This window comes from Malus sylvestris, chromosome 6 (genome assembly GCF_916048215.2).
Source record: "Malus sylvestris chromosome 6, drMalSylv7.2, whole genome shotgun sequence".
Lineage (NCBI taxonomy): Eukaryota > Viridiplantae > Streptophyta > Magnoliopsida > Rosales > Rosaceae > Malus > Malus sylvestris.
Genome location: NC_062265.1, coordinates 8,449,353 through 8,521,441, shown reverse-complemented (window position 1 = coordinate 8,521,441; position 72,089 = coordinate 8,449,353). Strand labels below are relative to the sequence as shown.

Here is a 72,089-nt window from a genome sequence, read left to right as displayed (position 1 = left end):
ACCATTTGGATAGGGACTCAAAAGTGAAGTCCTTGCCTAGTTTCCATCTCCTGAAGTGGTTTAACACTTTAACACTCAATGATTCAAAATCATCATAAGTCCATGTTGATGGACTATTTTTGTCAATCAACCATTATGTTCTAAACATAATTACAAACTTTCAAGAGTTGTTCAAGGCAACTCTCATTTCTTCATACAACAATTTGTAAGTGAAGAGTCATGGCACATTAAGTGACCATGCCCTTGTGCTTACTTCTCAAGTTCCTTGTTCATTTAAAAAAGAAACAAGCACTAGTGTTTGCTTTAACTAAGGATTGTTCAAAGTAACTCTTATTTCTTCATACAACGATTTGTAATGGAAGAATTATGACACTAAAAGTGTCCATGCCTTTGTGCTAATCTTCTCAAGTTCCTTTGTTCATACAACAAAGGAATAAACATTTGTTGTTTGTGTTGTCCTCTTTATGATAGACTTATCTAACTTGTTCTTCCAATGATACATTATCAATAGGAAGATTATGAGGATGAGACTACTTATGTACATATACAATCCATTCAAGATAATCTATGGGATTGTGGTACCAAGTTTGGAAACTAAAACCTTCGACTTTTCGTTGTCAAGTTTTGGATAGCATTTGCAAATATATCGGTAAATAAATACATAGCAAATATAAATTGATTAAGTTGAGTCATAAACGGTAGGAGCCTACCATGGTGGAAGGCCACGAAAGAGTGTTCAAAGCACTCTCACGCTTGTCAACTTAATAACGGCTTAGTTGAGGGTTTTTAGGTCTCATCACATATAAGCATGCATTTTAATCTCATTAAAACAATTTGGTCCTATTACAACTATTGGTCCATGTGATTGATTTAGTAGTATATGATAGTCTCACTATGCTTGTAAAACTATTTTTAAAGCAAGAGTATATGGTACTATTAACATAAGCTTTGCATTCATTGATGAACTATATAGTTGCCTTAGGGCCTTATGATGACTATGAACCTTTGATTTGATCTAACATAAGCCTAGTGTTGGATCTCGGTCTAGGGATGATGATTGATTTTACTTACGCGTTTAATCACATTAAGGCGTGTTTTCTTATTGGGCTTTGGACCCAACTACTCCAATTTCATGCATATCAAATAAAACAATAGAGGAGTACTTCAAAGTAAAGAGCTTATGCTCTTTTACAACATTTGATCAAATCAAAATACTTTAAAGTAAAGAAGAGCTTATGCTATTTTACAACATTTGATCATATCAAATTACAACCAAAAACTAATCTACACATTCCCATGGTTCAAACAAATTTGAGAGACGGCTTTTCACATAGCTCCATTATCGTAAGCTTAGGTTCATAATCACCCTTTCTTTAATTAATTAACGCTTTAACTAATTAAACTTGAATGCAACATTGTCATTTGTTTTTTGTATCCATAGAATAGATTTAAATGGAGCTAAATGAAGTGAAAATCCAATTCTCATTTAAAGAGACAAAACTATTTTGTTCTCAACTAATTTGGGCCAAAATGTAATAACATCAAATTTTGGGCTATATTGCAAAATACAAACTTTTGAGGTCACTTTCTAAAAACACAAAAGTCCACTACTTCATGTAATTACAACTAGAACCCAAAAATTTCAACAAATACAAAAACTTCATTAAGGGAGCAAAACAATTTGTCCTTTAGTGATTTTGGGCCTTTACGTGAAAACGTAAACTTTTGGGTCAAAGTGTAAATATACAAAAATATCAAAACTTTATGTAATTGCATAAAAGCCTCAATAGTACCCCCATTATAGGGGTGGCTGGTCATGGTGAGTAGTGTGAAGGAAAATTTTTGTCCTAACTAAGAACATGCGAGAACATTTGAACACATGCAAACTAATAACACTTTAAAGTAGGCATGCATTCAAAAACCAATTCTAAAACCCATGACTTTCAAAGCCTAGTGAATGGTGAACCATAAGACTCTTTAACAACATTAAAGAGAAGAAAGGATTTTGAGATTCATTACCCTTGAAGCTCATCCTTGTTTACACAAGGGATTCACCCAAGTGGAGGGCCTTCAAGTCACCTCCTAGCTCCTTAGATCTTCCTTGTGATTTTCTTTCCTTTTGATGCTCTTCTTGCTCCTTGAGGATGTGAGGAAAGGAACTCTAAAAGTACCAAAGGTTTGGTACCTCTAAGTCTCCACACCAAGGATGATGGTGTGAAGATGAAATGGATTACCTAGAGGAAGTTAGGTGCTAGTAAACTTCCCTAGGTAGGCCGGCCTATATAGAGAAAAAGGAGAGAAAAAGTTTCTTTTCTTTGCCTCAAGAAAACCCTAGTGAGTAAAAGGCTATAAAGTTGACTTTATATTACCTCACATGTGAGTGGCAAACTTGCAATTAATCAAAGTTTGCTTCCACTAACCCTTATGGCCGGCCTTGACTTTGTTATTGGGCTAATTGCCCATTTTGTTTTAGTTTTCATATAACTTAAACATAACGGGCCTTGTGGACCAAAACACTTTTGGGCCTCGGAGACCCGAAATTAAATTGAAAGCCCAATACGAACCTTTCGTATAATTAATCAACTAATTAATTAATCTTGATCATTCTCAATTAAACCATTTAATTGCTTATCCATCTCATTTATATTTCTTCACTTTCATCCTTACTCGGTGTACGATCCATTAGGTTCCAATTAGCGAGGCAATGGCGATTGTTACTCTTAACGATCGATTGTGAATTGAAACCACATTTCAATTCTCCCTTTGAAGAAGATTAGTGCTTGCTAATCCTCAGGGCTTCCACAGACCATGAGTGATACCTAGCAGTATGTCATGGCTACCCAAGCTAAGTAGAAGTGGTTGGAAAACCTATCCAGTTCAATTACAATGCAATAAGGTCATTCTTTAATACGATACTCTTAATCACATTGGTTGAGTGATAGTTTGTTTCATGTCTACTATCCAATGTGATACTTCTTTATATGATTCAATTGAATATGATTTGGAACAAACTTCCTAAGTCATATTCGTATGCTTTGGCCAAAGACTCCCGAATCATATCTCAAAGTATTCTCCCTCCACCATGGAAGGTTAAAGATCCCTTGTTGTGCATTCATATGCCTACATGACTAGATAGTTTGACCCCAACAATGTTGTGGACATTCTCAATGGAATGCCTTTAACATGATCAAAGATCAAGGATCCAACCATTAGACGTCTATAATGCCTTAGGTCAAATGACTACTTTGCATATTGCAACTTAAAAGTTCTTACATGACATTTATGTTCGAACTCCTTTTTTATCATTGTTCAATGTACTCAATTACCTTTTGAGCACCTATGTGTTTGTCCCAGTGTCCAACACTAAATGACTTAAGACTAGTCATACTCACACTTGAGTTAACATAACACATACTAACCTTAGCGGATTGTCAATGCCCAATTGTCAATCCTATGGCTAGGAACGTTTTAGGAATGAACATAAGAGAAAGGTCTCATTAATCTAACTTACTTAGATCACTTCTCTCTTAGATTAAATACATTCCTTGGATTCCCTTATTGCTTAAACACATAATACATTAAATAGTGATTAACAATAAGATTTGCCCTTTATTAAACATATAATAGTTTAACACAATAAGTATTCCAAAAGTTATTACATCAAATGAGTGGCTTTGTGGGCATACTTCCAACATAGTGATGGTGTGTGTGAGTTGATTTGTGTGTTTGAAAGGTGATTGAAAGTTGTAAGTGATTGGTATGGTGTGAATAGTAAAAAGGTATGTGTGTTGTTTAAAAAATCATACCATCCATCACTAACAAAAACAAATAAACAACCAAACACCTTTTTGAATCAAAACAACAAACTTTTTGTTCTTACTATGAACAGCAAGAACATTGAAGAACATCCATGAAAATCCATAAGAGCTCCATGAATGTTTTCACTCAATAAAACTCAAATTTTCACAACTTAAAAGAGGGTTAACATCCTATGGTACTTAGGGGTTCCTAATGTCACTTTAAAACACTTTTAACAAGACAAACAAAAACCCAAAAATCTACCCCTTGGATTTGGCAGAATTTCCCCACAAACATGGCACAAAATTTTAGCTCCAAAATTCATACTTAAATGAACTACATCTACAACTTTTGAGATGGCAAATTTTCTAACAAAATTTACATTCAAAAAAGTAAGAATAAAACTTGTAACAATTACAACATTCAAATAATAAACTATTAAAATACAAAACCCAAAAGGATTCACCAACTACTAAACCTAGGCTCTTATACCACTTGAAGGAATAATTTGTGAAAACAAGTTCATTTGACCAACATCTATGCATACAATTATCAATTAAAGGAGGAATCATGCTTGTATGCACTCAAAAACAAAAACTTTACCCATGAGATTCAAGGCCTAGTAGTGGTGAACCAAGACTCAACTCAAATCTTAAGGAAAAGAGTTGAGAAACTTTTATACCTTTGAAGCACCCATTTGCTTAGCAAAGGATATTCACCTATGTGAGGGCCTTCTTTCCTTAGTCTCCATAGATATGGATGGAGGAACTTTTCTTCTTGGCTCCATGACTTCTTGGATATGGATGAAGGAATGGATTCTCCAAGTTCCCAAGAAAGGGAACCTCTAAGTTTCCACACCAAGGAGAGCATTGAGGAAGAGATGAGTGACCTAGGAAGAAATGGATGCTAGTCCATTCTTCCTAAGGTGGCCGGCCTCTTAAGAGAAGAGAGACTTTTTTGTGTTTTTCTCTTTTCTATCTAGAAAACCACTTTTGAGGGAATGGGTTATAATTTCCTTTATATAGCCATTCACATTGAGTGGCATAATTGAAATTAAAACCTATTCTCCCTCACACTCTCTATGGTCAGCCATGTGGGTTCATTGTGATGCGAAAATTATCTTAACACACAAATTTAACCCTCTTTTGACAACTGTAGTATAAATATAAGTAGGGATCGTTCTGGACCGGGGATTAGGAGTACTTGCTAAGAACCTCTAAACTGACTCAAAAACATAAAACTAAACTTAAAAATACTTAACAAGACTCACAAGACTCAAAGCAAACTTAAAATACTCAAAACAGCTTAGAACAACTAAATAAACTTAAATTAGACACTAGGAATGACTTTGGACGAAAATTGACTTTTACTTGAATCAAAACATTTAAAAACACAAATTAAAACAAATTCTAACTAATTCGACACACTAAAGTAAAGGGGGATTGAGTTTTGGACGAAGTTGAAACAAACAAACAAGTATGAAAAACTAGACAGATTGTAAAACAAATTTGAGAAATAAGATGATGGATGGGATAGCTAGAGGCTTTTTCTCCACACATGACATATATGCAAATAACTCGATTTCCAGTTACTACTTCATTGAATTATGAACGACAATGCTCCAAATTAACCGTGACATCACTAGTTAACTCTCAGATTTTCCTTGTTTTATTGGATTGGATGACATCATTCGACAATCCAAAACATTATTCAAAAGTTCCCTACATGACATCATAATAGAGATGCAATCAAAGATCATTACATTTAATGAAAATCATAAGCATTGACAAAGCACTTGCAACTATGACATCATGTCACTTATGCTAGGAATTGAACTTAACACGATCGTTTATAAGCGACCTTCACTACATGTGAATATAAGTTTGTAACGATTATGTGAAACTTCCTTATATTCTAGCAACGGATTTATGCATGCCAATTAAGTGTCGACCCTTAATTAACAAATACAAATAAGTTATCAATCAAATAGTTAAGCCAATTGCATTTACGATTCAAGAGTTCATAACTGGAATTTATCAAATCATATTACACACATAAGCATGGCTTTGAAATCACCCCTAGCCAAGAGGGGTTTAGCCACTCATATTCACAACAAAACAAAAGAAAATGAATTTAAACATTGGAAACAAAAGAAAGAAAACACCTAAACGCTCCAACGATCCAAGTTGGACAGCAAGCACGTCCAAGCACTTTCCTTCCCTTCCTTTGCTACGGCACAAGGTGTTGGTAAGTGTTTGAAGGTTTGTTTGTATGGAGGAATGGATGTGAAGATGAATGGATGTGTTTGGATGAAGGTTGTATTGAATGCAGCAAAGAGTGGAGAATTGTGTAGATGATGTGTGTGTGTGTTTTGGATTGATCTCTTCTCCCTTGTTATGGTGAAGGGTGGATGAATTTATAGGCTAGGGAGAGGATCACCATCTAATTAAGGTGGTAGTGGTGTATGTTGTGGTAATGAGTGGATGTAATGGGTGTAGTGGGTGAATGTTTGGTAATGAGTGGATGTAATGGGTGTAGTGGGCGAGTGTTTGGTAATGAGTGGATGTAATGGGTGTAGTGGATGGATGTTTGGTAATGAGTGGATGTAATGGGTGTAGTGGATGGATGTTGGTAGTTGTAGGTCAACACACTTGCACACATACATGCTGATTTCTAGCTTTCAAATCTTCAAAAACGTCCATCCTCATGTCTCCATGCTTGCACTATCCAATCTTGGCCAAAAAATGCTCCAAAATGCTCCAAATAGCACTTTATTGCTAACTTTGTTATTTGAACCTACAAACACACGAAAATAGCGTAATGTACTAAAATAACTAGAATTAAACTAAATGCCAAGAAACAAGCTAACTAAGTTGCATAAATATGCTCCTATCATCACGCAACTTGAATTATTGGACTCGACATTCGAAGCCCATTAGGCCTTGAGGCGGTGGGCTTACTCATCTCCATTGTTTCTTCAATCTCTACCTTACACAGTGTATGGTCCTTTAGGTTCCTTTTAGCAAGGCAGTGGGCGATTAGAACTCTTGAAATCGATTGTGAATTGAAACTACTTTTCAATTCTCCCTTTAGTGATTATACACCTTTAGGGCTTCCACAAACCATGAGTGACACCTAGCAGTATGTCATGGCTACCCAAGCTAATCAGAAAAGGTGGAGAACCTTTTCAGTTTGTGATTACAATGTACATTTTTTCTCTAATACAATACTCTTGACCACATTGTTTGATTTGATAGTTTATTCATGTGTACTATCCAATGTGATTCTCTTACTTATATGATTACCTTGAATGTGATTTGGAACGAATTCCTAAATCTCATTCATACTCTAGCCTGAGATTCTTAATCATATCATAGAGTATTCTTCCTCAAACGGTTTGAAGGTTAGAGATCCCTTGTTGTGCATTCACTTGCCTCCATGGCTGAGTGGCTTAACCTTAACTATGTCATGGACACCCTTTGACGGAGTGACTTTGACATAGTCAAAGATCAAGAACCTAACCATAAGACAACTATGAAGCTTTAGGTCAAATGACTACTTTGCATTATCTCAACCATGAGTTTTCATGTGACATGAGTATGAGAATTCCTTGTTGATCGCATTCAGTAGACTCATTCTCTATTGAGCACCTGCATGCTTGTCTTGGTGTCAGTCACACCAATGACTCGAGACCAATCACTCTCTTTAATATAAGACATAGCACGTACTGATCTTAACGGACTGTCAATGCCCAATTGGCAATCCTATGATCAGGAACGTTTAGGATATGTATACGAAAGAGAATGGTCTCATGAATCTAACTTCTTTAGATCACATTCTCCCAATGACATATTCCTTGGACTTATCGTTTAAGCATATAACATTTATATGAAACGGCTTTAAACAATAATCTTTGCCCTTTATATTAAACTAGGTTAATTTAACATGTGAAATGTCCGTAAAGTATAATTATATGATTGGTTTTAGGGCATATTTCCAACAATTGACTGGGTGTAACAATGATAAACGCTCTAGTATTACAATCACGGGAAGACTGGCACTATGCACAGCACATACGAATCCTAATTGCCTATAGCAATCTAGGATAGGACTGGCACCTACAATGGATCCACAGTGAGCGTAAAGTGCGATGTGCACATACACGTGAAAGACTGGCCCTGGCCCTGGTGAGCACCAACACCGGTGTAACAACGATGAGCAGTTAACATAAATATAGTCATGCCACAGTGATTTGATAATTCTAGTCAACATAATATTATTCACGTCCACAAATATAATTAAGGCATCAATAATAATAATACACATACATGTGCATCCTGTAGGATGTAGCATAACGTCATAATTTCTATCAATGTGCTAAAACTTATAAATGTCACGCTAATCTAGGCGTATTGTAGAAAACTCTTTATGAAATGTACAAATGGAAGCTAACAATTATATATATATATATATACACACACACACACACACACACACACATACACTATATAAAAGAAAAGACGCACTCACAGATACTTGCGAAGTCGTAGTCGTTCGGACGTGAGAAGCTAGAGTCTACAATAGTAATCGCACCTAAGCATAATATTGGGACCCGTTAGTAAAACTCCACTAAGACAATTAAATTTAATAAAATGGAGTGTAAATTTTGAATCAGAGCGTTGAATACCCTAAAAAGTCAACCGAGACGCCTCGGTGGTTAACTACATCTAAACTTTGGGATTTCACTAAATGGATGTCAAAAATAGATTTGGGGTGTTGAAATAAGCCTAGGATGGTTTCCGAGAAAATTCCAAAAAAGTCAACCTAAGGAATATTCCTAGAATATTCTCTGAGCCCATTTTGGAACTAGGCTGGGTTGAAACATCAGCCCAAAGGTTTGGGCCAGTTGGGCTAAAGGTTTAGGCCAAGGACTTGGACTGGGCTTTGGGCCTAAAGCTTTTTTTTTTCCTTCTTTTTCTTTGGCCAATTGCCACTACAACAGCCGAAATTTGGGAATGAAATGGCCGGAGTAGATCCCGGTTCCGACTAACTAAAAACTTCACTAAACTTATCCAAGTAATATACGAAAATGAAGATCAAACAACAAGGGTTCAAATTATAACCTTGGTTTCCTTGGCTGTGGCCGGAGTTGGCCTAAAAAACGGCTCGAAAACCGTCGAGTCTCCGCCGGAAATCTGGAAAAGTTTCCCCGAGTTGGTTTATGCACCAGATCGTCACCAAAACATGTGTACAACTCAAAAGATCTACTCAAAATGTCAAAGAGGAAGAGATCGAAGGTATTTCGAGTCTTACCTCGGTCAAAAAATTCGAAAACTCACCGGAGTTCTCCATCCTCTGTTTCTCCAGTTTGCGTGCAGGCCCGGGGGCTTAGTTCGAATCTCTGGGCTCAGGGAAAGAGATGTAGAACGAGGTGATAATTGGGGTTGTGGTGGCAGTGCTCGCCGGAGTGGGAGTGCGCTAGTGATGGTCTTGGCACTAATGTTTGCAGAGGGAGAGAAAGCTGAGGAAGAAGATAGAGAGAAGAGAGTGTCTAAGAGAATTAGGAAAGGAAGCCACGTGGAAGAGAGGGAATGGTGACTTGGTGTGATTGTGGGTCCCACATGCTAAATATAAATTAATATAATATTTAAAATATTCAAACAGAAAATATTAAAACAATAATATAATCATTTCGAAAAATATGTAAAATATAAAATAGTACTTTTTCACAAAAGTATTCCTTGGATTCGTAGCTCTGTAAAATCTTCATTGTAACTCCGATTTTAATTCCGTTTATGCCTATGCGTTTGTACCATTGCATATTTTGAGATATGATAAAATAATAACCCATACACTTCACAAAATGACGGTCAACAAAAGCCAATAATCTCATCTCTACGGACGTTTTTGTCAATTCCCTCATTCAAAATTAATAAAATCGTAAAATTAAGGACGGGTTGTCACATACTTGCTTCTTTTTCTTTTTTTTAATCGATAACAAAATAATAAACCACACCACTGAACCCTTAACAATATTTTATTTGTTCTTTATTTTTATTTTTTTTCAATACAAAGCCCTAACTATTATATTTGCAAAAAGTTTGGAAGAAACTAAGTTTCACCGGTGTTGCCTAACACCGTGCCACTTGTTGAAATAATTGTGGTATTTTATTGGACAAAACTACTCTCCTAAAGTGTTTATTTTGAGGATATATGAGGTCCTTTTTCATATGAGCGTCAGATAAATCTTATGGTAGGTTAAGTTATAAGCTTAAATAATTCTTGTTACATGAAACACAATAATTCTACGAAGTGATTAAATGAAAAACGTAAAACCTTTCGTCTTGTTCGCCTACCATCTCTCTTCTCCACATCTCCTTCCTCTCTCCATCTCTCTTGCAATCGTTCCCTCCCCTTCTCTCCTCCTGAGATTTTTGGTTTTTGTTTTCCCTTATGAAAAGGGGAAAGGATCTGTTTCAAAATTTTCACCACTACCGGAAAATTTCATATAAAAAAGGGTTCATGCATACAAGAAAAATTATTTCCAATTTTCAAAACAGCACAATCTCAATTTTGGTGCTTTGTAACTAACTGGGTTTGAATATTATTGAGAAAAGATTTGAATAAAGTTGTATGTGTAAAGTTATTAGGGTTTTATTTGGATTTGTTGAATTTAGATATTCGATGAGGAGATGATGTGATAAAAACTAACACACAAATTAAACCCTTTTTAGACAGTTGTAGTATGAGCAAGTAGGGATCGTTCTAGGCCAGGGATTAGAAGGGATGCTAATCAACACAAATTAGACTTAAAAACTGAAAACTAGGATAAACTAACACAAATAAGAACTAAGGGGGGTTTTGGACGAATTTTGAACTAAAACAACTAAATTGCAAAAACAAAGTGAATTTGGAAGAAAATTGAGTGAAAGGCTAGTTAGAGGATTCTTCTCCACACATGAAACATATGCATACAAATCGATTTCCAGTTATTATTCCTATAAACCATGAATGACAATGCCCCGAATTAACTGTGAAATGCACAAACTAACTCTTAGATTTTCCTAAGTTAATTGAATTGGACTCAGCGACGCAACCAAATTATTCTTATCAAGTTCCCTATATGAACAACATGATAGAGATACATATCAAAGATCATTAACTTCTGTAAAAATCATAAGCATTGACAAGACATTCATAACTATGAACAGCGTGGTACTCCTGCCAGGAATTTACTTAACACAATCATGACTAGTGACTTTTACTACTTGTAAATATAAGTTCATAACGATTAGGTGAAATTCCCTTATATTCTAGCATCAAATCCCTACATGCAAACTAAGTGTGCACCCTTAATCAACACACAAGAACAAGTTCTTAATAAAACACATAAGTAGATGTAATTAATTTATATAATTAATTTATGAAACAATAACTAGATGTAATTAATTTATATAAAACATATGATCATGGCTCGAATTCACCTCTAGCTAAAAAGAAATTTAGTTACGCATGTTCATCATAACTAAATAAAAACAATCTAAATTAAACATTGAAATCAAATAAGGATAGAAAGAACTTTGAGACACTCCAGCAATGGCAGATTCGGCTCCTCCTCTAGATGGCAGAATCGGCTCCTCTTCTCCTTGCAAGCACGGCTCAAAATCTCCTTCTCTCCTCCAAAAACCTGTGGCACTCTCACCAATTTTCTCTCTCAACTCCCCCTGAAAGCTACGGCAATAACTTGTATTTATAGGGCTAGGGCACGACCTACTTTGTGGTGGAAAAGGATTGAGTTGTTTGCAGTGTTTTAGGACTCCTTAAATCATATTAGAAGTGGTTGAATGCGATAAGGAATCCCCCTTGCAGCTGGAGATAAGTTTACGTAGGATTAGGATATGATAAGATAAGATAAGGTTGAGGTAAAACAGGACTGGATAAGATAAGGTAAGTTTGGATAAGGATAGGATAGGATTAGATAAGGTTTGTTAAGGATAAGGTTTCCCTTTAATTTCTGATTTCTTGTCTCCCAAGCCTCACTCTTAATTCCTCCAAATTGTAGCACATTTATAGCATTATTTAAACACCAAAAATGTCCATCCAAAGTGCTCCCCACGCATGGTATCCAATCCAAATCCAAAACTGCTCCAAATTGCTCCATTTAGCCATTTATTGTCATCTTTGCCAATTGGACCTACAAACACACGAAAATAGCTTAAATCACTATAATAATCAGAAACTAACTCACTAAATGCAAAGAAACAAGCTAACAAAGTCGCATACATATGCTCCTATCAGGAGACTAGGTTTTTTAGATGAAAGAGGTTCAACATGACGTGAAACCTTCTTCTCTCTTCTTAACTTTTTATTTTTTTTCTGTTTTATCAATTAATATTTTGTTTCCATGTTTAACTTAATAACTTAATCTACCGAAAAATTAATATGAGGACTCATATAATAAAGAACTTTACATGTTCTCAAAATGAAGACTTTAGGAGACCTGCTGTCCTTTTGTTGGATTAGAAGACATGGATTTTGATTGAAAAGATGCTTCACCCTTCACCAATCAAAAGCACATTATCCTGAGTCCCGATCATGGCGAGCTTCAATCAAGTAGAGTCACACGTAAAGAAGATTAATTGGAGAAGTATTTCAAAATTTTCTGCAGACATATGGCAACTGTTTTCATGCATGTTATCGCAACTTTATTGGATGCAAAGTGTTGTACTTATATGAGATGATAATTAACACTATAACATATAAGATAAAAGGGTTAGTTAAAATAGTTTCTATAATTCATATAACTTCTTATTTTAATCTCTGAAATTTAAATCGATAGAAGTGATCATTAAATGTGTTCATTGTCAATCATTTTGATCATTTCATGAAAAATCTCCGTTAAATAAGATCAAAATAACAAAAATACTCTCAAATTTTGTCAAAGCATTTTGACTCATTGTTTATTAAATTAAGGATATTTTTATAATTTTGATCTTGTTGTGAATAATATGTGGATGGCCCACATGAATAGTTTGTTACTATTTATACACAGTATTTTCACTATTCATTTGTGGAAAATTTTTTAAAGTGAATAGTGTTGCTACAGTAACCTTTTCCTATAAAATGAAAATATACGGAGGAAGAAAGAGTGAGAAGTGAGAGACTCACAATAGAGAAGAAGGAAGGAAGAGGAAGAGAGAAAAGAGAGGAAGAAGAGAGAAAAGAATATAGAGAGTTATCTTTGTACTTCTATTATTCCAAATTATAATGAAAGCACCACTGCTGCCCCGATGACGTACTCCAGTCACACTGACTGTAGAGGAGCCTCATAAATTTTGTGTCTTGCTTATATATTCCACTGTACCCACCGTCGATTTTACAACAGATCTTTATTTAACATATTTGTCATAGACCAAAATAATTGATGGTAGACAAAATCATAGATCTATTGATTCCAAATATCGGGGACAAAAGTGAAGAGTTGTATCAATACCATTTTGGCTAAAATGTCTAACAAAAGATCTAGGTCATGTTGGATAAAGGATTTGATCCGAATGGACAACTCTATAAATTTAAGGTATTTAACAGTAAAGGAGAGCGATTTTATCTACTCCATCTCCTACTCCATACCACAAATTTTTCGTTTCTTCTTACCACAAAGCTTTAAAATAAAAACATTTATTTAATCCAATTCAATCATCTGTATCAAATGATGCTTAATATTCAATTATATACCTTCTTTTTCACTTCTTTCTTATGAAGTGGATATATCTTTATTTTTTGTGTTGAGTGTAAAGCTGGATTTATAGTTAGGTGAAGGTGAATGCATGGAGGTAGTGGAAGATGACACTCATACTCCTTTAATCTTTTATAGTGGTTTTGTCAACTCGTTATCACTTATCAGAATGAGATGCCTCGAAGAGCTTTGTTAAACACCGTAGGTTGATAAAATAAAAATAAAATAATATAAACAACGTTTGAACCGTTCAAATCAAAGTAATTAGCATGGTTTGGTTGTAAAAAAGTGTAATGTTGACCCAATCAGTTCTATGTTGTACTCGAGATGCTGTGAGTAAAAGAAAAAAAAAACTCTATCCAAGATAATTCACTATTTTCAATCAAACCACAATTAGTTTGCTTTAACTCGGTTTGCATTATTTATTGGGGTGTGTCTCACACACCCATTGATAATTTATGTCTGTTGATCTTCTTCAATTCATCCGATCCGACGGCCGAAAATAAAAAATGTGTGTGAGAAGTAAAATGGGGTGTGTGGATATCACATCCTTATTTATTAACCCGGTAAAACGCATAACGGAAGACCATATATAACAGTCAAATTATAATTGACGACTGACATGACAATTTGAAGTTTTATATCAACTTTTGTACTTAACTAACCGAATTGTTAAATGTTATTTCTTATTAATGTAGGGCTTTAAATGTATGTATTTATTAAAAAAACTAATCAAACAAAAAATTTATTAGTTGAAATATTAGTGAAATAAGGGACCCACAATTAAAGTTAATTAAAAATAAATTTGACATTGATGTCAAACTTGACTCCTAATCACAAAGGTTTTAAATTTAGTCATTAAATAAAACTTCGGTTAGAAGAATTTTTTATGTCAAATATGCACAGCAACATCTCTACCTAAAATTTGACACCTCATTTAAAGATGCTCTAAACATTCTTAACAATTCAATTCATCTTCGACAGTGAAAAATTTTCTCAACTATTGTTCAATTCACAAAAGAAAACATAAAATATTTGCTTAATAATAGTCGATTACCTAAGAAAACGTAAAATCAACATTGTAACCCTTTTTAATCAAATAAGTTTAATATTAATTTCCATAAATAAAGGTGAAATAGTAATTTTACACTTGCTTCCCTGCCTCCTATTTTCTTCTCTTTTTGTTTTGTTTTGTTTTGTTTTTCTCTTTTTGTTACTTGTACTATAATAACTTCCTGCGCATGTGTTGAAATTACTAGTGCTAATAAAGAAAAGTGGCCAAACCAAACCAGTCTCTAAATGGACTGGGACAGGTTTTGTTCAGTTATGCTGCTAATTAGAGTTCAAAATTACACCAATCAATACCATATTGGTTTGGTACTGCAAGTCGAACCCTAAATTACTTCAAACCATACTATGCTCAACCCTACGTATATGCGCAAACGTATCAATATTGATTGAAATATGCCTCACAAAGAAAATTTGAGTCACTTTTTTGTTTTTACTTTTCCACTCTATCATAACAACAAAGAGGGTTTTTTTTTGGGTTGGGGGGGGGGGGGGGGTTGTGGAGGCACTAAGATGATGCCTTTATGAGGAGGGGGGGACACTAAGATGATCCCTTTATGATAATTGAAATGTGCCATTCCACATAATTTTAAGTTTTGATGACTTGGAATATTTTGGTAGGTAAGAACTAAGAATTGATCAAATATTAATACGTGCCATTTCATTTGCTACCAAAAGCGTGAGCTGTAAGTGGGGCAATCACTGATAAATGTGGCACATGTCTTGGTATATACATATCCAACCGAACCCATGCCATATAAGTACAATTAGGTTTGTCTAGCTTGCATATTGTCCCAAGATTTGGAATGTGAGTACACCACCCTAACTCAACCCATCATCAAACTTTTTTTATTTCATTATCTTCCAAATTATTGGGTTATTATGATCATATACAGATCAAGTGACACATACGCACACATATAATCATCATCTTGACGGTCAGATATTAAACTATTATTAAGCGGAATCTAACTTAGTTAAATTTTCAAATTGATAATGATCATCTAATTAGTCATACCATATATACAATTGCATAAAAAATCTCTAAAGAAATGGAAAAAAAAGCCGGTCTTAGGTTTGAGTTGCGTAAAGCGTCTAATACTAGTTTGATTTCTTTACTGGTTTTACCTTAGATTGAACTAAATCATAGGGTTAACAATGAGTTTGAAAGTGAAAGTGATCCAAACTGATCCACCACTATCCAAAATGAATGAGTTTAGAAAATTTCTCTTGCACCAACTTATAAAAGCTTATTTAAAAATATGAATGCGCACCAAACACGTTTTTTTTACCGTAGGTAAAAACCATTCAATTTAAAACGTGAATATCAAATCTAAAATCAATTGGTTGTGAACATCAAATCTAAAACCAATTGGATGGTGTAATGTACCACAAATCTTTTTGGGAGTTTGAATTTTTTTTTGGTGAATGATAAAAATTTATATGGTACAAAAAAAAAATGATTTTGACTTTTAAAGTCATAATAATAAGAAGACTCCTTTGCATATTCCTACGGCGCGCGCCCCTTATCTCCATAAATCCTAGATCTAAAATCATAGTCGTCGTCCCTTACTCTTGCTTGGGGTCGACGGCAGCCATCTACCCTCCCTTTAATCCTCCTTCCCTCCCATATGTTCTACCTTTTTTTCCCTCCCACAGACTGCGAGCCAACCCATCTCCCTTCCTCGCATCCACTTTCCCCCCTCAATTTCCCCTTATTTCTCCCTAAAAAAACCCTGGTTTTTCTCTCGTGCTCCGCTCTCAATCGTCTCTACCGGTTTAAGAGTCGGTGGCATGTGGGCTCAGCGTTCTTCTCCGCTTTTCTGGCTTTTATTGTCGGCTTTTTGTTGCTTTAAGTTCATTTTGATTTAGTGGCTATCGTTCGGAACGGCGTTCCTGGTGACAAAATTTGGTTGTAGGTTTGTAACTTTTGTGATACGGTGTCTTGGTTGAATTGATCACTCGATCGTTTTCTCTAATGCGGCTGCTGGCAAGGAGTTCATGGCGGTGGCGGCAATCCTCTGCGCTTGGATGATAGGAACTAGAGTTTTGTTATTTTATGTCCTCTTGGTTACTGGGTTGGGCTTTATGTGTGTTTGGATTCTCCAAATGTACTTTGTTTTGGCCTTGTGTAACCCTATTTTTATGTTTAATGAATTTAAGTTTTCGACTGAAAAAAAAAAGTCATACTAAGTACGGTTTTATTTTAACAGGGTGATAATCTAAACTATTCTAATATACAGGAAAGAGGATCTAACTGGCCAAAAAGACTGTCTTGGGCGAAAAGCTTAACGCCCATTACCAATAAATAATGAAATTGCATCCGAAGTTTTAAATTTGAGTCTCTTACGCAGTATTGCTTACATAAAAGGGAAAAAGAAAAGATGATATCAAAATTTGAACGAAATAAGAACATTTTCACCCCTAAAAAGCCCATGGGCAATATGCAATTCAATCCCCCAAGTGAATGGTAACTACCTTTAGTGAACAGTAATTGTCCAAGTGCATCTCCACCCCTAAACTAAATAGCCTAGGCAATTCGTATTAAAATATTATTAAATTTTTTTATCAAATAATAAAAGATAATTTTATTTTTAATTTCAGATTATAATAAAAGATTGGTTGAAAGTATTTGAAAATATATGAAAATATTGAAATGTGGTGTAAGGTGGAGGAACATGGTTAAGTATTTATAGAAAAAAATTATTATTTTTTATATTTTTCATTAAGTTTTATGATTTTTTTATAATTTGTATTTTTTTAATTTTAATTGTAGCTGATCTCAACCTTGCGTAACATGGCCCAGGGACTAGGCTAGTTGATTTTAGCCTAGGTGAGCAACTAGGCTTCCCCATAGCCCATTGGATTGGGATGTGGTGGAGGAGTTTTGGGGAGAGGGAAGGGATTTTGAAATTGGTACCAAGCGGAATATCCTATATATATAAATTATAATCTACTAGATTAACTAGTCAAGCCCGCTAGTCAACTAAGATAGATTTGTTAGTCGATAAACAAAGATTCAATAACCAATTTCAAATACCAAAAGTTATCCTAGTCAGCAAGGCCTCAATTCGTTCAAAGTTAATAATGTGTCAAGTGAGAATGATTGTGAGCACATACTAATTAAATATTGAAGTGATACATGCGGCTGTATATGTATGTGAGATATGTGACACAATATAAATAACTTTGTTAACAAGATGTTTTTGGCCGGAAAAACCAACCTCTGGGCTAAAACTAGGGAACTCCACTGAGTCAAATCCACTAGTATAATCAAGGTTCTTACAAAGTACCACGCAAAACTCAATTCCTAGATCTAGTCTACAAGGCTTTTTTACCTTTGTGCAACCTTGCCTCTCACAAGATGGATTCCTTCAGTCTTCACAAAGTGGCAGCTCTTCCTGAGCTCTTCTCCTTATGGCACCGAAAATGTATTGTCTCCAGTCTTCACAAGATGACAGTTCCTCTTGAACTCTTCACCTTGGGGCACCGAGACCAACACACAAACTATGCATATGATGATATGTCAATGATATGTAAATCTGGATTCAAATGTCCAGTCAATTTCTCCAGTCAAACTGTTGAAGGAACTTGATGAGACTCCTAAAATGGATCAGTTTTAAAGATTTGAAACTAGAAACACTTGACCACAAAGTTAATGCAAAACCACAAAACAATGCAACTCTATCCTTTAATGATTGGGTGTTTAATGCATGAAAGAAGGTTTTGCAATTAGGGTTTCATAAATGAAGAACAGAGAGGAAGGTGAGGCCTTAATGCCTTTTTCTCTCTTTCTCTCTATGGGAATATAATATGAAAACCCCAAGGAAGAAGTTAAAATCTAGCTAAAGAATATATGCTAAAGGAATGTTTCAGTTCAGCTAGTAAGGACAAGGAACATGTGTCACATTACAAACCAATCTAGGCAGATCCATAGCAAAAAACTAGTAACCAGCAAAAAGGTGTTAGTTAGTCTATGTGGGCAGGTCTTAATTTGCGTGCCCAACTTGCTGGAAATCTATGCGCAAGCCTAACTAGACAACTAAGCTAGTCAGAATGAAGTAGGAATGTAGACATGAAATGCACATACATGAACAAACATTTTGAAAAGATATGCGCCACTTCCTTGAACATTTCTTTCCAGTAGACACAACCCATAAACAAAGAAAAGCCTAAAGCTATATTGAGCATGTGGTACAATTACAATGTTAACAAGGAAAGTCAAACCTAAAAGTTTAGACTTCACATATTTAATCCACTATCCCTTCAGGGATTTTTTAGGGGTGGAAGTGCTATATGGATCATTGATCTCTTTTGAATCAGAAAATGAAGAAAAGAAATAAAAAGGGGTAAAAATGATCTCAACTCCATATACTTAGTAGTTTTATTCTGCATACAAAAAACAATGATCACAATTGTTCAATTTTTGTAGGTGATTTTTGCTACCCACTCATTAGAGGAAAGACGTAAATGGAAGCGGGTTTATCGGCCTTGTGCATCTTGTTCCAATAATATAATGATATGTGTAAAACTTTTAACACATGACATTTTATATTATTGAATCAGGATGCCACATGGCATTAAACCCGTTTCAAGTAAGTTACGCTCACGATATAGTATACTAAGGACTTGTGTTAGATTGGCACTATATATAATATTTATATTTCTTGGACTTGTGGAGAAATCCTTACTCCTTAGAGCATCTCTAATGCAAAGATTCAAATTCTAGGCTGTACTCTTATATTTGAGTCTCTGAAAAGTGGTGAATTTATGTATTTTGGTTTTCTTCTCTAATGCAATTACTCAAATCTTAAGACTCATTTTGCATTTTATGATTTAAATCTCTACATTTGAGGGAAAAACATTGGACAAAACTCATATTTGAGTTTTAATAATTGGGTAATGTTAGGGAGACTAAATTTGCAAACTAAATTATGTGTCACCAATAGAAATGAGTATGTTTATTAATGCTTAAGTAATAAACCAATTATTAACTTCCATATCCTTTAGTTTCCAAAATTTAGTCTACAAATTGAGTCTCCGTAGCATTACTCTTTATAATTTGGTTATGTTCATTGAAGATAATTGGACTTACTTTTTTGTTATAACATTTTTCCTAGATGACATAGGTTAGACTCAAATCTCATATTGAAACCCAAATTTAGATCTCAACATCGTGGGAGACTTATATACGAGTTTTAAATCTCCGATGCAGTAGAGAACCTTATACTCATACTTAGACCAAATATAAGATTTAAGTCCAAATTTTCTGGTGCGCTAAACATGCTCTTACTAACTAGAGGGCTTAAGGTGTCCTTAATTTGTTCACAACGAAAAATGATAATATCTTACCCACTTATCTTAACTTTCCATGCAACCAATCATTTAATATTCTATATAGCTAAAAGACCACCATACAAAGTTCGCATTCTGCCGTTCAGTCAAACGAACACACAACGCGTGGCCCATAAAAGGCAGCACCGCCACAGGGACCATGGCCTCGGAAGAAGAGATCATAAGCCTAAACCCTAAACCGTCCCCACCGTCCAGTCAACGTTCGTGCATAGCCATTGCCCATTGGCAATAAGTCATAGAACCACTTAAGAGTATTTGTAAACGCATTTAACACATATAAAAATCTAATTAGCTTTGTTTTGTACGTGGGTTAAGAAACCATTCCCCACTTATCCAGGGTTGTGCTTTGTCCCTGTTCTTTAAATTGGAGTTCCCTAGCTTTCGAGTTGCGTGAAACCCTAATTTCATAATTTCATTTCTTTGTTTTTTCATGATTTGATCTGTTTTTTTGTGTAAGGGGAAACCTGAATTCATGGGAGCTCAAAGCACTAGGTTCCTATATGTGTTTTTGTAATATATTCTGTCTCACTCACTCACTCTTTCTGTCCTTGTTTTCTTAACTTTTCTACGCGAAACAACTCTTCACATCCTCACATTATATATAAGGACTCTGTTGGGAAAAAAAGAAAAAGAAATGGGTTTTGATTTGTTCCGTGTGTAGAACTTTCAAGATTGGAAGAAGGTCAGTAAAGCAAAGCAAATCTCTTTCTCACTAGGGTTTTTATGAAGCCTCCATTTCCAAGCCAATTTTACAAAATCTCCAGTTGGTTTTTTCCTTCTTGTTAAAAATATTTCCCAACAGTCCTTTCAACCATATGTAATTCTGGCATTTGGAAGTTTTTCTTTCTGCTTTATAAAAAAGCACAAGTTAAAAGCAGTTTCGCAGGTGTGTACACTTCCAAATTCCACCAAATACTAAACCCTTACTGTTTGGTCATCAGAAGTAGATTTTTTAGTGTTGGAGCGGTTCATTTACTGTGGTTTGGTTCAACAACCAAACCAATTTCTGGGATAATTATACCTATTTTCTTTTAATCATGTCTTAATCTACCGTAGTGTGCTAACTTTTACCTCTCAATTGATCTATATCACAGAAAAAGGACGGGCCAAAGCCATCAATTGTGGAGGTTTTGATAGGAGCCCACCACCAATGAGCACAAACAAGAAAAGCAATTTTTGAGTAATTAATCAGAACATTTGGAAAAATCTTTCTGCAGAAAGACATAGAATTAAGAAATGGAAAGTGGTTATTTTTCAGCTTGGAAGAGTAACACTGATTCTTTGCATGGGCTGTTGAATGCGGAAGAAGCCGAAGAGCTGAAAATCGCGGCACCATTGCCTGCGATCCCCCAGCCACAAACTCCACAGGAGCCTATGGAGTTCTTGTCCAGATCATGGAGTCTTTCAGCTTCTGAAATTTCAAAGGCTCTAGCTCAAAAGCAAAAACAATTTTCCGTCGAAAAAAGTCCCGAAACATTCCCAGAAGCAACTGTTGTGCCACAGCTAGTAAGCTCAATTCTCCTTAACTCGAAGAAATGTTCATGTGAAGTATTATCCTACTTTGTATTGAACTTTGTTGTGATCATCCTTGTTGTAATTGGCTACATAAATCGTGATTTAATTTGAATTTTGGATCTGTTTTTTATATTGTTTTGATTCTTTCTTGCAGACAAGCAAGATCATAAAATCTGTCAACAATCGGAGAACGGGGTCAATCGGAAAATGGTTCCACCATACGGATTTGAGTAGTAGTGCAGTGAAGAAGAAAGACAAGGAACGGGTAGAAAGGGCGCGAGTGCATTCTGCGGTCTCCATTGCAGGTGTTGCTGCAGCCTTGGCTGCTGTAACTGCAGCAGAGAACTCGAATGGTTCTGGCTCGAAAACCACCATGGCTTTGGCTTTGGCTACAGAGTTGCTGGCATCACATTGCATCGAAATGGCTGAGTTAGCCGGCGCTGATCATGATCGCGTGGCATCTGCTGTCAGATCAGCAGTGGACATCCGGAGTCCCGGTGATCTTATGACTCTTACAGCAGCAGCTGCTACAGGTACTTGCTCACTTCCAAAAAAAAGGTTGAGCTTTCGAATGGAAAGCCAATGTACCAAGTAATGAACTTCTTGTTTTATGCCATGGATTGTAAATTGATACGAACTTACGAAGTCTTTCTTTAGCTTTGCGAGGAGAATCCGCTTTGAAAACAAGACTACCAAAAGAAGCAAGAAAAAATGCTGCAATTAGTCCCTATGATAAAGGAATGGGTGAAAGTCCTTCGGTTGGTGCTTTTTATAGTAAAGTGGAAGAGCAGCAGGATCCTCCCTGTGTTGGAGAACTACTGCAACTTACAGGAAAAGGTAACTTATTAAACTCATCTATATTAACTAATCAGATTCCAGATGATATAAAAAGTACCAGAAACTCTAATTCTTATGTAAAAAACAGAAATGTATAAGAACTAAATCCTCTTATGGAAACTCTAATTCCCATGAAATCAGTCAAAACTTGAATGTGTCAAATGGACTTACATGTTGCAATGGGTGTATACAGGTGTTTTACAATGGAAGCGTGTCTCTGTGTACATCAACAATAAATCTCAGGTACAAAATCGAGTGAAAGGAACAATCAGGAGAAAAATTCAGATGGAAAAATGGCATTCCTAATTCGTATGTTATCTTTTCAGGTCGTTGTTAAACTCAAACGTAAGCATGTCGGAGGAGCATTCTCCAAGAAGAAGAAATGTAATGCTTCTGCACAAATTCTATGTTCTATTTACAGTACTACGGCCTCATTTGATAGGGAGGCAGAGGACTAGCTTGGATAGGACTATTCACTACCATTCTTGTGGAGACTCGTAGAGATATCTTTTCATCATGAGTAACCTTCAACTTGGACAAAAATATGGAAGTTCTCATCCATTTCTTCCGTCAAAACGCCTTCAATGTAGTGGATAGTCCTAAGTTTAGTCTTTTCTATCAAACGAGGCCTATATGTTATGTCTTCGTTCATATCTGATCTGTATGTTTGTTGTGTTGGTACTAGGTGTTGTTTATGGAGTCTGTGATGAGACTTCTGCCTGGCCATACAAAAAAGAAAGGGGAATTTCAGAGGAGGTCTATTTCGGGCTCAAAACCGGACAGGGTCTACTGGAATTCAAGTGCAAGAACCAGGTCCATAAGCAAAAATGGGTTGATGGGATCAAAAGCCTTGTTCGCCGAGTCAGCTACATTGATGAAGCTGAGCACTCTTTGGGATTTTTAAGTATAAGTAATAGTATATGATTCACTTCATCACTTGTACAAGTTACCACAAATAAAACTTTTACTATGCAGTATACTTCTTTTACGAGCAAGAAGGAATATTAGGTTTCGAACAATTCATTGTTCTTATAGGTTACAAGATAGCGAATTTTGTGGTCGGATATGGGTGTTTGTGCATGGTTCCATCAGAAATTGTTGGTGTTCTATATGAAATCCAGAAAGTTTATTTCAAAATTCAGAAACTTTATTTCATATCATTCAATAAAAGAAACATCGTCTATTATTCCACCTGTGACATCCACATGAACACTTGGCCTCGACGCAGGTTTTGATATTGCATTCAGTAGGACAAAACTCGGTGCAATCTGAATCACCGACACATTTCGAAGATGAGATTACTCTCTCAGCAGAGTGTTCAGGGCCAAACGGGCACACACAAACGCCAGCAGAACACTTGCTTGGCAACTCTAAACATTTCTCCTTCCAGTGATCAGCATTACATTTGTCTCTGGTGTTTGGGTTAATATTTGAACTTTGGGCTGAAGGAAGAAAAGCCCGAAAAAGAAGCCCAGGAAACATGACTCTACCCGAAGGCCCAGCATCAAACCCATTTGCCCAGCCAAGGGCAAAATGATGATTCCACATTAAATGCAAAGGCTAGTAGCTTGAAAGAAGTGACACTTGATGGAAATCAGCCTACTCTCAGCCCAAAAGCACTTTCTGGATGGCAGAGTACGTTAATTACTGATGAGTCATTACCCCTCAGCTGCTTTCGGGCAGGAACCAAGTTGCAAGCAGTTAGGCTAATTCGCCTATAAAAGGAGGAAGAGGGCTCAGAGACAAAGACACTCAACCAATCAAACAAACAAATACACAAGCTCTGCTCAAGCCAGATTTGCATACAAAGCTGTAGTGAGCCCTCAACCTCAATCCTTTTTAGGATTAGCCCTCACAAAAGCCATCTTTTGTCTAATTTAATAACTCTGTTGCTCACCAGTAACATCGATTCTCTTGTGTAAATTTATTTGTCATCCATTCTCCCTTGAAACCTTCAAATCCCTGTAGTGGCAAAGAAAAAAAATGGCGAAAGGTCCAGCCTTGCCCGACAAGGTTCAGTCTTGCCCGATTCCCTCTATTTTGTGTTTTAGTTAATAGATCTGGTGTTGTAATGAATTCCCTAGTATGTATTCGAATCATTTTAGGTCTTTTAATGATCTAAAGTTCAGCTTACTCTCAGATCTGGTTTTAATTAAATGGTTTTACTATCTTAAGAGTGAATCCACTTAATGCCTTGATTAGATTCGGACATTTGCCCTTTTACCATACAAGATACACAAAAGTCCTTGATCTCAAGGCATAGAAAAGAATCTAATGTGGACTTAACCAATCCATGACAATCCTTTGATAATGAGAAGTTAGAGTAACTTGGGGTGCAAGTAATCGGCTTAAATCTACACATTTTACATCTGCCATACTGAGATGACAGTGGCACGCCTCAACACTTAAGTTAGTTTTGACTGCGAGCCTCACGGCCTATACTTAAGGCTCGACAAAGGCACATTTCAGAATTAACTATGTCTTCTTCTTGCAACCCGACAAACAAAGCGAGAACCCGATAGTCAACCAAAGTGCCAACTCCGCGGGGAGCTGTGTGCTCGAGCCAGGAACTCCCACAGGCGACATTCCTACCCGAACATAGTTTTGGCACGCCCGGTAAGATCAAATCTTGTATGCCAAAAAGGCGAAGGAATGAACAAACCTTCAGGTGGGGAGCAAAATAGAAATTACCCCACTACACACCAAGATCCAACATGACAAATCTCCTCAAAGACTTGCAAGGACCCATCTTAGCGGAAAGCCTGACTTCTTCTAAGAAGTTAGAAGGAAAAGTTACAAGATAACATCTACAGGCTACCCTGATGGCTATCTTGAAAAGCCTGGAGAAAAGTTATCTAAATATGGAGAAAAACTTTGGGAGAGCTAAAGAAGAAATGGACAAAGGTTGTTCCATGAATCTGCAAAGAAGGTCAAATCTTAAGCACTCTACTCCAGAAAATGATAATGTTTGAAGGACAGCAAACCAGTCTAACCCTACGAAGGAACCAGCTGTTTCCTTGTTCCCTTTACTAAAAGAAGAAGGGGATAAGGAAAAGAACAAGGAAGAAACCAGAGCCAGCTAGTTAGCTTTGAATGAGATCAAGAAGCCTAAATTGTCTGACCCCTTGTCGTTCTCATTGAATAACAAGGGGTAATATGGGCTAGAAATAGTGCAAACATTGGGAGAATCTCAACCTAATGCAGTAACAGGTGCTGATCTTTTTCTACAAGCCCCCGTAAACATGATCAATTTAATGTGGGCAGAGAAAGGGAAAGAAAAAGCTACCGAGGAAGTAAGAGTTGAAAGGCGACAAATTGATAGGTCGACGGAATGAGCTATCAAGTTGCCTGAAAAGCCTAAGGCAGCAATAATTAAAGGGGTGGTTTTGTGCAATAAATGTCAATGTGAGTGCGAGCTTGAAGTACCAGCTGCAAGAGCCATCATCGATCAGGAATTGATCAAGATAAGAGGAAAAGAAGAGCAGGAATCCCACAGAGATATCACACAGGCAGCCAAAAAGGAAACATCTTGGAGTGTCTTCCAGAGATTGGGATGAGACTCTCAACCAAAGAATTTGTCAGAAGTATTCAAAAACTATGAAGCTTCAGAAGAAGTAGAGGACAAGAAGGCCGAGACACAAAGGTGGGTAGACGTAAGGCCACCTTAACCAAGTTATGCCAGTGATGTTAGAATAAAAGAAAAGACAGTGAACCCAGTCACTAAAAAGAATGTTGCCCGACTCGGGCGGAGATGGTATATAGTTGGAAGGGACGGAAAGCCCGTTAAAGAGATGGGAGCTTCCATGATCAGGAGAGTCCAAAGGCAACATAAAGCCTACATGAACTCATTGAAGGCCCCCACCACCTCAAAGACCTCTAAAAATGGAGAGGTAAACAAGGTACCTATTGAAGGAAAGAATCAAATCCGCTGGAGAACCAAGAAGGAGGTAGAGAAAGCCAGTAGCAAGACTGAAGGGGAAGGAGACCATGCACCACTGAGCCTTCACTCGGGAAAATATAGAATCCTAAGTGGAGCCAACACCTAAGTGGAGCCCAGAACCAAGCTGTTTTGGAACAATTTCGCCCGAGAGAGGGATACCTTCACCATTGTTGGTTGATAAGAGCCTAATGCAGGTGCAGAACTTCAACATAACTCGAGAGGAAGCGGTGCCTGAATTAATATTGCCAAAGGAAGCACAAGCCTGGTTAGATGGGTTTATGAACCACATAGGGGGCAAGGAAGGATATGTACCGGGGCTTGGTGACTTCCACGTAAACATGACATATGTTTTATTAGCCATGTTTCGCGCCGAGCATGATCAACTTATCATCATGGAAGGTGATTGCCTGGCGACAGAACCCATGATGGCGCATGTTAGTGTTGAGGATACAGGACAAGGAGAACCTAACCAACTAGATTGCCCGAACAATGGGCACATTTGTATTGCTCGTGGTCAGCTTCTGCTCCTACCATCCTTCTGAATGGGATACCTACGATCCCAAACTTTTGCTTAGATTACTTCACACACAGAGGCTGCTTAGCATTACGGTCTAGTGGTATTTTTCTTCATTTGTAAGTAAAAGGCTTGAGGTTTAAGTTAGAGAGAGAGAAAGAGAGATTAATTACGTTGGATTCCCTCAATAGTAACAAATAAAATCTCTTTTTTAATAGTGAAAACAAAATCTAACTTTCTAACTATGTTCTTATTTAAATAATTTTTTAGCGAAATGGTTTCTGCATGTATTTTCTCCTTTTGCACACTATTTATTTATGTCTCTTGATTCTTTTGTGAACGATAAGTCAAATAACTTGAGATGTTATGGTGTAAGAAATAAGTTGTAAGAAAACAACTTTAGATGTTCTGATGTGCCTTTGGCAACTTCTCTGACTCGTAACTGGAAGAAAATTTGTAGAACGACGATGAGTCAAATACGTTGCCACAGCCATAGTATTCCACAATTTTTCTTCCCTGTTACGTATGACGAGTTTTTTTCATGACAGGTAAAACTGAAAGTACACTCGCTAAAGTTCGAAAGCTGGTACACAACAAATTTGTAAAGACTAGCAGAAAAATGGCAAACATGTATTGCAACTTTTCATACAAATGATTTTAATGTACAAACAGAGTTCAACCACCTCTTTTTCCATCAAAATACAACAGTCTTGTTATCCTCGTAAGGTAATACTCGCAGCTCACAGTATGACTTGATAGCCATCGTTAGGCATTGTTTTTCGAGGTTCTCCGATTTCTGCACAAAAGTCTGCAAGTTATCTCTGTGTGAAACTCTCGCAACCTGCATATTGGATCAAATGTATTATAACTTTATGAATTGCAACAATTACTCTCATTGAATATCAATGCTTGGTTAATAGATCTAATTGCCAAAGCCCCGCCGAGGGGCATTGCGCACAGATATTATTTACAACATATAATCTAAATGCAAGTCTGTTTCTGAACAAATTGCAATAACTACCTAGATGATTTGGTGTATGACCAAACCGCTGGTTGAGTCACCATATAACAGAAGTCAGCAAGAGTTGTACAAATTCTTCAGAAGCATATACTTTTCGTACTACCTTCAATAACAAAATTTACGCACTAACAATTACAGAATGTAACCCACAACCCCTCCATATTAAATTTATAATCATGGTACCAGAACGGAATATTAATTGATGGATTGAGCCACGATGATTCAATAGAGTGCTAAAGCTAACCCAAGGCCCTCTGTGCCTGACCATTTGATCATACTCATAAATGAATGTTATACCTTAAAACCCAGAGAAACATCTGACATGTTTCAGGTTAATTATTCCAGAATCCAAACAGTATTATCTTCAAGGTGCTAACCAGGGACAAGGATTATCAGGTTATCCTCTAAAAACAATTTACCTAGTTAATAAAATGCATCTTGAACTAAGAAATATATTCAAGAAGCTAATAAGGGCATCTTGACTAATTTCAGTAACTGGGTTCACTGCTAATCCTTACACTAGATGGTATCCATCCATCACATGACCTAGAAAGTGACGGGCCTATGTATTGGCCATGCCTTCACTGGTTTTTAATTTCTTATTCTAAACATATGGTACAATATTTGATAACTTGGTACAAATTTTGAAATAAGTAAACGAACCGCCCAAGCTTTAATCAAATTTAGAGCGGCCCCCTTATTCTAGTTCTGCCCCTTGACCTAGCGTTTCCCACAGCACAGAAACACAGTTGTCACACCAAACCTGAAGTATACATGGTTTTATCCAAGATAATTTGGCTTCGCAGTCTTTCAATTCAAATTGTCTCCAGTACCTGAACACAGTGAGTTCAATTTGAGAAGTCCCTACTACCCTGGCGAATTCTATCTGGAATTATTGATCCAAAATGCAGTCGAACATTCGAAAACACTGATTATTGAGAGACGAACATTTACCATATCGTTCCCATATTGTAGTGAGATTCTGACAGTAGGCCACTTGAAAGCATTATGATTTGTAATAAGTTAGAACTTAGATATATTTATGTTTAACTAGGACTATCCCACCCAACCATGTTATGGGTGGGTAGCAAAGTCATTGTTTCCACTATGATCTACATTATAAGTAACTTGGTTCAGCTGTTTGATCTGGTCATATTTTCATCTCAACTTGCCTAGAAAAGACCAAAGCTTTCTATGGATCAAAGTAAATGCGTAATACTATCAAACAACAACAACCACGAGAATAATCAGCAATCAATGCCAAAAATCATCTTATACTGTCAGAGACACAAAACCAAAAATACAGCACAAGGATTTCAAAGCCTAAACAAGGGTAAATTTCATAGCAGCAGTAAAGAACTTCGTATTTACCATCTGTTCAATAATAGGCCCGGCATCAAGTTCTTGCGTCACAAAATGAGTTGTTGCACCAATAAGCTTCACCCCTGCATCAAAAGCCTGCGAACATAATCTAGCAAATTAAACATGTATAGACAGTTAGGATGAAAGTATAGATATACTTTAAAGGGCAACAAACACAGAGAATGACGAGAAGTGTGAACCTGTTTAGATGGTTTTCCACCTTTGAATGATGGCAAAAGGCCATGATGAATGTTAATTATATCCTTTCCATAGCTCTTTAAAAAATCACCGGATAATATCTGCGTAAATAAAAACAATTCTTAAGTTCTTAACTGCTCGTTTAACCCTTTTGCAACAAATAGTCCACCTTCTCTATTCTTTTGTTTCTTCCTTAATTTAAAGAGTTTTTTCTTTATAACATATAGTAATCGTCGAGTAAAAGCTACAAGAGCTGACGCTTTAGGTTTTGATGGATTTCAATCTAACTATTTTGACTGTTATAATGAAAGGACAGGAGAAAGCGTGTTCCTCCAGTCCTCACTACAAACTTCAATAGCCAACCATTTATAAAGTTTGAAATGATAATTGAATGGTGAAAATGTAACCTGATTTACCTGCATGTACCTGGCAAGAACTAAAAAATCAGTGTTTTGAACCAACTCCAGTATCTCCCCTTCTCCTTTGTCATCCTTGGTTGTATTTAGATAATGATAAGGTATACCGTGTCTTTCTAGAAAACGATGCACATGGGTGTTTGGACCTCTATGATGATTACTGAGGAAAAACAGTGCTACAACCACAGTCAAAGTTCTGAGAACCAAAATTATGAACTAAAACAGTGAAAAACCTCCAAAAAGCTCACCTTATTACACAAGTTATATCTACTGGAAGCCTGCCTTCCTGCCACTGATGTAATAAATCTACCAGGCAATGATCCTGCAGCAGCATAAGGACGGTTTTATAATGCACAACACCATAATCTAAAACAGCGTGGGTGTATGACCATCAGTGTGTACACCTATAAGAAACTTTACAAATGGCAACACCTGCTTTGAGACAAGGACACCAATCTTATATTTGGGGTCGAGATTTGGAACCCGGACAACAGATCTGATTGCAGAGTATGTTAACGACAGCTTATGGAAATCCTCATCCATTTCCTTTCTTGGCCATTTAAGAGGATCGAAAATAAATTCGCTGCCAAGTTGCAGAGAGTTAGATTTTTTATCTGTGCACCTGGTTCTATTAAACTAAAGAATACGTGCAATTTGAAATATTGCATCAAACAATAGCAACCTGTCAAACCGACATGCTCCATTGCTCTAAACTGATTCCTGTAAAAAACTGACCTTGGAGTACTTTAATCTTTATTTCCTTTTAACTAGCAAACCCCATTGATTGAATTACTAGATTTCGCATCATAAAAATATCACACAGTAGCAATAACAATCATATAAAATTCACTCCAAGCCTTGACATTTGTCATCAATCCATCCAAACAGAACCAACCAGAAAAATTCATACTTTTTATAAAAAATAAATAAATAAATTTGACTTTGCAAATGAAATCTGAGGAATTTGGCAAATGAATCAAGCAGAAATGGCAAAAGGGTACCTTCTGGAATAAAAAACGTGCTTGTTTTCGGGCACGAAGACGCTGGCGCCGAGAATGTTTCCGCCTTTAGAAGCAATGCAATCCGATAGCTTGGCCACAATCCCAACTGCATCCTATTCCAATAAAACCCATTTTCAATCCCTTATAACCGGTTTGGTTTCCCAGAAAATAGAAAGAGAGAAAATGAAAGCAAATGCAAATCTGCACGCAGAGAGAGAGAGACAGAGAGAGGACTTACGGGGCAATGGAAGACGTGGATTCCGTAGGAGAGAGGGGGGAGAGAAGACGAAGAGTCGAGGGGCTCCCCTGGGAATCTCAAGGACTTGAAGGGCCTCTTGGCAAGTCCGAAAAGCTTGGGGAGGCTTGGAGATGCCCTTTGGACGAGGTTCATTTTCTATCTCTCTCTGTCCGTCTGTGCTGCTAATGGTGGCGCGCCTATCCTTTTTCCTCCTCCACAACTGAAGCTTAAGTCCGTACTCTGATGTCGTTTTTGTTTACAAGTGACTCGCTACCAAGTAGACCTGATATTTTTAACCCGACCCCTTAAAATTAGTATTCAGGTGGGTGATAAACGGGTCAACCCGTTAAATAACGAGTCATTTTGAGTGAACCCGTGAAACCCGTTATTGAGGACTTTGTTTAATTTTAATAGTCCTAGTAGAAAACCCTCAGGGCTCAAGTTCCTCACGTTTCTCTCGCACCGTCGCATGACTTAGCTCTTTTTCTCTCTCTCTAACCTCTCTGTAATCTCTAAAAGTACAAAGAGATCACTCATCGGCCATTGCTGTGCTCCTTCCCTTCCGAATCCACCACACACTCTCTCTCTGGTAAACTCTGATTCTCTTCCACCTCTTCTTTCATGCGTAACAATATACAGATTGAAATTTGTTCATGGGTTGTGCTCATTCCCTTCCACCTTTGGTTTTTTTTTTTATAAATTTTTTGGTTGTGTTTTGGATAATAGATTTTGCTTTTTGTTCATGGGTTTTGTGTAAAATTTGTTCATTTCTATATTCTCCGATTAAAATTTCCATTTTTGGGTAATTTGGAGCTGCTAATTCACCTATTTCTTCACATCGATTAAAAGTAATGGATGACGAAAGAAGAAATGTTTTGCGATTCGTTAAGGCTCATGAAGTTAAAAGTACTGAGTCTGCGATTCGTTAATGCCGAGGTGTGTAATTCGTTAAGGCTCATGTTTTGCGATTCCAAGGTTCATGAAGTTAAAAGTATTGAATTTTCTTTGTTTTGGTTGGTTTTTGGATTGGAATTGGGTTGTTGTTGTTGTTTGGTTTTACTGAAATTGATACGAACAACATAAGTTACTACTCAGTAAGTTTCTATATCCTCCCTGTATAGGCATCTTGCTCATACTTACATATTTCCATCTATTTTTCTCCTAGCCTTCGAAATGTTTCCCTTTTAGGTGCTTCTTATATTCTATATTCATAGGTACTTACTGCTTAGTAATTAATTTGATTGAGACTTGAGACCCTGTAGTGAATTCCCCAGACTTGAGACTCTAGAGTTTGGGTTGGATGTTTATTGTTTTCCTCTATTACATTGAACTTTAGTAATTAATTTGAAGTCATACTTTATATTTACTGTCTTGACATTGCATAGTTTCCCTCTCACAAATAGGTAGCTTTTTCTCATTTCGGAATAGATCATTTGAATACTTTAGTGACACAAACTGATCCTTACAGCAAGTAAGAGATGAGCGATTGGCAGGAAGGACTTCGCCTAACAGGCTTGATACTTTGCCCCTTCTAGCTTTAAGTAGGGAAGAAGATGACTTTACAAGGGAGTCTTGACCAACTACTGTTGCCTACAGGTACAAATAACTAAGAAGCAGATCGCAGTAATACATTATGAAACTAATGACATATCATTTATCGGTGTCTATCTGTGGAGGTACTGATAGTGATAAAGGATTCACCTTCGGTAGAAACTAGTCCAGATCTAATTTTTTCCGGTGGTTCCTCAATTTTCAACTCATATATTTTGACTCATAATGATGTTTCCTTCTCTCTTTTGTTTTTAAATTATGTCTCTTGTTTTTGCATTGATTAGGTCTTAGGTTAAATCTTTAGTTTCGAGGCTGTTATCGATTGTCGACGAGAGAAAGAACAGGCATTGATTAGTTCTTAGTTAGTTTTCGTCCCTGTAACTACATCAATTGATAGCATGCCATTTCCTTAAAGACATTAATGTTTTGTTTTGTTTTTTGCTCTCTTTGAGTATAGTAGTTTTTTCTTTTCTGCTCTCAAATTGCATCTCAGCTTGTTAGTAGTATTAGTCTTGAGTAAGCATGGTATGTATTTTAACTTGTTCTTTTAAAGATATTTTTCTGTGATGTTTAATGATTAGGATGGATTGTGCAAGATTAATACTTACTTTTATTGTGACAAGCTTCTTACTAATGGAAATTTCACTTGTCAAGGAAATTTCACTTAAGGTGAATGTTGAAGGCAAAAAAGGAGCAGAGGATGTAATGCAAGAAGAAGGTTGGCAAAAAAGCAGCAGAGAACGCAATCATGCAATGCAAGAAGAAATAGAGCCACTGTAGACTTTGTAGTGAGACATTGATTGAGACTTGAGAAAGAGAATTACTGTGTTTTACTTAAACAATTTCCCAATCTACGTTAAGATTCGGAGACGCATGTAATTGATAGAAAGTCGAATTCTACTATATAAAAACACAATCATGCTAGTGTCAGGTTAATTTAATCAGTTGTTATCCATTTTATTGGCCTATTAATCAACTTGATGTTCAAAATGTGTTTCTACATGGTTCTTTGGGTGAGGAAGTTTATATGTGGCAACCTCCTGGTTTATTGATCATCAACGCTCGTTGCAACCATGGGTCGTGGTTGTAATTGTTTCATTTAGTTCTTGAGGCAAAGTAGACATGACAGACATAAACATGTTTTGTGACATTCCCAATCTTGTATTCTTGTGCATCGTAATGAAGCTCTAGGTGTTCATCAAATCACTCCAGGAATGAAGGAAGGAGGTGGCTAGCACAAGCACTAGAATGCTAAAAATGGGTGTAATTGATTTGGATGAAATGTGTAAAAAAAAAAAAAAAAAAAAAGGTTAATGGGTGAAACGGGTTGGGTTTGGGTGACCCGTTAGCTTAACGGGTTAGGTTTAACCCGATCTAAACCCAATAAACGGGTGGGGAGTGGGCTTAACCTCACAATGGGTTAGCAATAATATGGTTCAAATTTGCATTGGCGAAAATTGAATCTAGGACCTCTCACTTACAAGTGAAGAGGAATACCACTAGATCGTAGTACTGAGTGATAAGAAAGCAGGGAAACTTACGCTTTTCTGATTTCATATGCGTAAATAAATATGGGAAAAAGTTAAGGAGTGCAATGATTCTCATCCTCATATTTTAGTAAACACAAAACTCAAGGATAAAAATGATTCAAATTCCTATTCTTGTAAATAAGCATGCCGTTAGCGCAAAACTCTTTTAGGTATTTGAAGGATGTTGAGCGGCAAGGCCTTCATTAATTAAATTGTTGAATAGAAATTCAACGGTTGTTGTGGCTTATTTTATCTGAGAGGGGAGAGAGGATGTGTTATTCCTCCTACGTGCCTTTATTTATAGTAATAAGAGAGGGAAGAATCCTTCTCCTCCAAGGAATATAAGTCCTAATAAGGAAGAATAACTAGTATCAAATCTAATCTAGGATTTACACTATCATACTTAAATACAATGTTCATAACATTCCCCCTTGAGTGTTTAAATACTCAAGTAGATTCGGCATCATGTAGAGTTGATGAAGTCGACTCGTCAACACTAATTCTAGGAACACGCTAGTCTCAAAGTAAAGTAGGAACTCGCATATGGAACTAAGTCTCACAAAAAAACCCAATGGCTATGGTAAAATCCAAGTAAGGACAAAAACCATAGTCTAAGGAAAAATTGCTTGAGAAAATGCAAAGTTAAATGAAACGTCTAAGGGACATCATCAAGAATATGATAACCCCAAGGTGGGTGCTTTGTTAAAACCTCGTTAGGTAGCAAAAACCCAAAGAGAAAAATACTCTTAATCATAGGGAAAAAGAGTACATGAAGATCAAGCAAGTATACTTCAGGATACTCTCCCTGAGTTTGACATAATTCCAAAGAGAACTAACAGTGTTATAACTCAGAAAGTTTATGCATACCTATTCCTTGAACAAGCTTCTGAAACGTCGCATTCGGTAGTGATTTGGTGAATAGGTCGGCCAGATTATCTTTTGAATGGATTTGCATGACTTCAATCTTTTGATGCTCATGTTGTTGATGTGAGAAGAAGAACTTTGACGCAATGTGTTTGGGGTTGTCTCCTCTGATGTAAATCTATTTTAGATGCTCGATGCATGATGTGTTATCTTCATAGATCGTAGTCGGGACTTCAACGACAAAGTAAATATTCCAGGAGCTTTGAATATGGCCCACAACTGCTCTCAGACAAAAGCATTCCTGAGTTACTTCATGTAAGGCGAGAATTTCAGCATGGTTAGACGAAGTGGCAACTATGGTCTATTTAGTTGACCTCTAAGAGATTGCGGTGCCTCTAACTGTAAAGACATGACCCGTTTAAGAGCGCGATTTGTGCAGATTAGATAAGTATCATTTGTCGGCATAACCAACAAGGCTAGAATCGACTTGAGATAAGAGGTGTGGCATCTCTTGAGGATCCGTAGGGGTAGAACAAGCCCGGATCTGTAATCCCTTTATGGTACCAAAATATGTCTTTAACAATAGTTCAGTGTTTGTGTGTCGGTGCATTATTGTATCTTACCAAAAGATTAACATGAATGAGATATCAGGTCTAGTGCATTGAGCTAAGTACAATAAAGTGCCTATCATACTTAGATAAGGAACTTTGACCTCCAAATCTCTTCATCATCCTCCTTCGGACTAAAGGGATCTCGTTTTGCATTTAGCAATCAAATGACCATATGAGTACTTGAAGGCTTCACTTTATCCTCGTTAAAGCGGCGCAACACCTTCTGGGTGTAGTTCGATCGATGTATAAAGATTCCATCCTAACGATGCTCTATCTCGAGATTCAGATAGTATCGAGTCTTTCTTAGATTTTTCATCTCAAATTCTAACTTCAAGTGTGCAGCAGTTCTCTCGTTCTCTTTAGGAGTTTCGATAAGGTTCATGTCGTCGATATAAACTGCAACAATCGCAAGTGACTTCTTAATGAACACGCAAAGGCATAGTTCATTGTTCATATATCCTTGACTAGTCAAATACTCACTCAAATGGTTATACCATATTCTTCGAGATTGCTTCAAACCATAGAGTGAGCGCATCAGCCGAATTGAGAGCGTGTTCCGAAGTTATGGAAATATTTGATCTAGTCAATGTAAGTCATTTGGGAACTTTGATAAAAAAAAAATTCATATCAAAATCCCTATAGAGATACGTAGTTACTATGTCCATTAGTTGCATACTCTGTTTTTCGAAACCTACCAAACTGATAAGGTAGTGAAAAGTAATCACATCCATAATGGGTGAATAAGTTTCGTCATATCAATTCGTTTGTAACGCACAATTTTGTTCTTCTCATTATGCTTCTGAACGAAAACCCACTTGTAGCTGATGAGCTTCATATGTGAAGGAGTAGGAGTTACAGGTCCAAACACCTTATGATTCGCAAACGAATTGAGTTTGACATGGATTGCTTGTTTTCAGTTTGACCAATTAGTTATACGTCGACATTCATTAGTAATTACTGCATATGCTAATGCATCGTTGATGATCATCTCGTTTCTACACCAAACATCATCTAAGCTAGCATAATGGACCAAAATCTCTCGATTTTCAGGAGGTGGATTTGTTTTTTCAAGGATGCTTCCGTAATCTAGAATTTCCTCATGACTTGGATAGAATGAGTAAGCGATAATCGAATTCACGATAAGCTCAACAACATGTAACGTGGGTTTCCTCTTCCAGGGGTGTGAATCATTTGAACCAAGTGGTCTGCCACGCTTTTGTGTAGGGGCAGAGGATTGGTAAGCCGCTAATGTACGTGGATCGGCCAAGGTGGCATCCCGGGCCTCCAAGAGGGAAGTCCGTCGTACATTTGGTACATCTATCTTTGTAGGCACATTTGCAGCTGGAATGTGTGATCTTGTCACTCGTACTAGATCCGTGAAAGCATCTGGCATGCTCTGAGCTATGCTCTGAAGATCTAATAGGTGCTGATGCGAAATAGATAAGCACACAAATTAAACCCTCTTTTTGTCAAATTGTAGCAAAGATGTAAGTAGGGATCGTTCTAAACCGGGGATTAGGAGGGATTGCTAAACACTTGGAAACTGACTTAAAAACTCAAAAACAAAGTTTAAAACACTAAACTAGACTCAAAGAATGCAAAAGTAAAGGTTAAAACACTTAAACAAACCTAAAACTCAAAACAGCAACTAGAAGGCTCAAAACTGCCTAAAAACCACTTTCTGGGCAGTTTTGAGCACCTACACTAATTTGGACGAAATTTGATGAAAACTTGAATCAAAATACTTAGAAACACAAATCAAAACACTTTCTAACTAATCTAAGACTTCAAATTAAAGGGGGATTTGTTTTGGACGAAAATTTAACACAAAAACAGAACTTTAACTAACACAGATTGTAAAAACGATTTTGGTGAAAAAGGATGGATAAAAGGCTAGTTAGGAGGTTCTTCTCCACACATGTCACACTTGCAAATAAAATGATTTTCAGTTGTTCTTCAAATAAATTATGAATACTCAACGCCCCAAATTAACCGTGAATTGCACTAATTAACCCTCAGTTTTTCCACAAGTTATTAGGTTGGATGATTGCATACGACAACCCAAAACATTCCCTACAAGTTCCCTACATGAATTGCATAATAGAGATACAAGCACGAATCATTACGTTCTATGAAAAACATAAGCATTGACGAAGCATTTGTTACTATGAATTGCATGAAACTTATGCTAAGAATTCATTCAACGCAATCGTTTTCAAGCGACCTTCACTACTTGTGATTATAAGATTGTAACTATTAGGTGAAACTCCCTCATAATCTAGCATCATATTCATGCATGAAAACTAAGCGTGCACTCTCAATCAACATACACAAATAAATTATCAATCAAATAGATGAACGAATTAAATCCACAACTTATGAAATAACAACTGAATGTAATCAAATCATATTGCAAGCATGTACATGGTTTCGAATTACCCCCCAACTAAGGGGGTTTAGTTCTTCATACTCACAACACAAAGTTTATTGAATTGAAACATCGAAGACATAAGAAAGATTACACCTAAAACGCCCAAGAATTCCACTTTGAATTTCTGACTTCAAGCTCCTCTTTCTTCTTCTCCTTGCTGCGGCAGAGAGGGTTTAGGGTGATTTTGGATGTGATTTTGGTTTTAGAAGGGAGTTAGGATGGTATGGTGGTGCGGCAAGGGGTATGGATGGTGTATGGAGGTGTAGGATGGTGGCTAGAGGTGTGGACTGGTTGCGGCAAGGAGTGGGGAGTGGCTGGTTTGTATGGAGGAGTGGCGGCTAGGGGTTCTAAGGGTGATGATGGCTGCGGCAAGGTGGGGAAATAAGGTTGGATGAATTTCTGAATTGTGTAGAGGGTGGATCTTCGGCCAAAGGAGTAAAACACATATATATAGGCACCTAAAACCCTAATGAAATCAGATTGAAACAATGGGCTAGGGTTAAGGTTTGTAAAATAAGGCTTCTAGGATGGAAAGGTGCGGCATGGGCTTAGGGTAAACAATCAGATTTTTGCATGTGAACAAGGCCTAGGTGCGGCTGATTAAGTGGCTAGGGTTAGGGTTTAGGTGCGACATAGGTCCAAGAAGTAAGGATGGGTCATCCAAAAGCCCAAAGCCGAGAATAGAAACTCACGAAAATGGAAACCTCCAAGAATAGAAACTTCCAACTTTAGAAACTTTGGTTGCCAATTCCGATTTAGGAAAGATCAAACCCAAAATGGAAACTTTTAGGCTTAGCTTTCCTACTTGAAGTAGGAAACCTCAAATCTTCAATTCTTCAATTCCATCCCAACCTTGTGTTCCAAGCATGTCCTTTTCAATCCAAGCTCATATTTTGCTCCAAAAGCTCCAACTTGCATCATTTCATGTAATATGTCCTTTAAACCTGAAAACACATGAAAGTAGCTTAAAAGACTACTTTAACGAAGAAAACATAACAAAGATGCATAAGAACTAGCTAACTAAGGCGCATAAATATGCTCCTATCAGGTGCTACATTTTAGTTTCAGATTGAGCGGTGTAGGGATCTAAATGAGACAAAGTTGGAGTTGTCAAAGATAATTTGCATCATTTTTCAGGAACGGTGACATTCTTATCTCCCCTTAACAATGGGAAGACTATCTTATAAGTGACAATCAGCGAAACGAATGGTAAAAAGATCGTTTGTCAAAGGTTTTAAGTAACAAATAATTGAAGGAGAATCATATCCGAAATAGATTCTCATCCTTTGCTAAGGCCCCATTTTGTACGTAAGAGCGACAAAATCGGCATATAAACTGCACAACCAAAAACACGCAGATGTGATATGTCAAGTTCGTATTTGGTAACCAACTGAAGGGCGCTATATTGTTGTGTCGCAACAGGCCTCAAGCGGACCAACATGGTTGCATACAATATTGCATGGCCCCAAGCAGTGATCAAGAGCTTGGTACGTATGACCAACGATCGAGCAATCATTTGTAAGCGCTTAATGAATGCCTTTACCAGGCCTTTATGGGTGTGAACATAAGGTACAAGATGTTCAACTTCAACCCTAACTGACATACAATAGCAATCAAAAGTTTTAGATGTGAATTCTCCAGCATTATCCAATTAAATAGATTTGATCGGATAATTAGGGTGGTGAGTCCTGAGCTTAATAACTTGTGCCAACGGTTTGGAGAATGCAGTGTTCCTTGTGGACAACAAGCACACGTGTGACAATGTGCAGAAGCGTCAACCAATACCATAAAATATCTAAGTGGTTCGCAAGGAGGGTGAATCGGTCCACAAATGTCCCTCTGAATCCTTTGTAGAAAAATAGGAGGATTCGAACGAATTTTGTTATAAGAAGGCTTAATAATAAGTTTTCCCATAAAGTAGGTTTGACATGCAATTCCTTGCATCGAACATAAATTTTGGGTTGTGGATGCCTTTGTGAAGATTTGAGGATATAGTGCATCATTGTTTATCGAGGGTGTCCCAAACAATCATGCCAAAGTGTAATTTCGTGCGCGGTCCCTGAGGTAGGGCCAGCCACATAATGGCTTTCTATAGGGCATATGGTTGTAGTATACAAACCACTCGGGATACGCTCCATCTTCTCTAGAATACGCTTCTGGCCATATTCGTAGGAAATTATGCACAAAAATTCAACTCCACTTTCTACATAGGTTTCAGTATGGTAATTATTATCTCTAATGTTCTTGAACTCAACAATGTTCTTCCAGAACGTGGAGAATAAAATGCATCTTCAGTGGTCAAGATTGTACCATTGGACAACATTATACGTGTCTTACTGTATTCTTCAATCAGGTTGGATGAGCTTGAAAGAGTTGTCAGAGGTGCATTCTTAGGTACGAAGTTAGTGAAATATATGCGTTCACACAAAACGGTATGTAGTTGCATTATCTTCCAAACAACTAACTTTCCTAATAGTCATACCTAGAACAAAAAATTAATTTGAATCGGTCACATGCATAAAAGTTCTAAAAATAAATATCCATTCAAAATAATTTAAGTATCAAAGGGTGGTAATTAAAAAAAAAACTTAATATCCAAAAACAAATCACCAACAAATAATAAGCTAAAAACAGATCATGTATAAAATTCTAATCTTCCATAGGGGTGGGTAATAGCCTCTTGAAAGTTGAAAACCTACATTTTGGTACTCTTCAATTCATCCACTAGCATAAAGTTCGATTCAAACTTCTTACGATGAGAATGATATTCAGCTACAACCTTCTAGGTAGCACAGCAAACACGGGACCAATGTTTCTTTGAACCACAGTGGTACCACAGGTACGCATCCATGGTGTTAGGTGTTTTGCCCTTATTCTTAAAGTTTGAGGACTTATGAGGGAGGTTAGGGCACTTCTGGGCTTGGTTTCCTCCCTTAGATGGGCTTTGGCTTTATTGACCTTGATGGGGTGGCTTCTAGCCGCCCCTACTACTCTTATGTTGGCGTTTTGGGCATTGGTTTGTGCTATAATGTGCTTCAGGCACAACAGTCACCCCAGTAGGTCGAGCTTGATGATTTTTCATCAACAACTGATTATGCTTTTCAGCGAAAAGTAAAACAGAGATCAAATATGAAAACTTAGTGAATTTCTTAGCCCTATATTATTGTTGCAGGACAATATTGGTAGCAGAGAAGGTCGAATAGACATTCTCTAAGAGATCCTCTTCAGTTAAGTTTTCGTTACAGAACTTGAGAAGTGATCGGATTCGACAAACTTTAGAATTATATTTATTCATAGACTTAAAGTCTTGGAACTGTAGATGCTGCCAGTCGTGTCTTGCTTCAGGTAAGAAGATGTCATTTTGGCTATTGAATCGATCAACCAAATCGATCCAAAATGCTTGTGGATCTTCTTGAGTAAGGTACTTGGTTTGTGCATCATAAATGTGCCTTCGAAGGAAGATCATGTTAGTGGCTTTCTCAGCTTCACCAATTGGGTTGTCCATCTCATCTTCAATGGCAGGACGTAAATTCTTTGTGATGAAGTGGAGCTTCACATCTTGGACCCAGTTGAAGTAGTTTCTTCTAGACACCTCTAAAGTGGTGAAGTCGAGTTTGTTCAAATTCGACATGTCCCTATCACAAAATTAATGGACAGGAATGTGGTTAGTGTAATGGAGAAAGAATTGAACCATTCACATATGAGTAGAACATTCAGGTTCTAATAGACATTTATTGGTTTAAATTTACATGAAAAAACTTCGGGTTTTTATGGGTGATATTTTAAAGGAAAACTTCAGGTTTTCAAACAAGGCATTTTCTAGGAACTTCAGGTTTCGAAAGAATTATGAACTTCAGGTTCATATGTTCCAGAAGACAAACACAAATATATATATACAGAAATATGCAACAAGGAAATATGCAAATAGATATTCAGGTCTAGAATTATAATTGAATTAATTATTTGGACTTCGGGCCAATAATAAAGTGTGGGTGAAAAATTATAAAACCCAAAAATGCCTGAAAAAATGGGCAATTAAACTCAGGGCCCAAAAAATAATGGCTAAAGCCCATGGGTGGGCTGAGCAAATTGAGACCATACAGTTAAGGCCCAATAAAATGGGCTGGGTTGATATGGGTAACATGCCTAAGAACAGAGGCCCAAAAGGAGCTCTCATCTGGTGCGGCAAGGAGCAAGCTAGGGCTGCATGCCCTATCTGAATGTATGCTTCGGTGCTTCACAGTGTACGGGTACTCGGGGACGCAATCCTATGTGTCGGGAACATCACAACCTTATAGGGGGCCGTGATAAGGTGTGTCATGGTGTAGGTGCACCGACTCACCAACTATGGGCATGGATCTTGTGTGGTTATGTGAACTGGGACACCATAACCCTATCTGTTGTGTCACATGGGTCAAGTGTGGGCTGCAATATGCAAGCCCAAAGACAATAATTGGTTTTAGCTTTGGGCTCTAAGGAACCAAGCCCTAACTCGTAGTTGGGTGTGCTCGTTGGGAAAGAAGACCAGCACCACCGTTTCAGGCAACCGTGTTTTGGGACAAACAAAATCTCGGGGCAAGTTCATGAATCAACGGGGATCACGAATATGAACAGAGGTAAGGAAATCTCAACGTTTCAACCAAAAACCCTAGAAAGCCCATGGCTCTGGCTTGTGGTCTTGCGGCTCAGCATAGCTACATAGGTTACAGGTTGGTGCTGGCGGCTTGATGCGGCGTGGCATGGTGGTGACGGGATGTGTTTCTTGAAAAACCCTAATTTTAATTTTTTTTTTCAAATTTCCAAATTATAATTCAATGCACATTCAACATATAATTCAATGCATGAACATATATTTGATGCAATTCATGGCAATATCAATTCACATAATTCAACAATTATGGATATAATGCATACACAATTTATGTAGAATCTACAATTCAAAAAACTTGAAGTTGGGTCATGCATTATGGTGAATGTTCATGCTATTAGGGCTGCAAAAATATTGAGATAAAAACTGTTGTTTTGGAAGAACCTGATTGCGTGATGATATTGATGAACTGGTTTGATGCAAAAAACTTTCATGTCTGATTTCTAAGTGCAGCGGTATGAGCGTGTTGATAACGTGTTGTGGCTTATTTTATCTGACAGGGGAGAGAGGGGGCGCACGACAGAGAGAGAGTAGCGAGATATGTGTTTGTAGGGTTGTGTAGAGGATGTGTTATTCCTCCTACGCAATGCCTTTATTTATAGTAATAAGGGAGGGAAGAATCCTTCTCCTCCAAGGAATACAAGTCTTAATATGGAAGAAGAATTAGTATCAAATCTAATGTAGGATTTACACAATCACACTTAAATACAATGTTTATAACAACGACACAAAATTCAGATATACATAAGATCCAAAACATACTTGAAAATCTAAAATTATAGGGTGGTGCTATGCAACACAATCTTTTTTTCCTTGCACACTCCATGTTAATTATTGTCTTTTGATTCGACGAACGAAAATAGAAAAATGTGCATGAAAGGTAAAAAGAAGTGTGTGGGCTGTGGATGAAATTAACTAACTTGGGGAGTATTTATCAAATATAGCCAAAAATTAAACTTTAATTTCAAAAATGTCACTTTTTATAAAATCTGTCAAATATATACAAAATTCCATCTAAATAGACGCAAATACCCTCAAATTTAACAATCAAATAAATTAAAGAATTTTAGCCAAAATGATTCATGACATTGACATAATTCCTTAATCTGATCCTTAATAATTAATGATAATCAATAGTAATGTTCATGAATTTGTCTATCATGAATCATTTTAGTCTTTCTTTGAATTTGTTCATTGTGATCATTTTAGTTTTTTTGTGAAAAATTTGTCAATTGCTCTATTAGTGTGATGATGTGGCGCCACGTGGGTCTGACAAATACAATCATATAATGACATGTGGATTAACTTTAAAAACTATTTTTATATTTAAAACTAAATATGATATTAGTAAGAAAAAAGGCATTGAAGGCATGATTGAAATTCTGCTGCTCCCACTTGCGGTAACTACGATGGCGCTTAATGTCGGTGATGAGGGGGTCGAAGGGGATATGGTTGTGGTTGTGGAGTGTAGAAGCGAAGGTGAAGTTGGCCCGGAGCTTAAGACGACAGTAGCTAAAAATCCTTTAATTGATCTAATTGTTAAATTTGAGGGTGTTTGTATCTATTTAAGTGAAATTTTGGATATATTTGAAAGTTTTTATAAAAATGATATTTTTAAAATTAAGAGTTAATTTTAGGCTATATTTGATAAATCCTCTAACTTGGGCTGTTATTGGGCTGTGCCTTGGCGCCACTTAACGTAGGCTTAAGCCCATCCAACGCTCCCAGAAGTGAAGAAAACGACATTACGAAGTAGCGGCTCGAGTTAACAACTTTGTGAGGAGCCATTGATTCCCCGACTCAAGGGCTCAACGCCGATCCTCTTCCTCCCTCCGTCGTCAAACTGAACGATCCTCCGCCGCCTCCTCTGTCACCTCCGGACGGCCTCTCGTTCTCTCAACCTTCAGAGCCACAACAATGCCTGTAATTCTCTCTCTCTCTCTCTGATCATGGATCCAGATCTGTATCTATTTGTTTATGAAAATTGTGAATCATGGAGGCTTAATCTTGTGCGGTGCAGTTCAGGAGATTGATAGAGGTGGAACCGCCGAGCCCGCTGAGATACATAATCGGAGCGGCGATCATGATGATCGGAGTAGTCTTACCCGTCGGTTACATGATGTTCCGTAACAAGCGCGTCCCTACTTCTTCTTCGTACTCCAAACAGACGTAGGTGTGCCTTTTTAAAAAATTTCGTTTTCATCATTTCCCACCCCCTTAATTTCCCATATTGGTCAAATTGCCCCAGTAAGTTTTAAGTTTAGGAATTGTTCTGAATCTGATATGGGAATTTTTCTCTTGGTATTTCAGAAACAAAGTTTTGATATAGAGACAGAGAGAGAGAAAGAGAGAGATTAGTGAGATTACAAGGATTTCAGATTTGATTTTTCGTGTTGAGAAGTTGAAAAGCTGCGAGGCACTGATGGATCCGTCACCGTCATTTACAAATGTAAATTCATTCAAACTTCATATCTGTTATATGGATTACTTAAGCGAAATTCTGTACAATGATATATGCATGTGATTTGATATAGTCTTGTACCTCTTGGTTTCGCTATTCAACTGGAATTGATGCTTGTTAATTATAACATAGTTTGCCTCTCTTTTTTCTTTTTTCTTTTTTTTTGTTTGGGGTGGAATAATTTTGCCCATTTTCTTGATTCCTTTGAGCATTTAGCTATTTCCGTAAGGTTGTATCGAAAACTTCTCGGTTATGTAGCGTGATTTGTGAGGAAAGATAGGAAGATTGATGATTTAATAAAGAAAATACATTTGGCTTTAGGTAGAGGCTGGATAGAGCGATAAACAGTCGCTTGTAGCTGACCCCAATATGTTGGGATGAATCTAGTTGCGCTGAGTGTAAAGATAGTGAATGTGCTTACCCACTATTAGTTTCACCCATACACTTGCTTGTGGTAATGTCCTCCGGTTTCGGTTTGATTGACTGGTGGACTGATTGAGTATCCTGTATGTTCTAGTACCTAGTTATGTTGACTTATCCAGAAGAAATTTTCAGTGGTGGTGGCATTCAGCAATTCTAGTCTAGTTTTTGGTTCACTTTCATGTTCTTCGTTTTGGTCTGACTGGTCGAAGTGTTTCGAACAAGTTGAATTGATGTGTAGCGTGATTTGTGAGGAAAGATAGGAAGATTGATGATCTAATGAAGAAAATACAGTTTGCTTTAGGTAAAGGCTGGATAGAGCGATAAAAGTCGCTTGTAGATGACCCTGATATATTGGGATGAATCAAGTTGAGCTGAGTGTAAAGATGGTGAACGTGCTTACGGTAATCTCCACCTATTAGTTTCACCAATACACTTGCTTGTGGTAATGTCCTCCTATTAGTTTCACCAATACACTTGCTTGTGGTAATGTCCTCTTGTTTCGGTTTGATTTACTGGTGGACTAGGGATGGGCAATGGTTATGGCGGGCGGGTAACCACGGTTAATTTACCCATAACCGTTTATGCTCATACCCGTATAACCGTTTACCCGTTAGGTAATTGCCTAAACAATTATACTCATACCCATAACCGTTTATAAACGGTTAATCATACCCATAACCGCATACCCATTTAACCGTAATCGTTTAATACCTATTTACCCATTTATCCTTTTTAACCCGTTTATCTTTTTTTTTTTTTTTTTTACCATTACCCTTTTTTCATCCGTCTACATATTTTTTAACAACTTGAAAATTAAAAAAAAATTGTCATAATTTTTTTTTGACAATTAAATACTGTTATAGTATAGGTATATTCATTATACATTTCCATATTTTAATTTTTTAAGTCCTTATACTATTTCAATAATTGAAATAATAGTTTACGGACGATATTTTTAATTGTTACCAATAAAGGTATATATAATATTTGCTAAGTATTATTAGGTTACAAAAATTGTTTAGAAGACATTTCTGTCAAAGCATTTCTTTCAGTTTCACGGTTACCCGCAAGGAATTTAAATTAATTTGACCAATTCCTTGATGATGAGAATCATCATTCCTGTAGTAGTGTTATTGAGAGAAGGACCGATGAATTCCTTGCTAATTTATTGGGTGCTAAGTATTATTGGATCGAGAACATGGTTTGCGTTAGTTTTAAATATATAAAATAAATGAGTAAACGGTTACCCGTTTATAATCGCGGTTAATATCCATAACCGTCCATTTAAATTTCGCGGGTAAAATAACCGTTTATTTATCTAAACAGTTACCCATAACTGTAACCGTTTAATTTAAATGGGCGGGTAACTGCGATTACCCATAACCAATGGGTATTTGCCCACCTATATGGTGGACTGATTGAGTATCCTATATGTTCTAGTACCTAGTTATGTTGACTTATCCAGATGGAATTTTCGGTGTTAGGGGCATTCGGCAATTCTAGTCTAATTTTTGGTTTGCTTCATGTTCTTGGTTTTGGTCTCACTAGGCGCAGCGTTCATTTGAACAAGTTGAATTGTCCTTGTGCAAAGATGCATATTATGGTGTTTATCGTTTTGAAGTTGTCTATTTCTGTGATGATGTTATTCTTTTTTGCAGTAAGTCGTGTGCTAATATGAATTGATAGTCTACTTAGTCGTAGTAAATCCAAATTATGATGTGTTACTATTTATTAACTTGAAGGTTTAAATCCGTTAACATGCATGAGCTATGCAATTAAAGTTTTCTCTTCAATGGCAAAGATACTAAAGTGAAACCCTATACGCATGTGCTGTTCTTTGAATCCTATTTAGAGTCTATATTACAGAGTTGTCTGCATGCATACACAGCAAGCATCTACTCTGAAAACTAGCTACTAATTGAATTCCAATGTGAGAAAATATAATCTTAATCAACCAATCTGGTTCATTGACACATTCTGACCCGGATATTCAGTGAGTATTGAACTTGATGAGTGCTGACCATCATCCGAATAGGTGACGAAACCATGATGTGCATGGAGTCATAACTAAAATTTTCAATTGAGAAAAGTGAGATAAGCCCAAAATAAACACCTGCAAGTTACCAAATTTTTCAACACAACCCCGAAGGGCCATACTTGATAGGTCTTCGACCCTCTATTACATGCACGATAATATGTTAAGAGCACGGTTGACTAATACCAATTCAACATGTAAAACTGAGTGGATATCCTACTCGGTAAGAATATGCCAGAGCCTATGAGGGTGTGTCGACGTCGAATATGCTTATAACAATTGCTACTTATTCCAGTTGTTTAAGCGTTATTAGCATACAATCTCATATACTAGCCGTAACTAGTGTAAGTTGAAATATAATTATGTAGTTACTGATTTATCTAGAAGTAATGACAAGCTAAGAGCATATAATCATACACTGGAAGCTGACAAGCAAAATATATAGCATACACATACAAGTTGGATCCACAGTATGGACAAACTGAATATATATCATACACGTGTAAGTTGGATGTCATGACCTTACTATGGACAAGCTGGATATATAATACACATGTAAGCTGATGCTGTGTTTAAAAGATCCAAGAAATTGTCAATATTTTCATCAAAATCCAAAACAATTAAGGATTGATATAGAAAGGGAGGGTGAAATGCAAACTTCACTCCATATTGGCTAGGTACAGGAAAATCAATGAATATCGGCGATATTTTCAGACTCACTACATAAATTTTGCTCGAACCCATTGCAGATTTCGAACTTTTAAATTTTTATGGAGATATTTCTATCTTATTTCGATTAAATCTGAATGAGTTGATATACTCACTCCATTGAAAAGTTTCGTAATTTTCGTTGAAGGCACTAATATGTTAGCAATATCGATATTTCCATAAATTTGTATATCGATACTTCCACTTAAGTCAATATTACATTGACTGGATATAGATCATACACGTGTAAGCTGGATGTCTTGTTCGTAGTATGGACAAACTAAATATATATCATACACGCGTAAGCTTAATGTCATATCAATAATATGAACAAGCTGAATATAAATTGGACAAGGATTATCTGCCCTCCCACTTCCGGTGCCCTCCCGTGCCCTCCTATTTTGTGTGGTCACGGTTAAGCCACGTCAACATTTTATATTGTTTTTTTATAGAGATAATAAGACAAAAATGAACAGTAATATTAAATATTGACGTGGCTTAACCATAACCACACAAACAGGAGGGCATGGGAGGACACTAGAAGTGGAAGGGCAAACAATCCTTGTCCATATAAATCATACATGTGTAAGCTGAATGTCATGTCCGTAACATGGACATGAATGAATGCCATGTTCACTAGCCTTAAATAATGTAAGCTGAAACATACGATTATGCACTCACACCTCCATACGTAACTGAAATCTTAATTAGCTAAGCATGTTTGATACACAAGACATTTCTGAAATCAAATCCATTCACACCTTCAACTTGCTCCCCCCCTAAGAAGCTTATCCTTGTCAATCTAGTCTGTACCTAGACCAAAATGATGTGGTAGAAACTAACACACAAATTAAATCCTATAAATTATGCAATCGTAGTACGAGTAAGTAGGGATCGTTCTATTCCGAGGATTAGAAGGGATGCTAATCAACAAAAATTAAACTTAATAAGTTGAAATCTAAGTTAAACTAACAACAAAACAATGACTGGGGGGATTTTGGACGAATTTAATTAAAACAACAGTAAATGGCAGCAAGTAAATTAAGTTGTTAATGAAATATGGATGAAATGATAACTAGAGGATTCTTCTCCACACATTAATCATATGTATACAAATTGATTTCCAATTATTCTTTCCATAAACCATGAATGGCAATGCCCCAAATTAACTGTGTACAAAACTAATTAACCTTCAAATTTTCTTAAGTTAATTGAATTGGACTCAACGACGCAACCAAATTATTCTTCTCAAGTTCCCTAACTATGAAAAGCATGATGGAGATACATCTTGAAGATCATTACGTTCTGTGAAAATCATAAGCATTGACAAAACATTCGTAACTATGAAAAGCATGATACTCCTACCAAGGATTTACTTAACTCAATCATAACGAGTGACTTTTACTACTTGCAAATATAAGTCCATAACAATTAGGTGGAATTCCTTTATATTCTAGCATCAAATCCCTGCATGCAAACTAAGTATGTATCCTTAAACATACAAGAATAAGTTTTCTATAAAGCAGATAAGTAAATCACATTCATGTTTTATGAAACAATAATTGGATGTAATCAATTTATATAGAACATATGATCATGGCTTCAAATTTACCTCTAGCTAAAAAGAAACTTAGTTGCACATGTTCATCAGATTTGAAAAACAATATAAAATAAACATTGAAACTTAAAACAAAGAGAGAAAGAACTTTGAAAATTCTAGCAACTTCAATGGATGAATGGTAGGCACCCCTCAAACGTTGCAGGACACGACAAGGGTTTTCTTTAGAGTGAATGAAAAGAGAGGAAAAATAGATCCTCCAAATTGTGTAATTCGTCCAGAATAAAAAGTGCATGTAAAAGTGGCTAAAAGGTAAGTTTTTATGGGGTAAAGGACGCTGCAAGATATTCCAAAGTGATCTAAGCAACTTAGCCTTTATTTTGCATATTTTTGCCTTATTTGGCACCTCCAAATCAAGCTAGATATCCCAATTCCTTTCCCATTATGTTCCTGGTCTTTTAACAAGCCATATTCATCTTGGATTCTTTATTTGGACTTCAAAACAAGTAACAACTTTATTTGAGCTCCAGAACAAACCACTAAACTTCTCTCCAACTAGGATTCCTCATTCTTGTGTAATTCCTTGCCTTCCAAAAATGTCCAGCCCATATGCTATCCACGCATGCTATCCAATCCATGTCCAAAACTGCTCCAAATTGCTCCATTTGACTATTTATTGTCATCTTTACCAACTAGACCTACAATAATACAAAAAGAACTTAAATTACTATAATAAATGGAAATTAACTAAAGTAAATGCAAAGAAAGAAGATAACAAAGTCGCATAAATATGCTCCTATCAAATTCCCCCACACTTAACTTTTGCTAGTCCTCGAGGAAAACAAAGAAAATGTAACATCCCACATCACCCAGGGGTGAGGATCCTGTAAGCTTTATATGTATACACTTAACTTTTGTTAGTCATCGAGCAAAACAAAGAAAATGTAACATCCCACATCACCCAGGGGTGAGGATCCTGTAAGCCTTATATGTATATTCCCATCTCTACCTAGCACGAGGCCTTTTGGAAGCTCACTGGCTTTGAGTTCCATCGGAACTCCGAAGTTAAGCGAGTTCGCGCGAGAGCAATCCCATGATGGGTGACCCACTGGGAAGTTCTCTTGTGAGTTCCCAGAAACAAAACCGTGAGGGCGTGGTCGAGGCCCAAAGCGGACAATATTGTGCTACAGCGGAGTCGAGTCCGGGATGTGGTGGGGGCCAGGGCCAGGATGTGATAGAAAACGAAACAAAACCTAAATCTTCCAACAATTGCCTCAAGGATTTTCAATGAAACATGACATGTTAAAAATCACTTCTCACATAGATTTTAGCCTTCCTTACTATTAAGCTTATATTTAACCATAGTAACCACTCACTAGCTCGCATTTAATCAATTAAAACAATATTTGAAGGTAGTAACATGCCTTAGAGAATTCACTCAATTCCTCACCGGATATACTCTCTATTTTCACACAAATTTTTTGACTACTCTACCTATACTAAGTATACGTGAGAAGATTGATGTAAACATGTAGACTAGCACTCACATATGTTATAACAAAGAAGGCACTTTCTGGAATTATTAATACAAACATGTATATTGTCTCATGAATGGAGTGCCAATACTTAGAAGCGAGAACCAGGAATTCCATATGCTCGTACCAATTTCAAACTCCACATATTGAAACACATAACAATCAAGATAAAAGTCTAAGGGTTGTAACAGGGCTAAGGTATTGGCTAATAAAGAAAGGTTAAGGATAAACAAAGGTTTTTAAAGTGATAGTAGGCAAAGTAATGAAATCAACACTTAGAAGTCAACTTTTGATTGCAGAACCCAACTATAAAAAAAAAAAAAAACAAAAAAAGAAAAAAAACAAAAAAAAGAAGGGAGATTCATACAAACTTTAGGGTCAGATTCACATTTTGGGAGCCTTCTTCAACAACCAACACTTATGAACTCATTCTCACTTCTTTTCAACTTTTTTTTTTCCTTTTCAACGTTTTTCTTCTTCTTCTTCTTCTTTTCTTTTTTTTTGTAACATAAAACATAAACACTACTTCATCGGATTCAAAAGAACAAATCCTTCCCCCAACACTTGTTTTTAGCAAATCGTAGATCAAAAGGAATTCCCAATAAGTCATGCTTCACTATTATTTAAGAACAAGGGTATGGATATTCCTATACTAGGCTAGGTAGGGATATTGCATGCTAATAAGGAAAATAGGCTAAATAAAGCTCAAAAAGGGTTAAACCTACAATACATATGTAAGGGATAAGGCTTTTTGGCTCTGGTGGTAACTAAGCACCTTCATCTTGTTATTTGTTATGCAATCAATTTTATGCTTTGAACGAAACCGGCATGAGTTCTAGTATTTGGAACTAAAATGATGAAAAAACATTCTAAGTAGAAACCAAGCAAAGAAATAATGAGATCATGCAACAACTTTAGAAAACAAGAATATCACAGATTAATAACTCTCCAAACAAAGAATAGGCTCAAGTCTCACAGGGTTGTAGCGTTAGTTTGGGTTTCTTCCTTCAAGCATGTTACAAAAACTGATTTTTTTTCTTTGTAATTACATGTGAATTCATAAATGACAACTACAATTAAGTATTAACCAAAGACCATATCAAACTTCCATCCATGTTTGTAACTTTCTTTAACAGTCATGCAATTAAAAACCAAATCCTCATTATTGTGTTGGAAGGTACCCTAAGACACAAACAAGCAACAAAAACGACTCTTTTTTGTTTTTTCTCAAACTTTTTTTATTTTTTTTTCAAATTTTGTTTTTATGACACACAATAAAACACTTTAAAATAGTGCATAACAACATTAGTAGTGATAGGTGGTAAAATTTGAAGATAAGTCATGAAAAGCATTATGTTTACCCTCCCTCCCACTTAAACCAAACATTGTCCTCAATGTTTCAAAAATAAACTTAAACAAGAAAGAAATAAAAAATAACTAGCAAACAAGACAATCATGGCAAAGTAAAAACAATAAAGAGAAGGGTAAAAGAGAGCAAATCTGGTTGTAGGAGCCATAAATTCCATTATCTTTTTATTTGAACACATGGGTTGCCTCCTAAGAAGCGCTTACTTTAATGTCTTTCAGGCTGACGATACCTCCATTTAAGCTTCACTATGGCTGCAGCATGGAGGGATACATCCTCCATGAAATGCTCTTTAAAACTTCCATGCATTGGATCTATGAATGGAAGGGGATAATGATCCTTCCTGATTGTGGCGTTGAGCTTCTGTTAACCCTAAAAACTACCAAGCCTACATGGCGCGCATGCCGAGTAACTAATGAGCTAACTACGTCCTTCAGTTGTATGCGGGGCGTGCCAACTCGTTGGCCAAGTTCCGCTGGGGAGTAAAACATGTTGATGTTGTGTTACTGACTTCTTGATCTTGCGACTGTGGTCGAGGAAGGAACACGTCTCGGTCTTCAGGTTCTAGAGCTTGAAGACAAGGCTACTAATTTTACAAAGTTCACGAATTGTTGGTGTGGGGTTTGGTCACGGTGATTATATTCGTAAGAGTATAAGCACGCCGAACTGGCACTAAATTATACGGACACAAATACTCAAAAGAGATGTATGTCTTAATGGTGAATGTGGTTTGGCTGTCAGAATGCCAAACTCTAAAACTTACTTGTGAATATCTAATCATAAACAACTAGGTGTTCAATATGCCGAGCCCAGTAACTTGTAACACCTCACTCCGCTGAGAAGGCCAATGAGATGACCTCTACCAACAAAGACTCGAAAAATCCTTGTTGGCCAAGACTTGGATAGGTAATCAGTTGGTCGAGAAGTAGTGCTGTTTATCCAAACTGAAGGTGCTCCTTGATTGGCTGATTCTTCGACTTCAGTGCTGTTTATCCAAACTGAAGATGTCGTCGGTTGCCTTCATAGTGTTGTTTGTCCAAACTGAAGATGTGTTGGCGAAAGAGGATAATAAAAATCTCAAGGTTGTTGGGAGGTTTCGTGTGGAGCGACAGTTTGCACAGGGCAATTTATGTGTTGAGTTAGAAGAAGTCTTCTCGTTGCCACTGCCTCTGTATTTATAGGGCTAATGTACTTGTTTGGCACGGCCAGATAATTTTGTAGAGTCCAACTGCAACTCTATTTCACGAAATTGAAATTAATCCGCGTCAGAGAACAAGGAATATCCTTCAGATAAATGTTTGTGATTTTCCAAACCTCATAAAAGCCTACCCAACTAAAAGTCTTCTTATCATTATAGCTAGCCTACCTAGGCTTGTCATCATTATCTAAGACCGTTATTTTCTCTTTAATTAGCCCCCTTATTTGTCTGAGTGCAGCCATGCATGCCACTTGCTTTCTTCCAACTTACACACAATCCATGCAAATCCTATCACCCATTTACTGGAACATGCTGTTGCTTGTGGCCTCCTTCATTTTCGCTCAGATGCATCCATGTAGCTAAAAACAAAACATCATCAAAAGAAGAGCATCATTTGCACTTTTATGAAGATCATCCCACTTTGGATGCTTCATTATCTGAATTCAATTGGGATTTAGATAATTTAATATATTACTAAGAGATAATATCATGATTTTCACAATATTATTTCTCAATAATAATTAAAAATTATTTCAACTACTTCATCATCCAACGGTCTAAAATTCTACTCACTTAACGGCCTTGATTACTCGGGCTGATAGTGTAAAATCGGGTCCAAACAGCTTCTTAATGTCAATGTAAATTCTCCCACCATCTTGGATTCGATTGGGCACCTTAACCAAAGAAGGTAACAACCTATTAGTTGAAATGGGCATTGGAATTGGAATAGGTGGCTCATCGATGTACTGCGACGAAGACTCAAAAGTAGCAGCATTGTTAACAATTTCAAAGATGATGCTCTCAGCCTTGGGTGCTTTGAGGTGCCATTGCTCAAACCAAGATTGATGTGTCCAAGGGAGTGTTAACTATAGAGTTTGATGGCGATGTGATTAATTTTAATGTTTCTGAATCTATTAAGCATCCTAATGATGTTTGTTCTTGTTTTGCCATTAATGTGATTAAAAATATAAGGTAGGAATGTTCAGCACACATCAATCTTGGTTTGGGCTTTTTTGATGAAAAGTCTTCCAAGTAAGATTGGCAATGGTGTAGAGTGGGCTGAATCCTCCATCTCAAGCACAAAAAAATCTGCTGGAAAAATCAAATGGTCTGCCTGCACCAAAGCATCTTCCAAAACTCATTTCAGGTATGCATTAGATCGATCAGCTAATTGAATAATAACACCATCATTTTTAGGCTCTCTTAGATTCATAGATGCATAAATGGAATATGGCATGACATTAATGGAAGCACCTAAATCTAGCATAGCATGTTCAAATCTTGTATTTCCAATAACACAAGGGATAGTGAAACTACCTGGATCTTTGCATTTAGGTGGCAGCTTTCTCTGCAAAATTGCAGAGACATTTCACTTACATGTACCACCTCATTTTCTGGAATTCGTTTATTTGTTGTACAAAGCTTCTTAAAAAATTTAGCATACTTTGGAACTTGCTTTATTGCATTAAGAAGCGGGATATTAACTTGTACCTTTTTGGAAGGTTTCTAAGATGTCTTTTTCACTCTCTTCTTTCTTAGATTGCATAAACCTGTGAAGAAAAGGTACATTTGGTGGAATGGGGTTAGAAAGAATTGAATTTGGAACAACCTTACCTGAATTTGGTGACATAGGGGCTTTAGGAGGTTGCGGCAAGGCTTGTTCCTTCCTTGTCATGGCCTTGTCTTCCTCATTTTCTTTGGGCAACAGCTGTTCGTCCTCTTTTTGGCTTTGTTTGGACATTTTTTGTTTAGTTCCAACCTCCTTACCACTTCTGAAAGTGATAGTTTTAGCGGTTTCAAAGCCTCCATTTGGATTAACAAAGGTTGAACTATAAAGTTTGCCTTGTTCTCTAAATTGTCCCATCAATTCTGTTGTTTGTCCAATTTGATTCTTCATGTCGCCCATCTCTTTAGGTTGGTTTTGTAAACCCTGAGTCAAAGAAGTTAGTGTTTGAAGAATTTTATCATAATCCATTGATGAACCTGAATTTGGTTGGGAAGGTTGGGAGGGTCACTTCTTGGTTGAATTTGGCCTTGGTAACTCACAGCATTGGCACTTTCCCATCCCCTAGTCTCTATTAATTAAGGACATTGATAAGTAGGATGTCCTTGCATAGAGTACACGCTGCATGCAGCTATACTTTGCACTTTGGACCCTTCGACAACATGTGATTAGCCATTTGAGATAAAAGTTCTAAAATAGCACTTACCTCATTAACTTGAATTGAGCATGCATGCTCTCTTTCTCCAACTCCTTCATATTATTGTGCATTAAGGCACAATTCGTTATTAAAATCTTCGCAACAACTGGGGTTTTGTCAACTAAAGCACCTCCAGTTGAAGCATCAAGCATTTGTCTCTCAAGTGGAAGTAGTCCTTCATAGAAATATTGAATTAAAAGCTCCTCCTTCATTTGATGTTGTGGACAAGATGCAATTAAAGTATTGAAACGCTCATAATATATTGGAAATGATTCCTCTAGACCTTGTTGAATTCCACTAATTTTCTTTCTCAAAAGAATGACTCTTGAAGTTAGGAAGGATTTCTTTAAGAATGCTTTCTTCATGCATTCCCAGGAAGTAACGGTTCCAGGTGCTAATTCAAAGAGCCAATCTTTAGCCCTTCTAAAAGAGAGAATGGAAAGGCTTTCATCTTTAAAATATTCCTATCCACATTAATTGGTGTCATGCTCGATCACACTACTTCAAATTCCTTAATATGCCTGTTCGGATCTTCCATGGACAACCCATGGTATTTGGGAATGTGATGCAGCAAACTAGACTTCAATTCAAACTCATCGGCTTTGCCTTGAACTGCCGTAAGGTATTGAATGCAAAGGGGAACAACTTTGTCCAATCTCAATGCTAAAAGTTCCTTGATTGTTCAACTGTCAACAACCATGTCTTGTTCCTCTTTCGGTTCCGTTTCAGTTTCAACTTTAAATTCGGATTCGGAACTAGAACTAGGTTGATTGGATTATGGCTGCTTCCTCTTCTTTCTCAAAGTTCATTCAAAATCGTCGTCAAATTCTAATATATTCTCACGAACAGGTTGAGAACTTCGAGTCATAAACTAGTTACTAAAACAAAAGAAAACAAAAGAAAATTAGAAACCAAAGAAAAGAGACAAACAACAACAAAGGGGAAGATTAGCAATTTTGCTAATCCCTGGCAACGGTGCCAAAATTTGATGTGGTAGAAACTAACACACAAATTAAACCCTATAAATTATGCAATCGTAGTATGAGTAAGTATGGATTGTTCTATTCTGGGGATTAGAAGGGATGCTAATCAACACAAATTAAACTTAATAAACTGAAAACTAAGTTAAACTAACAACAAAGCAATGACTGGGGGGATTTTGGACGAATTTAATTAAAACAAAAGTAAATGGTAGCAAGTAAACTAAGGTGTGAATGAAATATGGTTGAAAGGATAACTAGAGGATTCTTTTCCACACATGAATCATATGCATACAAATCGATTTCCAGTTATTCTTCCTATAAACCGTGAATGACAATGCCCTAAATTAACTATGAACAACACTAATTAATTCTCAGATTTTCTTAAGTTCAATGAATTGGACTCAGGATGCAACCAAATTATTCTTCTCAATTTCTGTAACTATGAAAATCATGGTAGAGATACATCTTGAAGATCATTAAGTTCTGTGAAAATCATAAGCATTGACAAAGCCTTCGTAACTATGAAAAGCATGATACTCCTACCAAGGATTTACTTAACTCAATCATGACTAGTGAGTTTTACTACTTGCAAATATAAGTTCATAATGATTAGGTGGAATTCCCTTATATTCTAGCCAGTGGTGGAGCCAGAAATTTACAAGGATGGGGTCATAAATTTACCCTTAGCCGGTGACATCATCACCGGAGTACTAAACACCGGCATCTGGCTTGAGAGCAAAAGCTTCGATGACACCGGATTCAGATCCATGCCCATGTATTTGCTTCCCCCAGTAAATAGATCCCCACCTACCCAAATTAGCACAGGAAGAAAGCACACTAACATAAGTAGCTTCATTTGGCTTCACAAAACAACCCATCACATTCTCATGATTCATCATCATCAGAAAAAACCGAATTCCCTCACTAAAACACCCATTTCTCCCAAACCCATTTATAATGCTTGTCCATGAAACCACGTCCATTTCCACCATGCTTTCAAATAGGAAAACAGCATAACCCATATCCCCATTATTCCCAAACCCATAAATCATCGCATTCCACGCAACCACACATAGTTCAGATATTTCCTCAAACACCTTACGCACATTTTACAACTTACCAAGCTCGGCATAGAAGCTCACAAACGATGTCTATATAAAGGGGTCGAGCAAAGTGTATGGGACCCATTGAAGAGTCCAAATAATCCAAATCCCTATGTGACGACGATAGAGTGCCGACCGATTCGATGCCTTAGACAGGGCATGACGAAAACGCGAACTTGATGATCTGGAGGCTGCCAAGCGATAGATTCATAGTGGTGGGAAAATTTAGCAGGGGAAGAAGAGGCACTGATGGAGTGATGGCTAACAAATGGAGCAGCATCTTCTTCTTCTTCTTCTTCTTGTTTGGGGCTGTCGGTGCAAGGTTATTGAGGTCAAGGAATCCCATTGCCCCCACCTTGGCTCCGCTGCTGATTCTAGCATCAAATCCCTGCATGCAAACTAGGTATGCATCCTTAATAAACATACAAGAATAAGTTTTCTATAAAGCAGATAAGTAAATCGCATTAATGTTTTATGAAACAATAATTGGATGTAATCAATTTATATAGAACATATGATCATGCCTTCAAATCCACCTCTAGCCAAAAAGAAACTTACTTACACATGTTCATCATAACTGAAAAACAATATAAAATAAACATTGAAACTTAAAACAAAGAAAGAAAGAACTCTAAAAATTCCAACAACTTCAATGGATGAATGGTAGGCGTGGCACCCTTCAAATGTTGCAGGACACTTCATATATATATAGGGGATGGCTAGGGTTTTCTTTAGAGTGAATGAAAAGAAAGGAAAATAGATCCTCCAAATTGTGTAATTTTTCTAGAATAAAAAGGGCATGTAAAAGTGGCTAAAAGGAAAATTTTTATGGGGTAAAAGAGGCTGCAAGATATTCCAAAGTGATCCCAGTAACTTAGCCTTTATTTTGCACGTTTTTGCCTTATTTGGTATCTCTAAATCAGGCTAGATATCCCAATTCCTTTTCCATTATGTTCCTGGTCTTCTAACAAGCCAAATTCATATTGGATTCTTTATTTGGACTTCAAAACAAGTAACAACTTTATTTGAGCTCCAAAACAAGCCACTAAACTTCTCTCCAGCTAGGATTCCTCTTTCTTGTGTAATTCCTTGCCTTCTAAGTCTCAACTTTAATTTCTCCAAATTTTAGCACGTGTTTAAAACCTTTTAAACACCAAAAACGTCCAGCCCATATACTATCCACGCATGCTATCCAATCCTTGTCCAAAACTACTCCAAATTGCTCCATTTGACTATTTATTGTCATCTTTACCAACCGGACCTACAATAATACGAAAATAACTTAAATTACTATTATAAATGGAAATTAACTAAAGTAAACGCAAAAAAATAAGATAACAACGTCTTATAAATATGCTCCTATCACAAAATAAATTAATGTCACACCCAAACTCTGGGCCATGAATACAACATTTAATTTTTATTTAATTTTATGGCTGCATCTAACTTCGGAGTTAAATTGCCTACGTACCCTATGAAGCGATCAAGTCAATCGTAGTTCACCATCCACAAAAGAAATTCAATGCATGTACCCATAAGTCAAACTCACTTAAAACAATTGAATTTGGAGAAATGGAGTTTTTATTTGAATCAGTAGGTCGAATATCGTAGGAGGAGTCCCAGAGTTGAATTCGTAAAAAAGTCAATGGTCCACGCTAACCGCACGCATTGGTAGGAGGTCGCCGGGTGCCTCCACTTGCAACCAAGCTCATTCATGTTATTGGAAATATGCCATCAAGTCAATCATGAGATGTTACTTTACGAACATGTCGCATGTTAAACTAATCTTGTTTAGTTTAAGGTTAACAATTATTGATTAAAGTTGTATCATTAAATGTTACACGCTTAAACAATATATCCAAGTAATATGTAGCTGATTGATTGTAGTCTGAAGGCACATTGTCATTTAATGATACATCTTTAATCATGAGATTGCGAGTAGCGCAGCGAGCTTGAAGCATTTGATAAGAAAATGAAGTTCAACCTAGACCATTGACCAAAGGAATGGTCCAAAGATGACATATTGTCCAAGTCAAGTAGTCTCCAATTCAGGAAAGGACCGAGAGTAAAGGAACATCTGAATTGGGTGAGAAAGAGTAAATTCTTTGAATTAAAATACTGGTCTATGTTGAAAATTAGACGCATTGTGAATCCCATGCATTGAGAAGAACGTTTACGACAATGTGGTAAGAATGACTCTTCTATTGAGGAGGGGAATTTAAAGAACACCATGAAGACTTGATTGGCTAAGGATAAGACCTAACCTGTTGGTGGAATGTGTCAATGGTAAATACAAGAAGAGACAAGCCAAATTGTACTTTCCAGCCTGCAAAATGAAATTTCTAGATCAGTATGCTAGCAATATATCAAATCACGTTAAAATGGATAATGATACATTGTTGGGTTAGAAGAGTTATGTTTGTCATGTGTTACTGCAGTAGTTCCTTCTAATTGGTATTCGGCCCTACTTAGACAATGAAATTGTTGAGACGATTGTATATTTGTCTCAATTCTTCCACCAATTCTAAAACATTGTGAAAGTAGGACTTAGATGACATGAGTGAAGAATTGTGTACATCTTATGCTAGATAGAGCAAATATATCCATTGACAATTTTCATGAGTAGGGTTCACCTTTTGATACATCTGCCAGATGAGGCAAAGCTTGTTGGGTAGGTGCATCATCGTTGGATGTATCCAACTAAGAGGTAATTTTGTCAATATGTTTGTTAATATTCTTGAGAGGTAATATTGCCAGTACGTTGCTCTCAAATTGCTTGGCTAGTACAAGCGCAACAGTAGGTTTTGCGTGATGTACCTTTGGAATGTTCAAGCTTCCTTCAACAAGCGCCCTAGCAATTTTGCTGAGCATGAACGGTGTGGAGCCAAAAATATTCACAAGGCGACATGTGGATTTTTGACAAAAGAAGACAAAACTACCCTTGGGGCATACCGGGATTCCTACGCGCAAGCAGCTGGCAATTATCCCTCAACCAAGTCAAAAGTGCCCAAAATAGGTATCAACTTAAAACCTAATTTATTCATATATTTCCTATTTCACTATTTAGCTAATCAATTAGCTAAATACTATACTTATTCCATAATTCCTAAAACATTCCTTCTAAAATAATGATAAATAGCTAATTAATGGGTTAATTAGCTAATTATTCCCTTAATTAGCATTTAGACCTTTCACTTTACCCTAACTCCCACAAAAGGGCCGGCTATCCCCATTTCCAAACCTCATCCATCACCTTTTCTACATTTTTCACCATTTCTTCCTTTTTATTAGCCAATAAATTCCATAACCACAAAAGCATTTCCTTTTATGTTTAATTAGCCAATTAATTGGCTAATTAAACCAAAACAAAACCTAAAACCCTACTAAGTGGCTGGCCATCCTTTCCTCTCCTATAAATTGGTTCTCATTTTCACCAAACACTAATTCCAACACTCTTGCAAAAATCCCAAAATTCTCTAAACACTATTTCTCTCTAAATTCTAACTTTGGCATCGGAGGTTCTTTGGCCAAAGCCCCCCCCATTCATCGTGGGCGCGTGAGGCTTATGGCCATAACCAAAGGTGTTGTTTATTTTGTAGGTGCAATTTTGTCCAAGATCAAGAAGGAAGAAATTTGCATCCACAAATTGGTGCTTTCATTGAGAGTTGAAATCGATACTCGTAGAAGACTCTCGCACAAAAAGGTTTTTTCTTTATTTTCTAGTCCATTTGAATATTTTTCATACGTTCTTATTATTAGAATTTTTTACTTGCAAAGGTTCTTTGATAAAACGAATAAGAAAAATATAATGGCTAGAAATTTAGAAAATTCCACAAGTGAAAATTCTAATGTTCAAGAAAAGGGATTGTGGAGATCCATGAGGCTAAATGCGACAATAAGTGGAGCAGCAGCACCACCACGAGTTTCCACCATGGGAACCACCACGGTGGCGAGGTCCATGGTGCCTTCACCACGACTCGAGCCGTGCCATCCAAGGCTCACGGCACCAAGGCCACGGCCCCAGTCGTGCCATCCAAGTTTGCAAGGGCCCGGGCCCAAGCCTCGCATTCACATGCATCACATACTAACCAGTCTGCTCCCGCCAAGCAACCTGCTCTCGCGGCCCAGCCTGCTCCTGCCAAGCAGCCTGCTCTCGTGACCCAGCCTGCTCCCGACTAGCAGCCCACTCCCGTGGTCCAGCCTGCTTCCGTCGAGCAGCCCACTCCCGTGGCCCAGCCTGCTTCCGTCAAGCAGCCCACTTCCGTGGTCCAGCCTGCCTTCGTCGAGCAGCCCACTCTCATGGCCCAGCCTGATTCCGTCGAGTAGCCCACTCCTGTGGTCCAACCTGCTCTTGCCAAGCAGCCTGCTCTCGTGACCCAGCCTGCTTCCGACGAGCAGCCCACTCTCGTGGTCTAGCCTGCTTCCGTTGAACAGCCCACTCTTATGGCCCAACCTGCTCCTGCTGAGCAGCCTGCTTTCATGACCCAGCCTGCTCTCGACGAGTAGCCCACTCCCATGGCCCAGCCAGCTCCAGTCGAGCAGCCCACTTTCACGACCCATCCTGTTCCAGTAGCTTTCCAAGCAGCCCAAGTCGGCCCAAGACTATCTCAACCATCCAGACCTACCATCGAGCCGGAGGTATTCTCACCACATTTTTTCACGGATTTGACATTTCCTAACTCAAATCTCGCGCCCGGAGTCTACCACCCTTCCACTGCCCAAAGAGGAGCATTTCTTCCAAGCTCTTCCAATCCAAATGGCGAACAACACTTGTCTCGACAAGTCATAGAGTTGACGAGCGCCCTTGCACAACAGACAACCTTGGTGAATCAACTTTTGCAACGCATCGAGATCCAACGTGCCCCGAATAAGGTATCTTGAAGTAGGACAAGGGCAGACAAACCTTTCTAGCAGGGTCCCGGCAAGCAGCCACTCGACCAGCCACGAGCAAAACGTTCGGGCAGTGTACATTCCCGATTGGGCCCCTGAGATAGGGTATACTTCCGTCTTAGCGCGCAGAGGAGCGTGCATTCTCGACTAGGCCTACTGATGAGCACACATTCACCGTTGAGGTCACATTCCGATAGTCAACATGAGCAACCTTCAGGGCAAAGTGTTCATTCACGGCTAAGCCCACAAGGAGCATCATCCACCTCATATCAGAGTAGGCAACACGATGGACGGAGAGAATCAGTCACTTAATCCAGCTCAAGTTCAATCAGCAGCCTGCGAAGAACTCGCTCGGCTGCTAGGAACGCACCACATGCACTGCATTCGCGACATAGACGAGCCAAACACATGGAAGAGCAGCCTAGACCAGCAAGTCATGGCTGGGGGCAGCCGAGATCTCAGCTACCCCAACAAAGGCAAATTTAGGAAGAAGTAGAGAGACTTTTGACCAAGCGATTGCATGATTTCCAAAGCAACGAGGTCACCGACGAGGCACTATGACGGAACATGACCAACATAAGCAGGTCACCCTTCACAGACGAGATCGAGCAGGCAGAGCCGCCACACGAGTTCAGCATGCCATATTTCACATCTTTCAAAGGGGACGAAGACTCGGAGAGACACTTAAAGCGCTACCAAAGTGCAATGATCCTTTATCGAAACAACAATGATCTTATGTGCAAGATATTCGCCACCACTCTACAAGACGAGGCGCAAGATTGGTTCTACACCCTGCCGCCACAATCCATCCGGAATTTCTACGAACTTTCTTTGGTTTTCACCAAAGAATATTCATCTTATCGCTCGATCAAAAAGAAGTCTGACCATTTGTTTGATGTCAAGAAGAACCTAAAGGAGTCGCTTCGCGACTATGTGAGGAGATTCAAAGAAGAGAAGGGAAGGATAGTCGGATGCAACGACTTGATAGCTAGAGAAGCCTTCCAAAAAAGCCTTCTAGCAGACCACCCGCTATTCGGAAAATTGATCATGAAAAAAGATCTAACTCTGGCAGACTCTTTTGCTTTGGAGGAGAAGCATGCACTTTGGGATGAGGCTCGCCAATGCACATTCAAGGACTTGAAGAAGTACCCGACATCACTTCCCTAGAAGCAACGGAGGACTTATTCGCATGTTTGACGGTATCTAAAGTAGCAATAAGCTCTACCATCATGCGAGAAGAGCTGGGGGCCCGACCACCTGTATTCTACAGTTCAAAAGCTCTCCTCGATGCTATTAAAACCCAAAAGCTCAAGTTTTACTTTCAAACGCATGCAGTCTTCCTCATGACGTACTATTCTGCCCAATCCAGACGCGCGACGATAAAGACGTAAGCCTTGACGAACGCAACACTGGAAGGACACACTTGGAAGCAATTTTTGTCCTCGTCACCCTAAAAAGATTCTACATAGGAGCAACATGTACCAGCAGTTGAGTACCATTTCTTGCTACGCACCAAACGGCCCTAGCCGACCCTTGCTCAAGGATTCAACTCTAGAGTGGCCCAATACCGGCAGTTGAGCATCTCTTGCTGCGTATGACATGGCCCCATCTCTACAGCTCCCTACTGCGCCTTTACGCCGAGCCTAGGTGATGCAACAGAGCGGTCTAACGATGCCTCAGAAGTAGCCGAGCACACTTTAGCCGCGCCTATTCCACCCAATGGAGACTTCTGGCATTTTCATGTCGACGGCACAGAAAAACCTTCATCACTGCCCACAGAGAAGGCTAAAAAAAGATGGATCCCATCTGGGAAGGTCTGTACAAGATCAGCAGAGTAGGTGGCAAAAGTAATTACACCCTCGCCACCATGAAACGGCAAAAAGATTGAAAAGCAGTGGATGGCCTACAATCTGAAGAAGTACCATGTGTGACCTCCCGCTACAGTAAAACCCGAAGACTCAAGAAGCTCGACGGGCACCACCTCACAAGCCAAGGACTATCCAGTTGTTATGCAGTTCCTACCTTACAACTAAGTTCTCGTTCGTTTCACCCGTTTTTTTAATGAGGAATTTAGAAGTAATTACAACTTGGCTCGGCTGCATGCTTACAACAACTGATCACTCCTGCACTTCAAAAGAAGACTGCGCCCTACTTAGGGACTCATCGCAGGAATTGCGCCCTCCCGAGGGACCAACCATGCTCTCCAGTGCGAGAGGGTAAACTAATTGCTCTCCAGTGCGAGAGGGTAAACCAATTCCCCGACACCCATATGGGTCAGCTCTCCAAGACGGGAGGATAAACTTTACACTCCGAATATCCAGACGTGGATGAGCCTGGCTGCCCTAGTATAACTAGATGCACGATGGCTTGCGCCGGGATTCCTAGAAGTAGCCGCAATGGTCTTTTTCAAGGTTTAGCTAACTGAAGGATTTTGGGTCTCTTGGCCTAATCCGTAGGGAACCGGGCCCTAGAGACGGAGAGGGCACATTACGTAGTACATCCGATGGACGGCTGCCCTGGAATCTTAAAGCTGTTACCGAGTGCACTAAGGCAGCCCACGTTTCTCCTGACGAAGAGAGTTAAAGTAGCCAACGCCATTCGTGGTACCCAGTAGGGGAGTTCAACCCAACATTCCAGCAGCTCATGAGGCTCGCAACCTCTTCATTTCTCTCAATCACCTACCTAGCTCGCGTCATGTCCAAAAGCCCAAAAAGACATGAGCCATGTGACTCGCCTAGCACTGCGCCACAGCGCCCGTGGCCCCAGCCATACAAGCTGCCCTTGGTTCTGGCCAAGTCGAGCAGCTTAAAGCAGTGGTCCCTACCACAATACCTACTCGGCCCATGTCGAGCCGACTCCTGGCCCATGCCAGCCGACGTGCCGCACCACCCCGACAGCTGCCCCGAGGTAGCACCATCCAAGAGGAAGACAAGGAAAATTAATTTTTTCTTACCTTAGTGCAGCACGAAAAAGACGAAGAAAGCAATGAAAGACGGTCCTTTGCACGGGCAAGATGTAGAAAATTGCTAGAGGAGGGGGAACAAATATCCTCTAAGCTATCTCTCTCTTGTATGGTAGAATAAATCGCTCTCCAAAGTTGATTTAATAACCTACTTAAGGTGGACTTAAATAGGCTTTGAGAGAAATTTATTTCCCTTTCCTAGAAGGATCTAATTTCCTATTAAAGAGAGAATCAACATCAAAATAGGAAGCAGTCCTAAGTTTCCTAAAGCAAGAAGATCTCTACACCTGCTGCCATTTTCTGCGAGCAGTCCAACAGGTGTGGGGGCATTTGTGGAGCCAAAAAATTCACAAGGCGACATGTGGATTTTTGACAAAAGAAGACAAAACTACCCTTGGGGCATACCGGGATTTCTACGCGTAAGCAGCTGGCAATTATCCCTCAACCAAGTCAAAAGTGCCCAAAATAGGTATCAACTTAAAACCTAATTTATTCATATATTTCCTATTTCATTATTTAGCTAATCAATTAGCTAAATACTATACTTATTCCATAATTCCTAAAACATTCCTTCTAAAATAATGATAAATAGCTAATTAATGGGTTAATTAGCTAATTATTCCCTTAATTAGCATTTAGACCTTTCACTTTACCCTAACTCCCACAAAAGGGCCGGCTATCCCCATTTCCAAACCTCATCCATCACCTTTTCTACCTTTTTCACCATTTCTTCCTTTTTATTAGCCAATAAATTCCATAACCACAAAAGCATTTCCTTTTATGTTTAATTAGCCAATTAATTGGCTAATTAAACCAAAACAAAACCTAAAACCCTACTAAGTGGCCGGCCATCCTTTCCTCTCCTATAAATTGGTTCCCATTTTCACCAAATACTAATTCCAACACTCTTGCAAAAATCCCAAAATTCTCTAAACACTATTTCTCTCTAAATTCTAACTTTGGCATCAGAGGTTCTTCGGCCAAAGCCCCCCCCATTCATCGTGGACGCGTGAGGCTTGTGGCCATAACCAAATGTGTTATTTATTTTGTAGGTGCAATTTTGTCCAAGATCAAGGAGGAAGAAATTTGCATGCACAAACGGGTTAAAAACTATATGTCTTTGTTCAACGTGCACGACCATTTGATGAAGGACCTTCGTCTGAACTGTTCAAAGATGGCGACTTGAAGGTGGCTCATTTGCTCATATTAAACAACTACAACGAAGTGTAGCCATTCCCCAAACATCATGAGGTATTGATGAAAACCCAATATCCTTCAAATTAGGTTGAAACAGACAAACAATTGTTTCCAAGTTGGTTTACCCAGCAGGTAAGTATTTTTTAAATTATATATATAGTGGTTTTTGGATCTTACTAGATGAGATAGTTGAGAAACGACAAATCGCTTGTTCGACAAAGAAAATACTGGAAAAAGCATGTGGTCCCGTTAAAGAAAAAAATGTACTCTAGCTGTCACATGAACGAAGTTCAGCGGAACGAGACGATAAATTGTGCACACAAAACAATAGAGAGTTTGTCCCGTGAAAAAAAAAAATCAAATAGTTTTGTCTTCGGCAACTTATAAGTGTGGTTTGATTCTTATATACAATGCACAAGGAGGTCATGCTGATCAAGTGTCATTGGTATGATGCGAATCCAGACAACTCAAGCAATGTAATGCGAATCCCTACATCCTTGCATGTACGGAAAAACAAGTATTCTATCTCAATGATCCAAAGAGGGAGGGGTGGTAGTAAAATTCATACAACATAAGAAATATTCCGGACTTGCTAGAACCACAATATGATGATGATGAGGATACCGATGATGACCAAAATGTTTACTAGGAGAATTCATCCGCAATCACCTAAAACCTTCTCGGAGTACGGAGCAAACACCTCGTACAGTGATTGAATTCAGTTTGTAAATTCATCGTTCAGGGTGGAAGAATATTAGATATATTATAAATTTGCAGAAAATAAAAGAAATTTAAATAATGCCATTTAATATATTTTTTTTGAAATTACAGTGATTTATTGTTTCGTTATTGTGGTTGTTTTTCCACATATGTCGTCACGGTGGATTACCAGTAGTCGTCCCTTTATTTTCGCTTCGGTTCGGTTCACAATGACCGGTCAGCAAAGATGGCAGGCATGTGTCTGACAGGAGACTGAGAGCTGGTTTGGTATTGCTGTGCTTTGAAAAAAAGCTGCTGTGAGAATAAGCGGCTGTGAAATAAAGCCAGTAGAGTGTTTGGTAAACTTTTTTGTGAAAGTGCTTTTGGAAAAAAAAGTAGGATGATAGTGTGTCTTTTCATTAAAGGAGCACTGTAGCTCCGTGTGCTTTGAAAAAACTGGCTTTTTTTCAAAGCAACAAATAGCAGCTTCAGCTTTTCCTTTGATTTTCAGCTTATTCTCACAGCAGCTTCCAAAATAAGTCTTTTTTTTTCAGTTTACCAAACACAAAAATGACCCTCAACTTTTTTTCACAGTGGTTTTTTTTAAAATCACCTCAATCCCAAACGGGGCCTGAGAATTTCCAACCGTAGGTGGAGAAGAAGGTGAAGAAGGTGAAAATGTGGTGGATCTGTAAAGGATTGCCATCGAACCGGATCACGTGTTACAGATCGCCCACATAACGCAAGCTGAGATTATGGTCGTTTACGATCCACGACATCAGTGAGTAGATGTGAAAGTCACAATTTGTTAACTCACAACATGCTCGTCCCTACCTGCAAAAAGTTCGCCAACCGTCCATGAGGAAATGAATAAAGAGATCTTGGTAAGTGTGCTTTTTTTGTTTTATTTAGTATTTTTATTTCTTTCACTTATTTAGTGTATTTTTTTAGAGCATATAGTGCATTAGAAACTAATACACTTGTTTTTTTTTTTCCTATTTCTGGTTAAATTTTAGAGATCGACATGGAAGTGCTGGGTATGTCCGAGTACATAAAGCAAGTGTGGTCTGAGCGATACAAGGAGTGAAAGTACAACCTTGTCACGCCTCAGACCAAGGGTCGGTGGAAAAATAAAATAAAATAACCACGTGCCTGGTGCGCAAGTAAAAATTAAAACCAAATCCGAAAACACATTTCTCTTATAAAATAATAAACTCCAAAAGCCTTACAAGGTATACAAAATAAGTAAAACCCTTAAAATCTCCGTTTAACAAAAACTCAGCTTGTTTTGTCCCTGTCTTGCTAAGTTAACTCATATGTGAAACAAAAAGAGTGAAGGGTGAGCAACAACCACCGTCACCCTGAGTAGAATATGTAATATGACATATGACCGTCATCCGTGCCATTTTACACAAACTATAAAATGTGATAATAATATCAAAGCTTTAGCCACATAGTGCCATATCACATCGTTTCATTACGTGTTGGTTACCCTTTCAGAATATGTAGCTTACCACATGACCCTTAAATTAGTTATTCTTCCTTAATGTCCCCGTGTGCCATACATTTATCCCTCGAATAACCTAAAACTAAAGTTCTCATGCTCCATGAATAATCTCAACAGTTCCACATAGAATTTTATGCACACATTGAAAGCGATTTACACAAAATAAAAAATGCTTGATTTCAAAATAGATCGAGATTTGTAAATAGAATAAATTACATGATATCTCATGATTTTCATGTTATTTGAAATAAGAATATTTTGAACACATTACATAAACCACTCACCTCTATAATCAAACCTCAGAAAGACAAGCATCTACCGATCACCACACTCGAGTTCTCTAACCCTAAACTCTCCCCTTTCTCTCTCTAGGTGAACTACATACTGCATGTTTTTACTCCCTTTGGAGATTGTAATACAATGAAGAAATGCTCTCCTATTTATAGGAAAAGTGGCCGGCTACAACTAATCCACGATTGGCTGGTAAAATGTCAAGAGATAACCACACAATCCGAAAACGTAAAGATCAAGTTTATGCAAGCAAGTGGTGTCAATTGCATGATAAACACCTTGACATCTCACTTGCCACGTACAACTGCAAGACTGGTTACAAGCAGCTCTAATTTAATTCCTATAGATGTGCATAAAATGATTTCGTGCCACGCCTAGATTGTAGATATCAACAGTCAACAACTAGAGTGCTTATTAGGCACTTCTAGCACAATCTAATGAAAAATAGGAAAAAGGTTGGAAAGGAAGCCATACATTTAAAATGTATAGGATATATATACATATCTAAAGTATACAATATATGTTAAGTTGAAACAAACCTCACTTCTAAAAAAAAAAAAAAAAAAGTTGAAACAAACCAAAACATGAGTTAGAATAAAATATACTAGCATATGGGCACACACAAAGTGTGTGAGAAATTTTTTTATTTTTATTTTTGAAAAAGGAGAGAGGAAGAGAGTGATAGAGAATGTGGGAGTGGAAAGTTTATTTTATTTTATTTTATTTTTAATTAGAGATATGTTAGGATTACATGTATGTGAGGTTTTGAAAAAAAAAATGCAAAATGTGGTTGTGTGAAATTACAGTTTTACCCCATATTTCTTATTCATGTGTTTTAATTAGAGGGTTAAACTGGTAATGTCACAACCAGTCCCGGAAAGGGTCGTGAAAAGACGAAAATGCCCTTGAGCGTGGGTGTGTTTGTGTTTTGGGTTAAGAAATTGGGTCAATTATGTTATGTCCTAAATAATTGGAACCAATTGGAACTAAGTTTTCCTTAGTTTGAGATTAGTTGTATTTGGACCACACACACATCCACATCACTTCTCTCTCTCTCTTCCGTTTTCTCTCAGACTCACTCTCTCTCCTCCCTTCGAACTCTCCGTCTCTCTACAAATCGTACAGACTTAGTCCGTTGACCTCCATTCCTCCATTCCTTCACAGATCAAGCTCCAGGACCACCATTACATTCCTTGCAAGAGTACGAACCCAACCATACCCTTAGTTGGTTGAATTACCTTTGAAAAACCCAGAAACCACAAGGGCTCCGTTGAAGCATAGTAGCACCGATTCGATCGTCGAGGTTTCATGCCATTTTAAGGTTCAGAAAGGTATCTAGTCTCTTTCCTTAGTCATTTGGCATGATTTTGGTTGAAGTTTAACGTGAGAAAACCCCGGAAAAATCGAATCTCCGAGATGGTCACTATTCAACAACTTTTAAACGGAAGGTTTTCTTTGAATTTCAGGACCATAGTGAGCTTTAGAACGTCCTCACGATGCTCAGAGTGCAACGTTGAGGTATTTTGGACATCGTGGAGCAGTAGAACGTCCTCTCTGGTGAAATGCCGTGAGTTTTAAGGCTTGAAAGTGGTAAGGGTTGGTTCCTTACTTCCTAAGCTTCATTTTGGATTTTGTTTCATGAGATTTGGTGAAGAAATGATGAAGATATATCGATTTGAAAAATGCCCAGTTTTCCGGCAAGTTGCTGCGATGACCGCGAAGAACCCTGGCGAACCCAAGGTAAGAGACGACATGCGCGACGCGTGGCCTGTGCGTAACCACGCGTCTGGCCGTGTCTTGGCCGGCGCGTGGAGGCGTGTGGGGCTTTAAAAAATTATTTTAAAATTTTGGGGATTATCCTGAGGTTGTGTAGGTCACTATGGTGTATTCATATGCCAAATTTGAGCTATGTATGAGAAGTTATTACATAGTTTTGGTTGCGTGCATTAAAGTGACGTTTATTCAGTTAATTCTCATATAGGCGAGACCTATCCCGAGGACGAGCGCAGTCAAGGGAGGCTCGGGGGCTACGACCCTTCGACATATCTGTGAGTGGGCAGTTTTGTTTTCCATATGAACCTATATAAATGAGAATTTTTCCTAGAAAATCAATTTAAGTGAAATGTGATATGAAATGCGATATGAAATGCCATGCAAAGTATATGCCTATTTATTTATGCATTAGTAATTGCATATATGCATGATTGGTGCTGCGGACGCATAGGTAAGTGCTAGGTAAGTTCATATATTAAATTTATGAGATTGTTGAGTTGATATGATTAAGAGCTCATAAACCTGCACCCAGGGTGATTGTGATTTAGCAGAGATATGATTCAGGC

At 37.7% G+C, this 72,089-nt stretch overlaps 3 protein-coding genes and 1 long non-coding RNA gene across 10 annotated transcripts; 3 read left to right on the top strand and 1 right to left on the bottom strand.

Annotated features, from left to right (window-relative positions):
- Window positions 1-20,491: 20,491 nt before the first annotated feature.
- Window positions 20,492-23,446, top strand: LOC126625988 (VAN3-binding protein-like). Of its 3 annotated transcripts, none has more exons than XM_050295128.1 (7): window positions 20,492-20,639; window positions 21,052-21,463; window positions 21,627-22,005; window positions 22,130-22,309; window positions 22,503-22,552; window positions 22,636-22,693; window positions 22,995-23,446. In XM_050295128.1, exons 2-7 carry the CDS (start codon window positions 21,194-21,196, stop codon window positions 23,231-23,233), a joined length of 1,176 nt encoding a protein of 391 aa, XP_050151085.1. In that variant the 5' UTR covers window positions 20,492-20,639; window positions 21,052-21,193; the 3' UTR covers window positions 23,234-23,446. The 3 variants fall into 3 exon arrangements, with proteins under 3 accessions (XP_050151085.1, XP_050151086.1, XP_050151084.1); XM_050295129.1 differs by lacking the exon at window positions 20,492-20,639 and adding an exon at window positions 20,660-20,843; XM_050295127.1 differs by lacking the exon at window positions 20,492-20,639 and having other exon boundaries at window positions 20,660-21,463.
- A 3,937-nt stretch (window positions 23,447-27,383) lies between these two features.
- On the bottom strand, window positions 27,384-31,236 carry LOC126625989 (formyltetrahydrofolate deformylase 1, mitochondrial). 4 transcript variants are annotated; one of them, XM_050295132.1, is made up of 8 exons: window positions 31,000-31,235; window positions 30,762-30,874; window positions 30,193-30,343; window positions 30,009-30,082; window positions 29,761-29,920; window positions 29,347-29,445; window positions 29,156-29,242; window positions 27,384-27,604 (listed from the first exon to the last, which is right to left on the bottom strand). In XM_050295132.1, exons 1-8 carry the CDS (start codon window positions 31,150-31,152, stop codon window positions 27,458-27,460), a joined length of 984 nt encoding a protein of 327 aa, XP_050151089.1. In that variant the 5' UTR covers window positions 31,153-31,235; the 3' UTR covers window positions 27,384-27,457. The 4 variants fall into 4 exon arrangements, 2 of the variants coding, with proteins under 2 accessions (XP_050151089.1, XP_050151090.1); XR_007624554.1 differs by having other exon boundaries at window positions 27,450-27,604; window positions 29,156-29,255; window positions 31,000-31,236; XR_007624555.1 differs by lacking the exon at window positions 27,384-27,604 and adding an exon at window positions 28,238-28,617 and having other exon boundaries at window positions 29,156-29,255; window positions 31,000-31,236.
- A 124-nt stretch (window positions 31,237-31,360) lies between these two features.
- On the top strand, window positions 31,361-33,540 carry LOC126625992 (uncharacterized). The gene is made up of 2 exons (XR_007624556.1): window positions 31,361-31,588; window positions 33,205-33,540. It is a non-coding gene; the product is annotated as an uncharacterized LOC126625992 (long non-coding RNA).
- A 10,832-nt stretch (window positions 33,541-44,372) lies between these two features.
- On the top strand, window positions 44,373-45,221 carry LOC126625991 (uncharacterized). 2 transcript variants are annotated; one of them, XM_050295136.1, is made up of 3 exons: window positions 44,373-44,556; window positions 44,654-44,806; window positions 44,944-45,221. In XM_050295136.1, exons 1-2 carry the CDS (start codon window positions 44,551-44,553, stop codon window positions 44,804-44,806), a joined length of 159 nt encoding a protein of 52 aa, XP_050151093.1. In that variant the 5' UTR covers window positions 44,373-44,550; the 3' UTR covers window positions 44,944-45,221. The 2 variants fall into 2 exon arrangements, with proteins under 2 accessions (XP_050151093.1, XP_050151092.1); XM_050295135.1 differs by having other exon boundaries at window positions 44,375-44,556; window positions 44,654-44,802.
- Window positions 45,222-72,089: the final 26,868 nt, after the last annotated feature.

Coding starts and splice junctions, on each gene's coding strand:
- LOC126625989 (XM_050295132.1), bottom strand. CDS start 31,152: ATGAACCTCGTCCAAAGGGCATCTCCAAGCCTCCCCAAGCTTTTCGGA. Junction 30,083..30,192: donor GTGTCCTTGTCTCAAAGCAG/GTGTTGCCATTT, acceptor ATGCTGCTGCAG/GATCATTGCCTGGTAGATTT. Junction 29,243..29,346: donor GTGGAAAACCATCTAAACAG/GTTCACACTTCT, acceptor TTATGTTCGCAG/GCTTTTGATGCAGGGGTGAA.
- LOC126625988 (XM_050295128.1), top strand. CDS start 21,194: ATGGAAAGTGGTTATTTTTCAGCTTGGAAGAGTAACACTGATTCTTTG. Junction 22,553..22,635: donor ACATCAACAATAAATCTCAG/GTACAAAATCGA, acceptor TTATCTTTTCAG/GTCGTTGTTAAACTCAAACG. Junction 22,694..22,994: donor ATTCTCCAAGAAGAAGAAAT/GTAATGCTTCTG, acceptor TGTTGGTACTAG/GTGTTGTTTATGGAGTCTGT.